The 72089-nt window shown below is 46.6% G+C and overlaps 2 protein-coding genes across 2 annotated transcripts in view; both read left to right on the top strand.

Annotated features, from left to right (window-relative positions):
* Ptprm (protein tyrosine phosphatase receptor type M) overlaps window positions 1–2932 on the top strand; it is a 449915-nt gene extending 446983 nt beyond the window's left edge. The window contains exon 31 of the mRNA XM_051190901.1: window positions 2171–2932. Within this exon, the coding sequence (XP_051046858.1) occupies window positions 2171–2224 (54 nt within the window). The 3' untranslated portion in view covers window positions 2225–2932. The remainder of the gene's footprint in view (window positions 1–2170) is intronic.
* A 39720-nt stretch (window positions 2933–42652) lies between these two features.
* Window positions 42653–70765, top strand: LOC127226614 (protein THEMIS3). Its single transcript, XM_051190680.1, has 6 exons — window positions 42653–42743; window positions 43901–44035; window positions 66074–66544; window positions 68375–69385; window positions 69857–69971; window positions 70702–70765. The coding sequence occupies exons 1-6, from the start codon at window positions 42653–42655 to the stop codon at window positions 70763–70765; spliced, it is 1887 nt and encodes a 628-aa protein (XP_051046637.1).
* The last annotated feature ends 1324 nt before the right edge of the window (window positions 70766–72089 follow it).

Here is a 72089-nt window from a genome sequence, read left to right as displayed (position 1 = left end):
GTGTTACCTGTGCAATATGTATTGAATCACAAAGCTGAATAAGAGGGTAAACCCTAAGAGGCAGGTACAGTGGCACAGGCCTTGACCCCAGCTTTCGGAGGCAGAAGGATTGCAAGTTCAGCATGAGGCACACACCATGTTCCAGGTCAACGAGGAGGAGGAGGAAGGAAAAGGCAGACTCTTTTAAAACACCTAGAAGAGATGGCATGAGTGTGTCCTTACTGATCAGCTAGAACCACGAATGCAGAGGGACCTGGTCCCCTAATTAACAGACACACCACCTGAAAGATGGGAAAATGAAATTCTAAGGGTTAACAAGCAAGCAACGGCTAGGTAAGTTATACGTGGGGGAGGGGTCGTCTTTAAAGACATCTGCACTGAGGAGCTGACAGTCCCTGAGAGGGCGTCATCGTGACGCTACAGGCACCCAGCTTCTCTTGTCAGACCCACTGAAGCTGTTCGAGAAGATCGCAAGCATTCTCGTGTCTCCCCCTTTGCCTTTACCCAAAACGCCTGTTTCTATCCCGTTTTAAATGGTCATGGTGGGGGATGTCCTTCTGTGCGCTGTGAACAGATGTGCCTCTTATCGGCTGGTGAATGAAGCCGCGTCACAGCCCGAGGACAGGCAGGTGGTATGGGTGGAGCTAGAAGTCTGAGAAGAGGAGGCAGAGAGTCGTCACCAGGGAGATGGCCATGTAGCCACCAAAGAAGTAACATGTCGCCAGGACACTATGAGTAAGTCACGGCCATTTAACAGAAATGGTTTAATAGAGAGGGAGCTAGCCCAACAGTGCATAATTAAGAGAAGCCTCTGTGTGTTCATTTGGGACTAATCGGCTGCGGGACTGGGCAGGACAGAGACTCTGTCTACATGGTCATGTATTTTTATCATCTACAGCGGAGCAGTTCAGAGTCAGAGGGCGCTGGTGATATCAATGGCAGAAATAAAAACTGCAGACAAAACCAAGACTTTTGAGTTCTCCCCCCACCCCACACACACACACACCCTCACCCCCAGCCTCTCCTCAGGCCCTGCCATTACAGTTCTAAGGAAGGGAAGGTTGCAAAGGTCCATCATAGCAAAGAGGGCATTGTGGAGCCACTCAAATCCTGGTGGCAGAAGCATGTGACAGAGGCTGCTCCATTTCAGTGGATCGGGAAGCCCAGACCAAGACACGGGAGTGGCCAGTGAGTTACACCTTCAGCCTAGACCCCACCTCCCGAAGTAGTGCTACCAGCTGGAGACTAAGAATCCAAAACATGGAAGGAAATTTCAGATTTGCACCATAATGTGCCGCCCTTCCCAAGATCTGTCCTCATCTCCAGGGAACCCAGAGCCCGTGTGGGGAGACCATTCTTTCTTACACGCTAACATTCAGTTGCCTGTCTCGCACTTCCTCCATATCACAAGCTTCTCAGAGTCAGGGGCCACAGTAAAGTGCATGCTACCTAAGACCACCGTAATCGGTTCTCGTGACATTTATGAAATCCCGCTGACTGAAAAAAAAGAGGTCAAGGAAAAGCAGGGCCAGAGAAAAAGCCTAATTGACAAGCCTGTTGGGGACAGGCCATGCAGGCATTTCTTCCAGGCCTCCTGGTGTCTCCATCCACTAATGATCTTCCTGCACAAGGCTCAGATTGTTGTCAATACCCAGGTAAAGCATATGGGGACAGCATACCTTCATCTGGTATCTATGAGGTCTTAGTTCCAGGACTCTGTGCAGACATCCCAGTCCCTTACATAAAGTGACATAGAGTTGGCTTATACCCAGCTCATCCTCCATGTGCTCCAAGTCACCTCTGGATGGCTTACGGTAAGGGAGTAGAAATCCCATGCTGATGGTCAGTGCGCCCTGTTGTTCAGTACAGATGCAACTCTATCTGGTAGCGAACTGCGTGCAGAGAACCCGAGCATCTTCAGCTACACGGGACTTCCCAGAGGGCCCGTGCGCACAGATACTGGAGTCCTGTCCAGGAGGCTCTGTCGGGAACCATCAACAGTGGATTCGCTGTGGCTCAGAACTGCTACCTTCTGATCCATCCCTAGTTCCAAGCTCTGCTTTGTGGGTTTTATGACTTGCGATTAAGAACCCTCGTCTGCTGTAATTGCTCTAACAGAAGCAATGTTTAGATGTAGGCTGACACTCACTATCATCACTTTCTCTTCTAGGATCAGTACAAGTTCTGCTATGAGGTAGCCCTAGAGTACTTGAATTCTGGCTGACTGCGTCGACAGCTCTGCAGAGGGATTGCCTTCCTACCACAAAGTCAGGACGTTCGTTCTGTGGTGTCCATGAGGATGAGATGAAGAATTGTCAGTATGCTTATTTTGCTTTGCATAATTGGCTCTTTTTAAGAGCCCAAGAAAGTGTTTCTAAAACTGCTTGCACTGCCCAGTTCCCTGTAATGCTGCTGCGTGACCAAAACACAGCAGACAGTCACCAGAGACTGTCCTCCTTGCCACCGGCCCTCTTAGAGCAGCGCAGACATCTGGTCAATCGAAGAGCACAATTATATTCTTATGAAGGAATTTGTACTTTTGGGGTGGTTTTTTGTTTTTGTTTTTGTTTTTTTGTGGCCGTGACCCTTTGTCATTGTTACAACTGAGTGTGTATGTTTTGTTCTGTGGAGAATGCTACCTGGCATTATGATAATATATTCTTTTAGTTAATATTTGTATTTTAACACGTTGCATAACATAAGATTATATAGCTTTCAAGGACTAACAGATAAAGATGTAATGAACAAAGACACAGTGTATGACTTGTTTCTAGCAGATTTGTATGGTTCAAAGGGAAAAGCTGGGGAGGCCTCTGTTCAGAAATATAACGTGGTCAAAGTCACAGATCCAAAGCTTTTCCATTTGTTTATATTGTAAATATTTTTTGACTTCATCAAATTATTTATTCATTAAAAGAATTTTTGTGATGCACAGTGAGTGACAATCCTTTTTACTAAGCCCAAGAAGTGACTGGCCGATGCTACCTTTTGTGAACTCTCAACTCAGTAAATTCTGACTCTTAACTAGTCTTGCTATGTTCTGGAAGCCATGCCCCTCTGACTAGTCAGTCCAGTCAGGGAGAGCTTGCACCTAGAACCTTGCCTTGGTCCATGTTTGACTTCTGATAGGCTGGTTAATTTATATATATATATATTATATATATATATATATATTATATATACACACACACACACACACACACACACACACACATACACGCACGCGCACACACACACTGAGGCCATGAAATGAGGAAAGGGCCACTCCCACAGTAATGGCCATCATCCAGCAAAGGCCACCTGTTAAAGCTCCTACCTCCCAACGTGTCTGACAATTTACTGTCCACCTGAGTCTTGGAAGGGGTAGTCACATAATGGCATCCTGTTTGCCTGGTGCAGGCAGAGTTGAGACATAATGCTATATGCATTTTGTGAGATTATGGTGAGGAGAACTAAGTCAGCAGCGAAACAAGCTCAGACCATACATAGGGACTTGGAGACGGCACAACACACTAGTGAATGAACAGTAGCCTATTGAAGAGTCAGAGAAGAAACTTTAATAACCTCTAGAATCAAATAAAAATGAGAACAGCCTACCAGAACTTCTGGGATTGAGCCAAGGCAGTTCTAAGAGCAAGCATTATAGATATAACTGCTCATGCTTTAAAAACCAGAGAGATCTAAAATAGCGATGCCCCTCAGAGCTCTAAAAAGGCAAGAAGAAGCCAAACCCAAAATGCAGCAGATGGCAAAATTACAGGAGAAATTAATGAGGTAGAATTTTAAAGTCAAAAACGACACAGTATTAATCAGACAGAGTTGATTCTTTGAAAATACTTTCAAGACTTACCAAGCCCTAGCCAAGATAACCAAAAGAGCAAGAAGATACAAATTAATAAAACTGGAAGTATAAAAGAAGTTTTACAAAAGATTCCAACAAAATTCCGATCATCAGAGGATACTTTGAAAGTCTGAACTGCAACAAGTTGGAAAAGCTACAAAGAAACGGACAATTCCAAAATGTATATAACCTATTGAAGCTAGAGCCAGAAAAGATAACCTGAGCAGACCCTAACAAGCAATGACATTGAAGAAGTAACTGAAAATATCCCCACAAAGAAAAGTTCAGGGGTGAGTGTCTATATTGCCGAATTCTATCAGACTTTCAAGAAAGATCTCACACCAGCACTTCTCGAATCATCCCACAGAGGGACACTACCAAACATTCTGTGACGACAAAACAACCCTGATGCCAAGATGCCCACTAACTGAATTCCAGATTACATAAAAAGATCACAAGCAAGTTAGGTTTCACACCAGGAATGTAAGGTTGGTTCAACACCCACCAATAAACACATGCGACACCATATTAATACGCTTAAAGGCAAAAATCACATGATCAATAAATGCACAAAAGGCATTTGACAGTGTCCAACACAGCTTCATAATAAGAGTCTTGAAGGAAATATGAATAGATGACAATAATAAAGGCTATAAAAGCATAAGGGTAGCCAATGTTACACCAACTGGAGAGATATTGAGACCATTTCCTCTAAAATATGGAATGAGGCCCACTCCTTCCACTCTTACTTGCTATGTTGTGTGGATCTTAGGTAGAGCAATAAGGCAGAGGAAAGAAATAAAATGTGTAAAATGTTACAAAGAAAAAGTTAAACTCTTCCAAAGATAAACTCTTCCTATTTTCAAACGACATAATTCTATACCGAAAAATCAGATGGGCTCCACCAAAAAAAAAAAAAAAAAACTTTTGGATCTGATAAACACTTTTAGTAAAGTATCTTGAAACTATATATATATATATATATATATATATATATATATATATATATAATGAAACTGACAAATGAAAAATATTCCATGCACAATATGCTCAGGAAATATGAGAATGAACCTAAGCAAGAAGGTGAAGGACAATGACCTTCCATGCCTGCCGCTGGGTCAGCATTGTGAAAATGGCCACACACTAGCAAAAGCAGCCTACAGATTCGATGGGATCCCCATCAAAGTTCCAATGACACTCTTCATGGATAGAAAGGAAAAATCCCAGAATTAATATGGGAACACAAAAGACCACAGACGTCCAAAAATGATTCTAAACAGAGGGAACACAGCGAACACAGCTAGAGGCCTCATAGCACCTGACTTCAAACATACAGAGCCACAGTGATGGGACACAAAACAGGCATGGAGATCAAGCCCACTGGAAAGTAATAGGAGACCCAGAGATAACAACTTGTTTCTGACAAAGATTAAAGACCATGCACTGGGAAAAAGCCTTTTCCACAAACGGTGGTGGAAAAACTAGATTCACGCCTGCAGAAGAATGAATAGAAACCTCTCTGTCTCACCATGAACAAAAGTAAGTTTAAATTAGACCCGAGACCTGAATTAAAAAGTGCAAACATTTGGGGAATCAGTGCCTGCTTATAATTGTAGACAGGAATTCCAGCAGTACAGGATACAGTACTGTAAGTTATAGGCCCCAAGAACTGACAAATGGGATTACATGAAATTAAAAGGGTCTGCACATCCAAAGTAACTATCGATAGAATGAACAGCTAATGTACAAAATAGGAAAAAAATTATTTCAAAGTCATACTTCAGACAGGGGTTAATCTCCAGAATATATAAAGAACTGAAATTTTTAAATATAAAAACATCACTGACCAGTAAACGTATCAATGAACCAAACAACGGTTCACAGAAGAATACAAGTAGCCAATAAATATCTTCAAAGAAATGCAAATCAAAACTGAGATTCATTTTTGTCCCAGTCAGAATCAAGGTAACAAATGACATTAAACACTGAAGAGGGTGCCGAGAAAGAGGGACTCACCATCGGTGGGGTGACCTCACCATCGCATCGGTGGGGTGAACTCACTATTGGTGGGAGTGTAGACTAGTATAGCCACAGAACAAATCAGTGTGGAGGCGTCTCAAAAACACAAAGGTAGAACTAGCATGTGACCCAGCTGGACTAACTCCTGAGCCTATACCCAAAGGCCTCTATCTCCAACTGGAGAGATACTTGCACTGATGCATATCACTGTGCCTTCTCCTTATTTCTGATTGCACTGAGCCCCTGAGTTTCAGTGAAGATGCAGAGGTGGAAATAAAGGGCAGTGGTGGTACTTCTCATCCTCGGATGGGGAAGCAGTCACTTAGCAACCATAAGCGTGAGAGCCCTGCAGCACCCTCTTCAGCTTCCTTTCGAATCTGCTCTTGCTAGATCAAATCCCATGTCTGGATTATGTTACAATATCCTAATTCTGGATTCCAAAGTGTGTGCAAATTATCTACTGCTAAGTGGCAAGTGGTACCAAGGTTTAAATGTGTTTTCTCAGTGTCTATTTCATGAAGATTCTATGACTCAGGAGTGTTTCCATAGCTCGAATCTAGGTAGAAGGTCACACGTGAGCCAGTCTTTGGAATGTTTGATGTGAGCTATCCAATTTTCCAACATGTTCAACACTGCTATAACTGACTGCTATACACTGGCTAATTTATGAAGAATTGAGATTCATTTGGCTCACGGTTCTTAGAAGGTAGGGAGTCCACTGTCAAGAAGACAGGGATAAAAAGCCTTCTTATTTGTATGGATTCCACAAAGTCCCAAGGTGGCACCCCTGCTTATGACCAGAGGGACCACGGCCATTGGGAAAGGGGACTGGGCTGGCATCCCAACTCACCCACTCATTCACCCAGCAAGTATTTGTTGGCAGCGCTTTCTCCAGTGCGGTCCTCTCCACCCAGTGATGCAGGAACAAGCCAGCATTCCTCTGATGTCCTGACCTTGGAGGTCACAGTGTGTTACAGCCATAATATCTTATTGGTTACAAAAGGCACGCCTATCCATTGCGGGAGGAGACCATACAAGGAAATGAATGCTAAGATGTAAGAAACATTAGATTCATCTTGGAGGTTGATACCACCTGCTGGTCAGCTCCAAATGTCCATGTCAAGTGGCGCCTTAAGTTCTGTGGGTTATTTAACTGGGTAAAATGAGTCTTATTCCCTGGGGCATTTAGCTTGCTAGTTGAGTCTACTTTATACAATGCCTTAGCCATGCTGCTATGCATTTTTGCCCTACCAGCTCCTACTGCCGACAGTCCCCCACAGTCAATTTTAGTCTGCCCTGTGGAAGGCTTATGTAGTTGTAAATAATGCCCTATAGCTGACTGAGGGGTCCCCAGTGCCAACTTCCAAGGAAATGTCCTCTGAAATTCTCAAACAGAGGAACTTATTCTTCTGCATCCAAATACTTCCTCGATCTTACTCTTGTTAAGATGAGAGCCATGCCCTGTTGGCTGTCACCTTGAACTACTTCATCTCTGTGTTCTTAAATCACCAAATTCTGACCCACCTCCTTCTTCTGTTACCTTATCCCTTGAAATTATCAACAGTCCCACTAAACACTGCCCCTGCACCTTTTCTACAGCACAACTCAACCATCGTTTTCCCAACACCCAAGAAATGTGGGACACTGTGAAAAGACCAAACCTAAGAATAACAGGTATAGAAGAAGGCGAAGAAGCCCAGCTCAAAGGTGCAGAAAAATATTTCCAATCAAAAGGACCCAAGAAACAAGCTGGTGGAGCTATCCTATTATCTAACAAGTTACACTTATCAAAAGAGATGAAGAAGATCATTTCATATTCATCACGGGAAAAAATCCATCAGGACAAAGTCTCAATTCTGAACATCTATGCTCCAAATACAAAGGCACCCACATTCGTAAAAGAAACATTACTAAAACTCAAATTTCACATGAAACCTCATACAGTTTTAGTAGGAAACGAACATCCAGCTCTCAACACTAGATAGGAGCACCAGAGAAACTTAACAAAGAAACAAAGGAACTAACAGAAGTTATGACCCTACTGGGTTTAACAGGCACCTATAGAAAATTCCATCCAAACACAAAAGAATATACCTTCTTCTCAGCTCCACATGGAACCTTCTCTGAAATCAACATAGCAAACCTCAACAGATACAAAAAATTGGAATAGCCCCCTGTATCTTACCAGATCACCATGTTTTAAATTTACAACAACACAACAACAACACAAATCACAGAAACCTTACAAACTCATGGAAACTGAACAATGAACAATTGCACCATTCCTGGGTCAAGGCAGAAATAAAGAAATTAAAGATTTCCTAGAATTCAACGAGAATGAGGACACAACATACCCAAACTTAATGGGACACTTTGAAAGCAGTACTAAGAGGTAAGTTCATTGCACTAAGTGCCCACATGAAGAAAATGGGGGATAGTCACATTAGAGAATTAACAGCACTACTGAAAGCTCTAGAACAAAAATAAACAAACATAGCCTGGAGGAGTAGATGCTAGGAAATAACCAAATTGAGGGCAGAAATCAATAACATATAAACAAAGAAAACAATACAAAGAATAAGTGTAACAAAGAGTTGGTTCTTTGAGAAAAAAACAATATAGACAAACCTTTATCCAAAAAAAAACCAGAGAGAGAACATGCAAATTAGCAAAATTGGAAATGAAAACGGGGACGTAACAATGGACACTTGAGGAAATCCAGAGACTCTTCAGGTCATACTTTGAAAACCTGTACTCCACAAAATTCAAAAATTCAAAGGAAATGAACAAATTTCAGGATACATATGACTTGCCAAAATTAAATCAAGAAAGATAAGCAATTTAAATAGACCTATAACACCCAATAAAATAGAAGCAGTCATCCCAACAAAAGTCTCCCAACCAAAATGAGCCCAGGACCAGATGGCCTCAGAGTGCAGAATTCTACCAGAAATTCAAGGGAGAGCTAACACCAATATACCTCAAATTGTTTCACACAATAGAAGCAGAAGGTTGATTGCCAAATTCTTATTACAAGGCTACAATCACCTTGGTACCCAAGCCACACAGAGACACAACTAAGAAAGAGAACTACAGACCAATATCCCTCATGAACATTGATGCAAAAATACTCAATAAAATACTGGCAAATCAAATCTAAGAACACATCAGAGAAATCATCCACAATGACCAAGTAAGGCTTCATCCCAGGGATGCAGAGATGGATCAACATAAAAAAATCTACCAATGTAATCGCCATATAAACACACTGAGAAAGAAAAACCACACAAACATCTCACTAGATGCTGAAAAAGCCTTTGACAAAATTCAACACCCTTTCATGACAAAGGTCTTGGAGAGATCAGGGATAACAAGAACATACCTAAATATAATAAAAGCAATACAGTATACCAGCAGCCAACATCAAACTAAATGGAGAGAAGCTTAAGGTGATTCCTCTAAATTGAGAGACAAGATAAGGCTGTCCACTATCTCCATATCTCTTCAATATTGTACTTGAAGTACTAGCTAGAGCTATAAGACAACAAAAGGAGATCAAGGGGACCCAAATTGGAAAGGAAGAATTCAAACTTTTACTATTTGCAGACGATATGATAGTTTATGTAAGTGGCCTGAAAAATGCTACCAAGGAACTCCTACAGCTGATAAACACCTTCAGCAAAGTGGCAGGATACAAAATTAACTCAAATAAATCAGTAGCTTTACTGTATACAGACAATAAAGGGGCTGAGAAAGAAATCAGAGATATCACCCTTTACAATAGCCACAAACATAAAATATCTTGAGGTAACACTAATCAAATAAGTGAAAGATCTGTAATAGCAAGAACTTTGTGTCTTTAAAGCAATAAATTAAAGAAGATACCAGAAAATGCAAAGCTTGGATAGGCAGGCTAAACATAGTAAAAATGGCCATCTTGCCAAAAGCAATCTACAGATTCAATGCAATCCCCATCAAAATCCCAGCACCTTGGAAGGATAATAATAAACTTTATATATAAAAGCAAAAGACCCAAAGTAGCCAAAACAACCCTGTACAATAAAGGAATTTCAGGAAGCATCACCATCCTTGACTTTAAGCTCTACTATAAAGCTGTAGTCCTGAAAATAGCCTGGTATTAGCACAAAAATAGATAAGTAGACCAATGGAATCAAATTGAAAATCCTGATATTAACCCACACACCTATGAGCTCCTGATTTTTGACAAAACAGCTAAAAGTATACAATGGGGAAAGGAAAGCATCTTCAACAAATGGTGCTGGCACAATTGGATGATGGTGTGTAGAAGACTGCAGATAGACCCATGTTTATTGCTATGCACAAAACTCAAGTCCAAATGGATCAAAGACCTCAACATCAATCCAGCCACACTGAACCTCTTAGAGAAAGTAGGAGGTACCCTTGAACAAATTGGTATAGGAGACCATTTCCTGAACATAACTCCAGTAGCACAGACACTGAGATCAACAATTAGTAAATGGGACCTCCTCAAACTTAGAAGCTTCTGTAAGGCAAAGGACACAGCTGACAAGACCAAACAGCAGCCCACAGACTGGGAAAATATTTTCATCAATCCTACATCTGACAAAGGGCTGATCTCCAAAATATACAGAGAACTCAAGAAACTAGTCAACAAAACACCAAATAACACTATTAAAAAATGGGGTACAGAACTGAATAGAGAATTCTCAATAGAGGAAATCAAAAAGGCTGAAAGACACTTAAGAAAGTGCTCAACATCCTTAGCTATCAGGGAAGTGCAAATCAAAACAACTTTGAAATACCATCTTATTCCTACCAGAATGGCTAAAATTAGAAACACCAATGACAACTTATGCTGGAGAGGATGTGGAGAAAGGGGAACACTCCTCCACTGCTGGTAGTAGTGCAATCTTATACAGCTGTTTTGGAGATCAGTATGGCGACTCCTCAGAAAAATGGGAATCAGTTTACCACAGGACCCGGCAATCCTCCTCTTAAGCATATACCCAAATAATCCACATCCATGCAACCAAGACATGTGCCCAACTATGTTCATAGCAGCATTATTTGTAATAGTGATAACAGAAGCAACCTAGATAGATGCCCCTCAACTAAAGAATGGTTAATGAAGATGTGGCACATCTACACAATGGAATACTACTCTGCGGGGAAAAAAATGGAATCTTGAAATTCACAGGCAAGTGGATGGAACGTGAAGAAACCATCCTGAATGAGATAACCCAGTCACAAAAAGAGGAACACGGTATGTACTTATTCATATATGGCTTTTAGACCTAGAGCAAAGGATCACCCGCCTATAATTCACACCGCCAGAGGAACTAGGATACAAGGTGTATTCTAAGAGATTCATATAAGGTCCCTCACAGAAGGAGGAAGGGACAAGTTCTCCAGAGCACATGGGAAGTGGGGTGGGGGGGGGCAGTGAGGGGGGTTAACTAGGAGAAAGGGGAGGAGAGGAAAGCACGTGGGACTAGGAAGATTGAAATAGAAGAGACAACAGAGAGAAAGAGACATATATAGAGAGAGAGAATAAAAAAGATGGAGCCATTATAGAATTGAAGAGAAAACTGAACCTAAAGAAATGTCTAGAGATCTACAAGACTGCTGCCAACTAACAATTTGAGCAACAGTGGAAAGGCTACCATAAATGCCCTTCCCTGATAATGAGACTAACGACTAACTTATCAACCATCGTGTAGCCCTCATCTAGTAGTCAATGGGAACAGAAGCAGACACTCACAACTAAACACTGAGCTGAACTGGAATCCAGATACAGAGAGGGAGGATAAGACCAGGCTACAGAAACACATAGAGACAGCTGACCTGAACAAGGAGGAGCTAACGGGCCCCCAGACGATAGCTGGGAATCCAGCATGGGACTCTCAGCCCCCCGCCCCCGAATATGGGTCTCAGCCAAAAGGACTGAGCAGTCTAAGGGACCTCAGACAGTGGAGCCAGGATGTATCCCTGGTGCACAAAAGGACCTTGCAAACACATCCCCCATGGAGGGATAACTGCCTTAACCTAGAGACAGGAGAGAAGTCCTAGTCCCTACTTCAAATGACTTGACAGATTTAGATGACCCCTCCTGGATGTAATCACCCCACATGTGGAGTGGGGGGAAGTTGGCAGGGGAGGGTGGTCAGGGTGCATGTGAGGTGGGAGAGAGGGAAAGAGGAAGGGAGAACGGGAGGGAGGGAGGGAAGAGGGAGGGAGAGGGAACTGGGATCGACATGTAAAATAAAAAAAATAAATAGAAAAAAATAAAACTAGAACTGAATAGAGAGATAACTAGAACTCTGTTACCAACAGAAATTCTTTCCAAAGCAATAGTGATAATGAAGAAACGTCCGAAATTTCCATCTGAAGAATGGAGGAAATTGACTCAGAACAGAATGTGACCAATACAAGGGGATGGAACCCTCAGCAGAGTGTGGATACATGTAAAGAACTTAAAAAAAAAAAAAAAAATTACTCACTTGCTAAATTTAAAAAATTAACATGTAGCATATGTTTTGTAACATGTAAGAAATAGACATGAGGGAAGAGTAGGCAGTGAGATTTTTCTGAACATACAGTGGTGTGATGTCACTAGACACTGCTGACTAGTTAAATTCTGGAGCGATCCATAAGATAACGTAACGAAGAATTATAGCTCCTGCGCCAACAAAGAAGATTAAATGGGTCGGGAAAGAGTCAGTTTCCAAAAGAAGGAAGACAAGAAAATACAATGAAAACAGATGGGACAAAGAGCAAGCTGGTAGAGTCAGGCAGCCACAACAATAATCACACTAACGTGCAAACAGCATCTCCGTTAAAAGGCAGAACCTTCCCAGGTTAGAGGGAGTGGGGAAGACCCGTCTATATGCTGCCTACGGGCACCTACCACCCACCCATTGCCTTCTGTTATCCTTCCCAGCTGCGGAGGACTACAGGAGAAAAAATTACACGGATGTTAGTGCCACTGTAAGTTTGTGGCGTCCTTCCCTCTCTGTCCCCCGATAGCACATGAGCGGCAGACACAGCGACTCGGCTTCCTGCTTCACTGGGAACAGCAGCTGTCTGCCCCCTACCTACCGAATTCAGAGAAATGGTACTGGCTTCCCTCCTCCCTCTAACAAAGTCCTAAGCAAGCATCTCTGAAGTCCCAGGGCTCAGGTTCCCATCAGAAAAGGAAGCGGCCAGGGTTTCTATGGCTGTGAAGAGCAACGCTTAACTGGGGCTGGCTTACAGTTCAGAGGTTTAGTCGGCTGTCATCACGGTGGGAAGCAAGGAGCCAAGAGTTCTACGTAAGGACCGTCAGGAATCCTAAGAGAGAGTGACTCTGGGCCTGGATTGAGCACCTGAGACCTCAAAGCCCACTCCCAGTGACACACTTCCTCCAACAAAGCCACACCTACTCCAGTAAGGCCACACCTACTCCCGTAAGGCCACACCTACTCCCGTAAGGCCACTCCTACTGCCGTAAGGCCACTCCTACTCCTGTAAGGCCACTCCTACTGCCGTAAGGCCACTCCTACTCCTGTAAGGCCACACCTACTCCCGTAAGGCCACACCTACTCCCGTAAGGCCACACCTACTCCAATAAGGTCACACCTACTCCCGTAAGGCCACGCCTACTCCCGTAAGGCCACTCCTACTCCCGTAAGGCCACTCCTACTCCCGTAAGGCCACGCCTACTCCCGTAAGGCCACGCCTACTCCCGTAAGGCCACACCTACTCCAATAAGGCCACACCTACTCCAGTAAGGCCACACCTACTCCAATAAGGCCACACCTACTCCAATAAGGTCACACCTACTCCCATAAGGCCACGCCTACTCCCGTAAGGCCACACCTACTCCCGTAAGGCCACGCCTACTCCCGTAAGGCCACGCCTACTCCCGTAAGGCCACTCCTTCTATGTGCCTATGGGAGTCACCCTTATTCAAACCCCAGAGGGTGCCTTTGCCTTTTCTCTCACTACCTTTGACGTGGACACCCTGACCTCTTAGTTGCCTACTAGGAAACTGTTTCTGCCCATCTCTTAGACCCATCATCTCGTCCCACCACCCAGTCCTCCCTCATACAGCTCCCTGTTCAACGTCTGGGTCGTGCAGCAGACTAGAGAATCCACAGGGCCACGGGAAGCCACGTCACATGTAGCATGAGTGCAATGAGGGACTGAGGTAGAAGGGAACAAACCACTTGTCAGGCCCTTTTGTAGGCACAGGCAAGTCCTGAGATGAGAGGGAGGGAGAGAGAGGGAGGGAGGGAGGGAGGGAGGGAGGGAGGGAGGGAGGAGAAATTGGTTCTGGGTTAACACATCCAAGATATTCACACACACACACACACACACACGGGGGGGGCGAGAATAAAATAAAATAATGGAAATAGGGAGGGGGGCGTCACATAACAGTTTGGTTCTGACAGCTTAAGAAACATTGTTTAAGCAAAAAGAAGGGTATCTGTCTGAGGGAGCAGAAGTTAAACCGCAGGCAATTAGCAAACTAAGTGCCATTTGCACTGTGTTCACGCCAGTTAATGGAGCTTGAATGGCTTCCGAGAGACAAGTGTCTCAGCTCTGAGTGACAGGCGCTCTTTAAGAGAGCCTGAAGTGGGGAGCAGCCCCGCACGGCCACTTGTTCCCTGTTCAGAAGTACAGCCCTTGCATCCCTCATTTCCCACGCTCGTGTTTGGGGGAGCTGCGGTGGGTGGCTGTAAGGGAGGTCCACGAAATCTCTGCCACGCCCCTGCATGAGGCTGCTGTGGTTTTCGTGGACCTGTACCCACAGCTGAAGGCATCCGCCCAGCAGGTGGCGCTGGGGGGGGGGAAGATGGTGGAAGCTTGGCCAGGAGGGGACTTGCTGGAGAAGTGAGTCTTGGAGGTGGGCCTTGGGCTTTCTAGACCGCCCCCACGTCCTGTCCCACTCCGCTTCTGGAGTGTAGATGAAATATGACGTGCCAGCCAACCTTCTACCCCTACCCAGGTCCCTTCCCCCCCTCCCCCCGTTGCCATCCCACTCGCCATGTCCCCCGCAATGGGTTGTATCTCTCTGAAACTGCAAGCCCAAAGTTTCTCCCTTGAGTTGAGAGTATTCACCATGCAAGAAGGTAACCAAGGCAACACCAGGGCCAGATTCCTCCCTTCGCCAGTGCCAGCCCTGTGGAGGAGCTCCTCTAACAAACGAGATGAAGTTGAGTGAGTTTACTCACCTTAAAGGCAACCATGATAAGGGCCTGTGGCAGGCAGCCTGCTTGTCCTGATCTCCTAAGAACTACACACCGCAGGGAAGCCAGATGTCTTCATGACACTGTTTTGGAGAACCCAACTGATAAAGAACCAAGTTCACCAACCAACCACCATGTGGCTAAATGTCTCCTAAAGGTCCGTGTCTTCAAAGCTCAGTCCCCAAACCATGTCACTTGGGGGAGGAAGAAGCCCAGTGGGAAATCTGATCGCTAAGGGCATGCCTTCACAGGGCTGTTAGGACATAATCCCTCCTCTTCCCGGATATCTGCCTGGTATACTCTCCAGCAACTACCATGTGTTACTTTGCTATAGATCCACAGGCAACAGGGATAGCCCATGCACAGAAACCTCTGTAAGCATAAGCTATTTATTCTTCAGAATTTGCTGTGGTTGGACTGGGGACATAACTCAGTGGATAAAAGCACTTGTCACAAAAGCCTGGTGACCCGAGGTTAGTCCCCAGAACCCAGGGTAGAAGGGGAAAACCAACTCCTGAACGCTGTCCTTTATCATCCATACCCACATTGCAACACACACACACACACACACTATATATATATATATATATATATATATATATATATATATATTATACACACTATAATAAATTATAAAGACTTATTCAGATTTCCATCATTGTCTAAGATCGCCAATTTAAAAAGAAAAAGGGTCTATTTTGGTTCATGGTTTCAGAGGTTTGAGCTAATCTCAACGGGTCCAATTGCCTTTGGGCCTGTGGCCAGTGCTGTCCATCATGGTGGGAGCAGATATTGGAGGAAAGCAAGCTACCTCATAGTAGCCAGGAAATAAAAGAGAAGGAAACCCCAGAGTCCCAATATCCCCTGCAAGGTCATGCCCTCAACTACCTACCTCTCTTCCTCCCATTAGGCTCCACCACCTCCTAATACAACCAGCACATGGCCTTTGCAGAGTCAAGTTGTAGTGGTTGGTCATCTCAAGTATCTCCTATAGGAATGCGAGGCTGTCTGCACAAGGCCTTCCTCAGACTTCACTAGATAAATGCTGGGAGGAAAATTTTACACCTTGCACCCTGCATGCACCTTGACTAGGATACATAAAGGTCCATATCCACCCCATATTCTGCTCTCGGGTTATCCACCATTGTGGACAGTGTGAGAAGATAAGCGTGTTCGTCTTGTGACTACATTCTGTGGTGCGATGGCGTGGGTGCATCTCTTTAGATCCCCATTCTTATGCATACACATTCCCATGGCTACATCCTTTACTCTGTTTCCGGGATTTCAATAACACTATGAGTTTAGTGGTTGATGTTCTTACCCCAGATGTAAGCTCCATTTCTGATACTCATTAGAAGCTTCTAGAAAGAGGGACTTCCAGCCCATTAGAACCCAACTTCTTCTGCCTAGAAGGATTCATGCCCAAAATATTGTGTTTAAGAGATCACTGAGCTGGTACATAACTAAGCACTTATTTTTCAGCATTGTGAATTTATCTGACTCTGCCTTAGAGAAATGGTTCTTTTCCGTTTTCAGTGTTGATGGATTTTTTAGTGCCTGAGGGAGATCTGCCTGTGAAGGAAAGCTTGCTACTAATTACAATTTTGGCAGAGTCCCAATTATTAATCTTAGGAATTTATTAGATAATTAGAAATCTTTTAAATATAAAATCAATGTTACCCTAAATACTTATAATTACTAACAACTAGTAAGTAAAAAATTACGATTTTGCAAAATGAGTTTTCCCAATCAGTATAAACCCAATTGCAAACTTAGCCCAGCATCCTCAGACATTTAACTAAAATCTAAATAGTAACATATTAACTCCCTCCAGTATTCTGATACCTTAAAATGCTAAGGCTCCCACAAAGGAAGCTGCAAACTTGCTAATGCCCTCATACCATAACTGGGTGTGATGATGTGGGTGCTATCTTTTTTATTTATTTTGTTGTTGTTGTTGTGTAGTTTGAGGTTTGGATTTTTTTTCCCATTTATTGAAAATAGATTTGTTTTCTCACAAATATCCTGATTACAATTTTCCTCCCTCTGCTCCTCCCAATCCGCCCCCATGCAGATCCACCAACAAACAGGCTTCTCGGGGATAATAACAAGATTAAACTAAAACATCAGAATAGGACAAGAGAAACACAAGGAAGAAAGCCCAAGAAACAGATGCAGATGCAGAGGCCTGCTCATCCCACCACTCAGGGATTCCGTACAACTGGGAGTCACACTATACATGCAGAGGGCTTATGCGGTAAAGAGAGAGATTTAAAAAACTAATTAAAGTTAAAAATGTCTATCAAGGTACAAGAAACATAAAATATCAAATAGACATTAAAAGAAAAGAAATTCTCCACAACACATAGCAATCTAAACACTAAGTATACTGAACAAAGAAAAGCTATTAAAAAGCTACGAGGGTAAAAGACAAACTAACATATAAAGGCAGGCCTGTTAAAATCACACCGGATTTTCAATGGGGAAACAAAACCCATATGGCATCACCCTACATGTAGGGGGGGAGGGGAGGGTGGTCAGGGTGCATGTGAGGGGAGAGAGAGAGGGAAAGAGGGAGGGAAAGAGAAGGAGGGGAACTGGGATCAATATGTAAAATAAAAATTATATATATATATATATATATATATATATATATATATAAACAGAAGGGCCTGGTCAGATGTTTTACTAGCTCTGAAAGTCCACAGTTGCCAACCTTGACTATTATATTAGACCCAGCAAAACTATCAATCACAATTGAAAGAAAAAGAAAAACATTCCATGATTAAAATAATATAGCTCTATAAAGGACACTAGGAGGAAAAATTCAGCTTGAAGAGGACTATACCCAAGAGAACACAACGAATAAATAACTCCAAAGCCATAAATAAAAAGGGGAAACCTACACCACAACAACAAAATAAGAGGAATCACTAAACACTGCTCATTAATAAATCAATATTAATAAGACAAGTCCCTGCAATATAAAGACACAGACTAACAGATTGGTTGAGACAATATGATCCATCTTTCTACTACATCCAAGAAACACATCTCGGCATCGAAGAAAGACATCGTCTAAGGGTAAAATTGAATGGAAAACAATATTCCAAGCAATGTCTTAAAGCAAATGTATCTAATAGAAATCCACAAAACAAGTCTTCACCCAGTAGCTGATGGAAGCAGAAGCAGACACCCACAGCTAAACACTGAGCCGAACTCCTGGAGTCCAGTTGTAGAGGGAGGAGTGATGAGCAAAGGGGTCAAGACCATGCTGGAGAAACCCATAGAAACAGCTGACCTGAGCAAGTGGGAACTCATGGACCCCAGTCTGACAGCTGGGGAACCTGCTTGAGACTGAACCAGGCCCCCTGGTGTGGGTGTCAGTTGGGGGAGCCAGCCTGAGCAGTCTATGCCTCCCCCTTGCAGCAGAACCATTATTTATCCTGGTGGTGCATGAATGGGCTACTCATGAGATACTCTCTCAGCCTAGATACATGGAGAAGGGCCTAGGCCCTGCCCCAAATGATAGGTCAGCCTTTGATGATCCCCCCCCCTTGGGAGGCCTCACCCTCCCTGAGGAGTGGATGGGGGTGGGATGGGGGTTGGTGGGGGGAATGGAAGGATGAGAGGGAGAGGGAACTGGGATTGATATGTAAAATAAGATTGTTTTTAATTAAAAAAATCCACGGAACATTCCATTCTAAAACTTGATAATACACTTCCTCCTCAGCATCTCATGGAACTTTCTCCAGAACTGACCACATATTAAGACACAATGTCAATCTCAACAGATGTAAGAAAATGGAAATATCACGCTGCATCCTATCTGATCACCATGGATTAAGTTGTTATCAACAACAGAAAGTGAACAAGCTCATAGAAACTAATAGCTCGCTACTGAATAAAAATTGTGTCGAGACAGAAATCAAAAAGTAAATTAAACACCTTTCAGAACTGAATGAAATGAAAACTCAACATACTATGGGAAATGGTGAAAGCCATTCTAAGAGGAAAGTTTATAGCATTAAATGCCTACATAAAGAAAAAAACTAAAGAACCCTCGTATCAGTAGCATAATGACACACCTTGAGAGCTCTAGGAAAAACAAGAAGAAATACCTGGAAAGAGTATCTGGGGAAAAGTAATCAAACTCAGGATTAAAATCAATGAAATAGAAACAATACAAATGAAATTAAGATTTGGTTCTTTGAGAAAAATCAACAATATTGTCAAACTCTTAGCCAAATTAACCAAAAGGTAGAGAAGATCCAATAAAAATTAAAGACAAAATGGGAGACATTACAATGAATACATGGAAATTCTGAGAATCACAAGGACATATTTTTAAAAAACTACATCCCACCAAACTCTAAATCCTAACAGAAATGGATGAAACCCTTGATTTATATATACAACCTACCAAAGTCAAATCAAGATGAAGTAAACAATCCAGACAGACCAATAACCTCTGGTACAGTAGGAGCAATATTAAGCCAACAAAAACAAACAAACTCAGGGCAAGATAGTTTCTACCAGATTTTCAAAGAAGAATAAATGCCAATACTCTGCAAAACAGAAGCTGAAGGAACAGTTCTGAATTCTTTTTACAAAGCTGCCATTACCTTGATACCAAAACCACACAAAGACCCAGCAACAACCACAACAACAATAGGCCAATATCCCTCCTGAATGTAGGTCAGTTTCTCCAAGTCAGGGTCTCCCTTTGGCCAGCATTACCGGTTAGGTAAGGATAGTGGAATGGCAGGCCCTGGAGATCCATCCATCTCTGCCTTCCCAGCTCAGGCTTGCACAGCCTGTTCTGGCTTGCTGTCTGATGCTGAGAACAAACACTGACCAAAAGCACCCTGCGTTAGTCACTGTCCTACAGCTGTGAAGAGACGCCGTGGCCACGTCAGCTCTTATAAAAGAAAGCACTGAACTGAGGGCCTGCTAACAGTTTCAGAGGGTCCCACCACGATCACCATGGCAGGGGGCGGGCAGGCACGGTGCTGGAGCAGCAGCCTAGAGCTTTGCCTACTGAACCCTGAGCAGCAAGCAGAGAGACACTGAGCCTGGCCTGGCCTGCTGAAACCTCAAAGCCCACCCCTGTGACACCCTCCCCTCGACGATGACACACTGTTAACAAGGCCACACTTCCTAATCCTTCTCAAACAGTTCCACTCCAGGGTGAGTAAGCATCCAACTACAGGAGCCTATGAGGACCATCCTCATTCAAAACACCGCATCAGCGGAGGAAAGGGTTATGCTGGTTTACAGGTTCCAGTCCCTCTCTGAGAGAAGCCAGCACAAAGGCTCGTGCTAAGAACCTGGAGGCAGGGGCTGAGGCAGGGGGCATGGAGAAGTTCTGCTCACTGCTTGCTCAGCCACTTTCCTTATACAGCCCAGGCTGCAGAGGGTGGCATCGCCCACAGGTGCTGGGCCCTCCGGCATCAGTTACCAGTCAAGAGAACTGGTCCGCAGACATGGCCACGGGCCAATCCCATAGAGGTGAGTTTGGCTTTCAACTTCCTAGCTGTCAGGCTGACCATGAAGGTTAGCCATCGCACTATACCTAGCATGATATGTGATCGAGGATCAAAGTCAGGTCCTTAGCTTACTAGGCAGGTGCTCTTCCCGGCCTCTTCACGCTAGACTTGGTGAAACTAGGCTTGGGGGTGGTTCTTGTGCCTGGAAAGCCTAAATGGTACAATTTCGGCATGCTGCTGAGGAAGACCCTGGCTGCTTGACAAGGCAGAGAAACGGAAAGCGCCTCGGCAGGGTACGGGAAGGACCAGGCACATGGAAGCTTGGTGTTCCACCCCACTCCCTGCCTTTGTCTCTGAGTTTCATTCTCTGACAAGACTAGGTGTGTTCGGAATGCCTGGAGATGACACAGTCTAACTCTGCAGTGGCCTCCCTACCTCAGCCAGAACCCACTTTGCAGCTCACACACTCCAGTGTGAGTCTCTTACAGGAGCCACGCCCCTTACATCAGTCTTACAGGAGCCACGCCCCTTACCAGTCTCTTACAGAAGCCACGCCCCTTACATCAGTCTCTTACAGGAGCCACGCCCCTTACCAGTCTCTTACAGGAGCCACGCCCCTTAAGGATCTCCACCGGGGTTGCACCCTAGTCAGTAGGTGAGCATGTGGCTCTATTGGGGGCCTTTATAGCTTGTCCAGTAAGAGAATGAGCCTTTCTAAAAAGGGGCAGGTGAGGAGTTCTGTACCCTCGGGATTGCATCTGACCAGATAGCTCCAAACCCTTCCTTGGCCGCAGGAAGTTTTCTTAGAGCGAGAAAACCATCTCACTCTGGGTGCATGTGCTCATCTAAGGCAGAAGGTTCTGCTATCTGTTCTTCTGGTAACTCAATGAAAGGTCTGAGTCCATCCGTCTAAGTCTCCCACACTCCCTCAAGCTAACTCTACATCTCTATTTCATAATATACTAATTTGTCGGTCATTAGCCTCACGTTAAAGTGTGTATATTAGTTAAATATAATTCACCTCTTTCTGATCCTATTAGCTGATAAAAAGCATTAGCAAATTGTCACACGTTTAAATGACCGTGTAATAGGTATTGGTTTTAATTGCCGGTGCCTAAGTGGCCATTATAACGACGTGTTTTGCTTCATAAGTCAGGTAGCCCCCTCATTCTCTGAGGACGGAAGCTTGAGGCTTGGCTGCAGCAGAGATTAGACGCATGCTCATAGCCTGCTGTGAACATGTACCTGGACACACGTATTGTGACACTGATGTCAGGAGTCTCTGTGGTTGTCATTGCTGTTGTTATGAAACAGCCACGACATAAAAGTAACCCGATTGCCATTTTAAGTGTACAATCCAGTGGCATGGGGCTAGCCACACTTGTTGTGTGACTATGCCCCCCAAGTCCATCTCCTCGCACCTTCCCATTTCCCCTACTAAAATGTTTTACCTATTAAACAATTCATCCTCCTCCCCCCAGCTGTAAAAATTGGTTATCACGGTTTAATAAGGATCAGGATAAACAAATAGGCTGAATAGACGTTTATCCAGGGAGAAATAACTTACAACATAAACAGATGAACACCAGCAAGTTCCACAGGATGCTCTCCTCTCCGCATCCCACCAGCGAGAGAACATTCCGGGCTCCTCCTCAGACCTCCTTCCACAGGTCACTTCTGCCCCTGGCTCCACCCCCAATTGGCGTGGTCAGTGCCACAGAAGCAGACAAAGTGAATATCTCACTACAATTCCCCTTTTAGTCTAAAGAAAATGTTGATAAAAACTATATACAAAACAGTGAATAACAAGTGTGCTCTAAGAAAAGGAAAATCGAGAACAAAACGACCTACATATCTAGTCCTAGGGTGAAGGCATAACAGAGTTTACAATAGAGTTGTCCTAAGCTGGAAAACATAAGTCTAGTACCTAATATGTAAGATAAGACCACGTGGAAATACATAGATTAATAGAAATGGGTTAATATTTAAGACAGAGCTAGCCGATGAGAAACTAGTCTCTGTGTGTTATTTGGGGCTGGTGCGGCGGTGGGACCAGACCAGCAGGGAAAAAATTACTCCTAACAATTGGTGCCCTATGTCTTCTTTTTTTTCTATAAATGTCATTCCTCTGGGTACCTCCTGCAGAGGAAAGGTATAATTGTGTCCTTTCTAACTGCCTTTACTTGGTGCATATCTTTAAGTCTAATGCCCATGGCAGCAAGCCTCAGTGTCCCCTTCCTCATTAGAGCTGAATAATAATCCCTCATATGTATATGTGACATGTTGTTTATCCATCCATGTACCCATCCATCCATCCACCCACCATCCATCCGTCCACCCACCATCCATCCGTCCACCCACCATCTGTCCGTCCACCCACCCACCGTCCGTCCATCCACCCACCGTCCATCCATCCACCCACCGTCCATCCATCCACCATCCGTCCATCCATGCATCCGTCCATCCATGCATCCGTCCATCCATGCATCCATCCATCCATGTATCCGTCCATCCATGCATCCGTCCATCCATGCATCCATCCATCCATGTATCCGTCCATCCATGCATCCGTCCATCCATCCATCCATGTGCAGACACCGAATGGCTTCCACATTTTAGTGATAGCAAATTAACAGTGCTGCAGGCCTCGAAGTTTTAGTTTTGTTTTAGGTTGTAATTCTTATGCTTTTCCCCTTCTTATCCTCAGATAGTTTGCTCTCCTCAGCTGAAACACGGCACACAGCTTGTCTCAGGAATGCCCTGGGGCCAGGGCAAAAGGCTCCATGGAAGACCCACAGAAGGAGAGAGCATGCAGACCACGCCAGTCTGGAGTGCAGCCCACAGCTACAGCGGCTGCTTTGTTTCTCAGCTCTCTCTGCCTTTCCCAGCTCTCAGCTCTTATCTCCTCGTCCTGGTACCTTGTCTGGCACACCGTTTCTCCTGCTGCTACCTCTGCCATTTACTTCTGTTTAGTGACAACTTAGTCAACTATTACAGTTGACCTTGTAGCCACATCAGGTATGTTTACAAGGCCAAACATATTTTAGAAAGACAGGCCATCTTCAAACATTTCGGACATCTATGGAATGTGGCACTTAAGATGTTTTAATAACATAAATTCTTTTTTTCTTTATGACATTGGCACATGTCTGCTCCTGGAAGCACCAATCTATATCAGAGAAGATGATGGGCGCCAAAGAAAGTTCACATGGAGTTTTACTTTCTTTATGGCAGAGCTAAGTCACTGGGTAAGAGCGTGCCCTTGCCTCAGCCGCGGACAAAGGACCCCAAAGTCTTTTCGCTCACATGTCATGTCTCTTCTGTCTATTACTTTTCTCGGGGAGCTTACTTTGAGAGCTAGGTTTCTGTTCCCTTGGCTGGGGTTTTGGTTTTGAGAATCTGCATAGTCCCGTCTGCCTTTTACACCCGCGATAGTCAGGCGGGATCAGTGGCCTCTCAGCCTTGGTCAGGGGCTTCTTACTGCAGCAAGCAGTATTAATACGGAGATGACGACTGTTCAGAGCTGACACAGTGATACTGGAGGGCTCAGCTCTAAATGAGACATCAGCACTGTCCCCTCAGGATGCAGGGGACACCGCAGGGGAGGCGGGGGACGTCTGCCACAAGACACTTTATTCTGGACGTGACCTGGCTGCAGTCATCAGGGATTCACTGCTGTGCCCGGCAGCTCGAGATCTGCACAGCGCGCAGGAGTGGGCCTGTTTTTTCTTTTCCTGTTTGATGGTTTTTATGCATATATTTGCCTGCAATATATGCATGCAGCATATAGTATGTACCACATGTGTATCTGGTGTCCAAGGAAGCAAGAGGATCCATTGGAACTGGAGATACAGGAGGCTGCGAGCTGCCATTTCTAACCACTGAGCCATCTCTCCAGCCTCCCTGAGCACATTGTCTTGAATGGGAAAAGGGCCTGCAAAGCCCCACCCTCCCTAAGGAACTACTGTCAGTTAATCGTTTCTGGGAGAAGGTGCCCATGCTTCATCCAATAACCCCAGCCCATGTTCAACCCCATGGGATGGACACACCAGCATGCTCATGTGCATGCAGGCACACACACGCACATGCACACACACACGCGCACACACACAGTCAGAAAGGGACTTGTTGCAAAGGAAGGTTTCAATGAGTATGTGGGGAAATGAGCAATATAATGTCTGAAATCGCTAAAATTAAAAATTAAAGACTTTTTAAAATCATGCATGAAAATAAATAAATAAATAAGGAGTAAAGGGCGGTCACCCCGCCATGTAGCTGACCTTTTGCATGCATTCCACAGGTAACCTTTGCATGTCTTCCACGACACGCCTGAGCATGCAGGACACGCCTGAGCATGTAGCGTGAGGCTCTCACCCGATGTAGCTTTAACTTTTCAGCCCCTGACTCCATGAACCAAGATAAACCTCTTCCTTCTATGTATCGTCTCCAGTATTTGATACAGTGATTAAAAAACAGGCTACACAGGAACTGAATAATTGAAAAGATGTTTGCATTCAGAAGACACAGGACATGCATGTTTAGGTTCAGAATATACATACTTATCCAGTCTGTCTCTTCCCATAGTTACAGAAGCCAAACAGGAGCCTTTGCAGGAATTATCATAAGCTGTCCTCATGCCAGGTAAGGACATGTGACCTAGGGGACCCAGCCCCACGGTCTGTGCTGCTCTTTAGTCTTCTCAGCAGTAACTCCACCCTGCCTCAGGAAAGACTGGAACTTATCACAGTGTAGATCTTACTTCTCCAAATTAGCACGCAATCAGTACAACATAGTGTCTTTCTTCATAATGTCAACATAGTGTCTTTCCTTCTAGTTAAAGGCAATGGGTCACTGAAGATGGACCTCTGGGACATGAGTGGCAAAGGCTGAGGCAGATGGTATATCCTTCTAAGGGTCCTGGGGCACATCTATTCAAGAGTCCCACACCATGAGCCAGTGCTCTCAGGGTAGCTCTCCCAGCATGCTAAGAGGCAGCTTCCCAGGACTTCTGAGTTTCGCTTCCTACATGTGGACAGCTACCCCTCAGAGGGAAATTTTCAGAGATGGAAAGGTATTCAGACTTCCTGACAGGCAGACAGATAGGGAGAGGAGCCATGACTAAGTAATGAAGACGATAAATTTCCAAGAAGGATGACTTCTTCCTCACCCTCCTGACCTGAGACAGATGCCCAGCAACTTAGAGCAAAGGCCTATGGGTATTTTCTCCTGTCTGTGAGGCCCCTGAGAAATGGGGTGCTCAACAAGTTCAAGGCTGAGTCAGAGCATGTTCACACGGCACTTACATGCCCACCAGCCATCCTGTCTTCAAACACACTAACCCTAAATTTGGGGAGGAAGTACCTCAAAGGTTTTAAAACTCCTGTCCCTGAAGGAAAAGTGGAGTTCAGCTGAGGGTCCCCACCTCTGCTTTGTGGAGGGTTTATCTGCTGTCTTCACGTGTGTGTGTGTGTGTGTGTGTGTGTGCGTGTGCATGTATGCATGCATAGTTTCCTTACCCCTGATAAAGCCTTTTCTCAATTGCAGACTGCCTGCTCTTGTTTGCTGTGTTTGAGATTTCTCTACTGCTACCCATCATGCCCGAGATTTTTCCAGAATTTTAATACTTTAGCTAGCAGAAGTGATGATTGATAGATGGATGGATGTATGGATGACAGATAGATAGATGATAGATAATAGATGGATAGATAGATAGATAGATAGATAGATAGATGACAGATAGATGATAGATAGATAGATGACAGATAGATGATAGATAGATAGATAGATGGATAGATGACAGATAGATGATAGATAATGGATAGATAGATGATAGATAGATGATAGATAATAGATAGATGGATGGACGGACGGACGGACGGACGGACGGACGGACGGACGGACGGACGGACGGACGGACGGACAGACAGACAGATAATTTCAGACCCCTAAAAGGCAATGTCTCTGTCGAGTTCACTGCCTTGCCCCTACCAGCAGGTCTAGCTCAGCTTGCGTGGTGAAGGGTCATGTGTGTTGAGTCTCAATTCAGCCCCGGGGCAGTAACTCCTTCCCACGTCTGTGACTCCTTAGAGTGGTCTTTAAAGCTCTCTGTATTCACCCCTTGTGCCAATTCCCTAGAGTAATCATTCTCTGTGTGCACACATTCAGATGTGTGTGCCTGTTCATGTGTGAACACACACGTGCACCTGTACCTGGAGGTCAGAGGTCAATGTCAAGTGTCTTCCTCCTCCACTCTCCACCTCGTTTTGTTGAGACAGGGACTCTCACTGGACCTAGAGCTCATGGGTTCTGCAAGACTAGCTGCCCAGAATGCCCTGGGGACCCCCCATCTCTGCCTCCCCAGCACTGGCATTGAGGTGTGCACCACCACACCTGGCAGTCACACGCATGGTTGCTGAGGAGCAAGCACTGGTCCATCATCCCCACCCCTATAAGTCTTTATATTAAACAAAATGCGCTGTAGGCTCTTTCTCCTGATACCCGATTATACCGAAAGCCACACAGCCAGGCTCCCCTTGTGCCCGCCCAGACCTCAGCTTTCTGCACTCCTCAGATAGTGCATTGATAAGATACCTCACAAAACAGTTCATGAGAGGAAGAGTTTACTGAGTCACAGTTTCAGTGGCTTCCCTGCCCAGGCCTTGAGTGTACAACTTCCGGAGCCAGATGAAGGCAAACATCGTGACAGCAAGACCGCACCGGAAGCAGACAGGCAAGGGCGAGGCAGGACCAGGTGTACTTTCAGGGCACCCCAGGGATACACTTGGCCCACAAAGCTCCAGGGTCTAGAGTTTTCAGAGCCTCTCAGATGGCACCACCATCTGGGCATAAGCAGACAGCACACTGCAAGGACGTAACGTCACAATCTAGCTGTGACCCGGGCTCCAGTGTCTGCAGCAAATCTTCCACTCTCCAGACAGGAGGGGGGTGTTGTCTGTGAGCACCGAGCCAAACACATCCCAGAACTGAGTTCACATCAAAGGGTACCGATGCCATGCCCGTTCTCTACCCCCTCACTGCCCGTCCCCTGCCTGGACAGACCTCACTTTGATGACCCTTTCAAATGACCTTACTCCCCAGTCGCCTGTCCCAGTACCCCACACATGAATCTTCAGGGGACATAGCACCGCCTTCTCTCTGGATTGCTGATGGCATAAGCAGGTTCTAAGGAGCCCTGCCTGGGTGCTGGCTCTAATGGACTGGTGTGGCAGTCACCATTTAAAGAACTAATGCCTGAGGGCAGGAAAACTTGAGTTGTAAATGTGATGCTCTAAAGGATTTACTATTGAACTTGCTTAGGAAATACTGAGTTAAACAAAGTAGCATTCTAATATGACCGGAAGGAAGGTGGTGTACTCACCGGATCTGGTAGAGAATGAGAGAAATTCTGTACCATAATTGAAGTTTAGGGATGCTGAGGAAGGTTTCCACTGATGTTCATTCACCGAGACTGACCTCTCCGATTAGGTTCCATTTCCAGAACAAAACAAAGAAGACAAGCCTGACTTAACCAGCTACTAGGTCCATCCCCACACATATCAAACAACGTATCTCTAAGAGGCAGCTCCAGGGGACAGCACAGAGCCACAGCCACCTGAGCTCTTATCAGAAAACTCACGATTCTGCCATGTGAGCGAGAAGACCCTAAGTAACAGCTATTAGAAAAGAACACCGGAGTACTTAAGAAATGACACTCGTAACTCTCTCATCTGCCAAGTGACCAGACTTGAAGTCTCTTGTCTACTGAAAATATCCAAAGTGTAACCTGGGGCCAGGACCTAAAAAAAGAGACTTAATGATGACAGCTCATGTAAAATGCATAAGCCTAAAGTGTACGAAAGTTTGTCAACTCTTCTGTTTGAGGCCAGCTCTCCCTTGGGCATCATCCCCAGCCAGATGAAGAACCTCCCCCTCAGTTCCAATGTGTACAGTGATTTCTCACGAGGAAGCCATGGTATTTCCATGACACCTTCACCCAGACACCCATAGCTACTGACCATATGGCGCCTGTGTCCAGTGATTTACAGGCCACCACAAATGTAAGGCCAAATAGACGCCTTTTATTTAAGCCAGAGAGGAAAATGGACTTCTGACACAAAGAATTCTTGCTTCAAAGTATGATAGAAAGTCTATAAAGGAAAAAAAAGTGGGGAATTTTACAAGCATTGTCCCCTTCCTTCCAAGAAAGGAGAGGCCCTCTGTCCTCTCTGGCAGAATGTGATCGAGAAATCATGGGCAGCCTGACTTCTGACCCATTTCAATGTGTGTCTTTGTGTAGTTCAACTAGAAAGCTCAAACTGGAACCATGTTCGGGAATGAGCTCCCTGTAGCTATGTTGAGGGCTGCAAGTCAGCACTGAATCTGGGAAAAGCCCTCAACCTCTGACATGTTTTTTGAGCTTGGTCGTTGGCTGTATGAATATATCTTACACCTGAGAACTGGGAAACTCAGAAATCTATTCAAAACAAAGACCTTATCAAGGCCCCGGGGTTATCTACCCAAAGGCCACGCCCTAAAGGGACTGGTAGCCCATTAAGTTGTGCTGAGACAGAGGCTGATGAGGAAATCTCCAGGACAAAGGTCAAGATCTTGTTTTCCTTCTTCCCTTCCCAACTTTATAGCCAAGCCTGTAAAACAGAATTTCCTGGAGTGAACCCTATTTCCTATGTGAACTCCACTTCCCTGCAATTCAGAGAAGCTGAAGACACACTGAACAACTGCCTTGACTTGTGTTGACCTATGACCTTTGTACAATTATAAAATTTATGTGCCTCCCCCATATCACAGAGGATGCATCATCCATGACTCAACTATAAGTAAGATTAATATTTTAAAAATTAATCTAGGCCTTTATATGAATATTACAGCTTGCTTGTCAATTACAATGATGGGTCTTTTGGCTCCCTGAATTTTATGTCTTAATAGTTAATAATCCCCTGACTCTTGGACATTTACATAGGTTATTATTACCTCTGTAATACTTTAATATAGATTACACTAATTGATTGCCTAATTGGCCACATTTGTATTACTGAAATAAACTTAATTGTGTGTGCAACCATTTGTGAGTGAGAACTCCTGGAAGGAAGCTGTGTATGCAGAGACTGAAGGATTTAGAATTTCAGCACTGGAGGGTGGGGGGTTGGAATGTTGCTATCCAGAGGCTTGTTGCCTTACCTGGGGAAACTTATAGTCTCAGAATGGCCATTCCTTGTCCATCTCTGTGTCAGAACTAATATCCTATGACTAGCAGAACCCTTCTGGAATCTATAACTTAGAAGACCACTAGTTTCCATCCATCCCAAAGCTCATCGAGCATCTTAGGCTTATAGAAAAGCTTTCCCCCATCTCACTGAACTGTCAATGTATTTTTTTGTCTTGATTGATAATTTTCTTTGTTCTGTAAAACTATAAAACTTCATGAAACTGTTTCCACGTTGGAACACGGGATTTGAGGTCACCTACGCCTGTGTTCCCAGTTCATGGTCACTAAAAACTATCTCTTATTCCCTTCCATATGCAATGATGGTTTCTGCACTGATATATTTCATCTGGGAAACTTACAACGATAGTCATCACTGCCATGCCTTGTGTTTTCTCTTTTTGATGGTTCATGTCTGAGTATGGAGGAGGGTTGCTACTTCTTAATGTTCTACAGTTCAGGGAGTTTGAGTGTTTGGTGAAATTATCCCAAGAAACCCACCCTATAGGTATCTTTCAGAACTTTCTCTTTGCCAAAAAGTCATTTCAAGTTTTATTTACTGTGCCCAAGAGAAACAAAAATGCCTCTCATCTGCAAGCCCCTTGCCCAAGGACAAATAGTTTTGGAAATGCTGGAGGCTGATATTTATGGGCGATAGATACCAAGCCACATGTGTTCACTCCGTAAACAAGTGTGTTTGACCCATCTGCACCAGATGTGCATGATCATCTGTGGGCAGGAGGTTCACAGGCTAGAAATACGTCAGGATGTAGCTTGCCCCTGATTGGACCTGATGGGAATGCGATCAATTATGGGTTTTCCTTCTTAAGCCTATGCAAAACTTGATTCCAGGACCATTCCCTGGGAACCTGGGTATGGACCCGGCCAGAGCCCATCTGCCTGGCCAGTATTTAATCACGGCTTGCTTCAAATTTGGCTTTAAACTGTGAAAACTGGCTTTAAATTATGGTAGTGGTCTTTTCCTTAGACAGTGGGACTAAAAGTATGTCTCCTGTTTTTAATAGCATCAATATGGTCAGCTAAGTATGCTCATAGCTAAATTTCCTTGGTGCCCAGTCAGTCACCTCCCTCTCCCCATTTCTAAGTTTATAAATCCAATTTCTGTAACTTTCTTTTCTCTTAGTAGTCTATTTTGTTATCTTTAAAGTAGAACTGTTAATATTAATTGTCAACACTCTGTTTATTAAGGCTCCCGCAACAAAGTATCAATCGAAAGCTACGGAAGCAGAAATCTTTTGAGAGCTTGTTTGGAGGCTGAAGCAGGGGAGTGCAGCTACTCATATATATCCTTGACAGAAGACTGGTCCTCCTCTATTGGGGGAAGGGCTATTGGGGGAAGGTCATCCTCTTCAGCCAACTGAACCCACAGCTTTAGGAGGGACACACATGGAGTGGTGAGGGAGGAAGGGGACACCTTCCTATCCAGCCAGATCAGCCTAATCAACCCTGCCGATCAATGGGTGACAGATGCCGCAGCCAGATTGCCCTCATATCGGCAGAAATCCTTTCTGTGGAAGTGTTGTGGCCCAGAAATCTATGCTTGGCCTCAACTCTGCTTCCAATCCATGAGTGAAAGATTTTAGTTTGCAGAGCAAGGATGTAGGAAAGGGGCAGAAGAATAATTCTTGCAAACGAAATATAGAAAATCATAAAGGATGAACATTGACATGGGAGGAAAAGACAGAAATTTATGAGAACAAGAAAGGTTACTGTGGTGATGGGGCTAGTGGTTATATGCTAGACTGATCTTGTTAAATAGGGCTAGTTACTAAATCAATTTTTTTTGTGGAATAACTGAAGGCTCTAAATGGACAGCCAAGAGAAAGCCAGAGTATGAAAAAGGTTTCTCACAGGTCTTGGCCCACAACAAGGAAATAGACCCCCAACCCTGGAACAAATGATTCCCGATGAACAACCCTGTATGGGTCACTCCTGGCCAACGGACAGTCAGGGGACTTTCCAAGTCATTCTATGATTTATCCTTTGAATACGAACAGGTCACACCTGGGTGATCTCTCAAACATGAGATCATACTTTGTAATCAATCACCGTGTGCCCCATGCATGTATGCTGATTGCGGTCTTTCTCTATAAAAAGAGAGCCTGAACCCTTTGGGGGGGGTGTAGCTTTCCCTGAGATTGCTGTCGCCCGAGGGCACTCGTTCAATAAACACCTCTTGCTTGTTGCATCTCCTGGTTTTGGTGTTTGTGTCTCGGGGCTCTCCAGCCGGCCCGTCAGGACCCCGGAATGAGGGTCCAACCTGAGGATCGCTGCAATGTCAACTGTAGTACAGTTCTTTCCCTAACACTTCCTTTCATGCTCCTTTCTTATTGTGCTCTCAGCCTCTGAATACCACTAGTTCTCAGTGCTCCTAACTTTTACTTTGTGGTTTGCTCCTGCTTTTCCTTTGTTTGCTGGTTTGAAAGTCTCGGGGCTCGAACCCACACCTGAGGCAAGTGCTGCATTGCTAAGCTGCATCTTCCGCTCTCTGTACCTTCTGTTTGCAGACGGGATCTGGCTAAGTTTCCCAGGCCATCCTTGAACTTACTATCTCCCCTCCCCCCCCAGACTCCAGAGTCATTACAGGCTAGCTTTGTTGACCTTTAGTAGTGTCTTTTCACCCCATCACTGAAGCAACACATTGTAACAACTCAACCAAAGAGAGCGACACATTGTAACAACTCAACCAAAGGGAGAAAAAAAAAAATGAGTCCATGAGGAAGTGTCCAAAAGTGCTTGCCCATTTGCCTTGTTTATCACTGTGTAACCCAGCCTACCCTGGAATCCACCATCCTCCTGCCTTAACCTCCCAGGCAACCTAATTACAGGTGCTTACCATTACTGCCATACTGCCAAGTGTTTCTCATACTCGTTAGCCACTCTTTCTACCAGTCCAGCCAATGGCCTCAAATATACAAAGAAATGTACACCCAGCTCAAGTGAAGCCTGTGTCGTGTCTACACCTTCCTTCAAGGTCAGGGGCACTGGTGAATTCTGACAGTCCAAGACGTGGGCAGGAGCGTCTCCAATCTGAGGCTAGCCTTCACCACACAGAATTTGTCTCTAACAATCAAAGGGAGAAAGAGAGGGACGGCATTGCATCTACCTCTCAACGGCCAGACCCAGGACTGGAAACCTAATGGCGGAATTAGAGTCAGAGCCAAGGCCAGGAGGGCCCGACGCACCATGTTGGTAGCATTCAGGGATTCCAAGGCATCACCCTACCCATGGGGGACCACGTGGCTAGCTTTATCGCTGAACCTTTGTCCTTAGGGAGTGGCACTAGCTTGTGGGCCTGTTTTGTTTTGTTTTTTTGTGGAATATTTGAGCTGGTAAACAAGTCTGGATGGCAGCCAACAAACGCAAAGCATGATGGGGGCCCTGCAGAGTGCCTGCCAGTCCCCCTTTGTCCCGAGGGGAGCGGGTACCTGATTCCCTTTCCCATTCCCTCCAGCAGCTCTGAAGGGAAGGGAGGGGGGGTCTTCAGCATGGAAGCACCCTCCTCCCTCACCTCTGCAGTTTCTCTACAGCTCTGGAAATTTCTTTCTTTTGTGCCAAAACAAGGAAGACAGAGAGGGCTTTCATCTGCCAAGAATTTAACTTATCACATATGAAAGGGTGCCCTCTTCCTCGGATTTTAAAATGTCTTTAAAATGGGTATCAAAGACTCCAAGGCCAATTAATCCAAATTGCTTTAACACTTCGAGGAGAATAAAAGGCACCTTCTAAAATCTGCAAATGAGAGTAACCTGCAAAATTACAGATTAAATGCTGGGTGGGGAAAGGGGCGCCATCTCAGGTTCTCAATCGAAACAGCATCTTAGGGAAGAGTTAGTACATCTATATTTTTAAAACGTGTTTTGAAGTAGACGAGGAAAAGACAGATAGGTACTGAGACCCAACAGAATGGAATTGGGGGGAATGGGGAGAATACTTCAGCTAAAACTAGTTAACATGAAATTTCATTCAACAAACTTTACCAAGGAAGAATCAAGTCCATAAAGAGGCTTTTTTTTTTTTAAATCTGTGCTGAAATTCATACATGCAAATCTAAATTTCGAAGTCATTTCCTCCCATTAGAGGAAAAATACACAGTTCTCAGGGTTTAGAGGCCAAATCTTGTTACAAGTTGTCTTTGTTAGATCAGCATTGATGGAGGCAGTGTGGAAGTAAAAAATAAATAAACAAACAAACTTACCACAACAAAAGCAGATTTTCCTTTAACCAGAACGATGAAGGATGCTGGTGTTGCCTCGGGAGTGGAGCTGTGCGCACGTGGATCGAGGGCTGGGGTTTCACAGCCTGGAAAGGAACTTTGGGGATGGGGATTTCATGCACAGGTCAGTTCCCCTGCAGCCTCGGAGGGAAGGACAGCAATGGAGGCTGGGGCACAGATCTCCTATCAGAAGCTCGGGGCGGGAGACCCTGACAGCTCGCAGGTGTTTCCAGTCCACCTTCCCACCTGAAGTTTCTCAACCCACCTGGAGCTGTTAGGTCATTAACCCTTCAGGCTTGCTTTCCATTTAAATGTAGCCTCCCACGCTCAGATAGTAAAAACAGAATTTGAGACCTACAATGGCTTGATTTTGCAGCTCCAGCAAGGATAGGAAAGCCATGGAAATGAGTCCTTTAAAACTGCTTTCCGCCTCTCTCTCAAGAACTGACCTGAAGACACGAGGGTCTCCAGTGAGTCCTGAACCAAAGCTTCCCACGAGACCCTTCCCAGCTGAGTCTCGTCCCGGGCCTCACAGCTGTGACCCTACTAGAAAACCAGGCTTTCTCCTGCAGGAGTGGTCTTAGACACCCCCCCCCCCAGTTATCAATATAATAAAAGCAATACGTGCCTGTGTAGAAACTAGGGTACGAGAGTAAATAATCAACTGCGGGAGAAAATGGCCCACAATACTGTAACCAAGGTTGTCATTTGGGACGTTTGCTTTAATGCTTTTTTAACTTCCTTTCTGATAGTTGTCTCTGTGCTCTCCACCCTGATTCCACTCTGATACCTCTCAGTGCTGGAATCCCATCTATCTGACTTTCTCCTGTGCATCCTTTGCAGGCCCTAAACACACTGCCACAGTCTCTGTGAGTTCATACGTGTGTCAGCCCTGCAGTGTCTCCTATCCCCACTGGCCTTACCGACTTTCTACCTCGTGTTCTGCATGGCCCCTGAGCCCCGAGGGGAGGTGTTCCATGGAGACATCACGTTTAGGACTGAATGCTCCAAGTCTCTCACTCTCTGCACACTGTCCAGCCGTGGCTCTCGGTACTTGTTCCCATGGACTGCAAGAGGAAAGTTTCTCTGATGATGGCTGGGCAAGGCACTATGAGAATAGCAAAATGTTATTAGGAATCATTACATTGCTGCATTTGTCTATCAGACCCAACTTTTAAGAGGGTCAACAGCTGAGCTTAGAGTGTTTAGCCTAGAACAACAGAAAGCAAGCAAGTTGGTGTAGACCTACTGCTTAATCGTGTTCTGAAGTTCTATGGCTATTTCTGTCTCTCGCCTTCATCCATGGGTTTCCCACTGTCTTCGTTTGGATGGTTCATTGTGGTCAGAATGGCTTGGACAAGATTGGGAGGGCACAGTGTACTTTTAGTAAGAAATCAAATTTCCCATCGCAGATTCTCCTTTGTCTGGCTGGCCTGGGCTGGATCATGTGACCATCCCCAGCTACAGAAAGTACCTGAGACAGTAAGTACTGGCATTTTCTGCTTCCACCGAGTAAAGATGCATAGAGAAATGGGAAGCAAAACAAAACAAAAACAGCCAACTGCCAAGGTGTTGGGTAACCACTGTTTCTACCAGAACAGTAAACCAGGATATTCAAAGTGGAATTTAAAAATAAGAATGAAGTGCAAAAATCCTCTCTGAGGGCGAAGTTGGCTTAAGGCCCTGAAGAGCAGCTTTTCCTCTGGGTTTCAGGGAGACTGTGAAAGTGAGTGGGGACTTTGGCCTTTCCTTCAGGTGTCCAAGAAATCCAGGCACTTCGCATCAATCCTCCTGGACTTGGAGTGGCATCAGACCTGAATGGTAATACAAACCCACTTGATGTCTTCGTGGCTCCACTGGCCTTTCTCCGATTGAGACTTCTTACATTGACAGGTAGAAATTTAGCACACTGTTTGGCCAGAGGGATTCCATGTGTGGACAGAGTTGCAGCCATTGCACAGTGTCTCGTACATCATTAGGCTTTGTCTCCCGTTTACCTTCTCAACCCCCATTTACCATGGGTCTCCAAATCAAAACTTTCTTAGCTTGACATAGATAAGCTTGAATTTCCGTGCTTAGGATGGGGGCAGATATCTCCTGATGTCCCAAATGTGGCTGGCTGGCTGCTTTTGATAAATGGCCACCCAACACCTCTGTGCAGAACACAGACCATCTTCTCTGGTGTTGGATTCGGTGACTTTGTGATCTACGCACCTCTTTACCTTGTTGTGTTGCTCTGCTCTGGGATGCATGAATGCGACTCTCTGGTAAAGAAGAATTTACACAAGTAGCCCAAATAAGTATCAACCACAAACCCTACAATATGTAAAACATAGGGAAGACAATAAGACACTGTTCTCTGGACTCAATTGAAAGCTAACTCTCTGCAAGGCAAAGCCCTTTCACTAAAAAGCCACTAGAAAAGAAAGGCATTGCTCCAAATGTTTTCTTTGCACTGAAGTTTGTCTCTTCAGGAAATCCACACCCACAAAAGTCCTGTCCAAGTGTGACTCAGCCAACTAAGGGAGTTCAAAGTTCGCTTTTTATTAGTTTGTTTAAATGTATTTTGATTGAAAGCTGCTTCCTATAAAGAAATAGTTTTGCATACCGTGACCCAGACAACTAACCTATGGCCAGGACTTTCTGCCATTAAGTTTTATGGTCTTGTTTTACTTCTAGACCCTGCATGAATGGGCTGGTTTTCTCAACTTGGGCTTCTATTTCAAGCTCAAGGCTGCTCAAGGGGACTGTTATGTTTGATGTTAAGGAAGTTTCTGGAGAGACCTTAGATATGATGTCATTTGTGGAGAATGGGAAGGAATTGAGACAAGGCAAACACTCAAACTGGATTGAGGTCAAGTGTTCTGTTAAAAACTCCTCCCTGGACTAGGTTGAAACTTTCAAAGAAATGTCAGTATCTACAAGGAAAATGCCTTAAAAAAAAAAAAGTCATTCCTATAGAGAAATGTCCAGAGACCTACAAGAATGACCCCCAACTAACAATCTGAGCAACAGTGGAAAGGCTACCTTAAATGCCCTCCCCGATAATGAGATTGATAACTAACTTGTCTGTCCTCACAGAGCCCTCATCCAGAAGCTGATAGAAACAGAAGCAGACACCCACAGCTAAACACTGAACTGAACTCCTGGAATCCAGTTGCAGACAGGGAGGAATGATAAGAAAAGGGGTCAAGACCAGGATGGAGAAACCCACAGAGACAGCTGACCTGAACAAGGGGGAGCTCATGGACTCCCAGACTAATAGCTGGAAATCCAGCATGGGACCAACCCAGAACCCCTGAATCTGTGTCTCAGAAGGCCTGGGCAGTCTAAGGGACCTCTGACAGTGGAACCAGGATGTATCCCTGGTGCAGGAAAGGACTTTGGGAGCACATTCCCCATGGAGGGATAACTGCCTTAACCTAGAGGCAGGAGGGAGGGCCTAGGCCCTACTCAAAATGACTTGACAGATTTAGATGACCCCTCCTGGTAGACCTCACCCTCCCTGTGGAGTGGAGAGGGGAATGGGAGTGGGGTCAGGGGGCATGGAAGGGAGGGAGGGAGGGGGAGGGACCATGGATTGATATGTAAAATAGAAATAATAATAATAATAATAATAATAATAATAATAATAATAATAATAATAAAAAGTCATCCGTTGCTTAGATGAATTTTTGCTGCTTTACTGAGATGAGTCTTTGGGAATGGTGTAAACTCGCTGGAGGAGGTGTGTCACTGTGGAGGCCAGCTTTGAGCCACACAGTGTGGCACTCAGTTCTCTTCCTTTTGCCTGTGGATCAAGATGTAGAATTCTCAGCCCCTTCTCCAGCACCATGTCTGCTGCATGCCACCCACCATGACAAAAATGGACTAAGCCTCGGAACTGTAAGCTAGCCCCAATTAAATGTTCCCTTTATAAGATTTGCTGTGATTATGGTGTCTCTTCGGAGCAATAGAAATTCTAACTAAAATAGGAGGCAACTAATTAGAAGAGGCCATGGTGATGTGGCTTCCTGAAAATGTTAGTGGTATTACAAGATGGGGAGAATCCTGATCTGTGGGCAGAGTTTTCCTGTCCTGGCAGCCACTTCCAAATTACCACACAGAGGCTTATATTAATTTGATATGCTCGGCCAATAGCTCAGGCTTGTTACTAGCTAACTCTTATTACCCCATATTTTTTAATCTATGCTTTGCCACATGGCTCATTATTTCTTATCTCATTTTCTACACATCCTGCTGTCTGGCATGTCTCTGACTCCGCCCTTCTTCATGCTTCATGCTTGATCATCCCTCATAACTTAATCCTGTGTTGCTCCAGGCCAATCAGCATCTTTATTAACCAATGAGAGTAAATATATTCATGGTGTGCAGAAGGATTAATCCACAACACTGATCTAGCACATCGACCCTGCCTCCCTGTGAGATGCACTCTGCCATGACTGGATGCAGTGCAAAACCCTCATCGGATGGTGTGCTCTGGGACTTCCCAGCCTCAAAACAGACTTCTGTTCTTTACAAATTATCCAGTCTTGGTTACTTTGTTATAGCTACAGGAAATAGACTATGGTGCAGCCCCTGCTCTTGGAACTGTGCAGCTGAAAAGATATTACTTTTGGTGATCGCTATGAGCAGCACAGCTATTCGTTTACAGACATATTCATAGAGCAAGGAACTAGAATCCTGGAATGGTGGGTGGGTGAGGCTCAGCTGGTACAATGTTGGTCTAGTGTCCTTAATCCTTGAGTTCAGTCCCCGGCACTGCATCGAATGCGTGTCTTGTGGCTGGCCCCTAATCTCAGCACTCGGGAGGTAGAGGCAGGGGGATCAGAAATTCAATCATCCTCAGCATAGCTGTGTTTGAGGCCAACCTTCATGAGTGAACCCTCATCTCAAACATATACGATACAATCCAACTATAATCCTAACAATTCCTTTTATCTATAGCCTACCAGTAGCAGACACATGGGTCCTCACTGTGGTCTCAGAAGCATAAGACTGAGGGTTGGCAGCCGGGGGTGGGGGGGTTGGGAGGGGGGGTGGGAGGGTAGGGGGTCACTATGCTGGCTGTCATTTCTGTTTTTGAATGACCTTTAACACCAGGGAGAAGCCTGGCTAGTGAGGGCCTCTCCTCAGTGACCACCACTCAGACGCCATGACCATGACTTCTCCGTATTTCTAATAGTTAATCTGAGAAAAGCAGAGTCTCCTCATTTCCCCCCAAGCCAGCTTCCCACCCCTTTGCCTTTTCCTTTTGCCAGGCTCAGAGCACACACCCACAGAAGCCTTAGTGTCATGGCTGTGCTTTCAGGAGAGATGTGGACCGGAAAAGGCCAGCCCAAGCCACAAACAACATCTGGGAGCATGTAGGAGACATTGGCATCCGGAGCCTATGCCAGCCAGGAAACCTAGCTCTAGAGAGAAACAAGCCACTAGATAATAAACGCATACAGCAGGAGGTTTAAGTGAGTGCAACGGTGTCTTCTTAAATCTTGTGCAAGGTCCATAAAGAAACTGCAGAGGAGCTGAGCCCAGGGCCGCTGGTGGAACTGAGCAGTTATTGAAGGGTGGCAACATCTGACCGACAGGGAAGCAGAGCTAAACTAAGCGCCCTTTCCTCACTGAAGCTTGTCCACCTGGCTATGGTACTGTTGGATTTAGAAACTCGCATGTGCACACACACACACACACTCACCACAGGATTACAAGAGGGCCATCCGACACCTACTGTAAACCCACAGGTAAGAAGTAGGCTATCCGGAGCAGTGCAGGTAGGCTTGACAACAGTTGCCTATGGGCAGAGTTAAATCCAGATGCTGCCCTGAATCACACGAGAGCTGCTCTGGGAACAGTTCAGACCACCCCAAGGAATGTTCGAGAGAGCCGCAAAAGGTTAATGGCCATGAATATCCCATGGCATGGGGAGAGCTCCGGAAGCAGGTATAGGGAAAGCTAAACGGCCTCCGGATGCCTGAATCTCTCTAGTTCTCTGTGGCGTCATGGCTACACCGTGAATGGAGGCTCATCCCCACTGAGGAGGCAGGGAGGTAGCAACCATGCCAGGGTAGTTTCTTCCACACTAGCAAATATTCCAAACTCGACAGTTCTCAGAGCTGGAGAGGAAGGCGGGTACCCTGACCTACCAGCCAGAGTTTCAACCTTTCAAACTTTGCGCAAAGCAGCTTGGCAATAGATAACAAAAGCCTGAGAAGTATTAAAAACCATTTAGCTCAGTAATTACTATAATTAACACTTGTAGGACTTGCTCCAAAAGCGGTGAGATGAATATAAAGATTTTTGCACATATAGAAAGAAGATTTTTTTTTAAGTGCCTATTGTCTAACATTAGCAACACACACACACACACAAAAGTTTATTAGTGGCTACTACTTAGGAATTTATAGGAATTAAAATTGTGCCGATAGAGTCCTTTTAAAGCCTAAAATAATACCAGCTGGCCCTGGCTGTGAGTGGGGAGGCGAGAAAGGAGGGCAAAGGTCAAAAGAAAAAAGGCATACAGCGGGAAGGGCAGGGTTACAAGAACCGGTGGCCGCGAGGAGGAAAGCCCATGAGCTGGAGAGGGCTGGAGCAGAGCAGAGAAGAGCCAGGATGCCAGGGTCACACGCACAGCCGGGACTTGTGATACCGAAGGAGCCTGGGGGCCAGCAGGTGCTCTGGTGTGCTGACAGGCACCACAGAGGGCCACTTACCCTTCTGCCCGTGATAAAGGGCTTCACAGGTCCCTGAGGACTGCTGGATTGTGTCTAACTGCCAGACTTTGGGGAAATGGCGTTTCCTTTGGACCTGATAGAAATCAAGCAAAAAGAACCACGGTATCTGAAAGACACATATAAGCAGAGACAGAAGAAACATTCCAAACTCTGAATCAATGGTGGCCCTCTGGGAGGGGAGGTATGGGAGACTGTACATTTCTTCCTTACAGTTTTATTCTCTCAATGGATATTACTCTTCCAATCAGATAAGGAAGAGGGAAAAGCCCTGTGTGAAGTGGGCTGCGGTGGGTGGAGCATGTGGCCCATGGGGCCCACTAGGACTCAGACCTGGGGAGAGCAGGATGGTGACGCTCACTTCTGAGTAGTTGGGGTGTCCACAGCCACTCCCAAGGCTTGGAATGTGTTTGCCGTCTGAAATACTAACTGCTCAAGCTTGTCCAGTGGTTTCTGTCAAACTTTATTAACTCCATCAACGGTGGAAGATGCTTAAGTGAGGTCTCTGGTTCAAGATACCTGGAGTGGAGCCTGAGTCTGCACCCTCAACACGCTGGTAGATGACAGAGATGCTGTCCAACCAAGGGCCACAGCTTACCTGACCCCATACCTGGACAGTCACGTTTGATAGGTTAGGAGTGGCTTGTTGACCTGTATTCGGTCTCTCAGGTGAAGTTGAGGGTGCTGACCTACAGACCTCACGTTCTAAGAGACTGGAACTTTTGCTGGACCTCACAGCCAGAGTTAACAATACACCGTGCGGCCACTTAAGCCGGTTGCCCAACTGCGCACTCCAGGCATTTGCTTAACCTGCCTTTAAGAAAACAATGCAACAATCAGCCTTACTCACCTTGGATTTCCCATGCAATCGACTTTTACAGCCTAAGCAAATGCACCGCTGTAATCTTAAATTATGTGCTCCTCCGTGCCCCTGATAATGCCAATGTATCATTTACTGAAAGCAGCAAATACAGAACTTGAAAGCAACTCCCTCAAATCCACCATAAAATTTGAAAGCGGCCGCTCATGGATATTAGTTGATAAACAATGGTGTCTGTTGTCTGGGTCAGTTGGGATCAGTTGGAGTCAATGACTTATTCCCTTGCAAAACTCTGTTAAAGATGTCTAAAAGTGTCCCGTTCTCCATCCCACACGTGATGCTATTGAGCTGTTCAGTAAACACAGCAGAAGCCAGGTGTTGGAGACAGACACACACTGACGGAAGACTCAGGCACATGGGCAGAGCCACAGGAAACCTCCTCTCCAGACAGACACAGATTCAGGCTCACAGCAGACAGAGGATCGAAGACACAGGAGCAGGAAGTAGAGATTTCAAATCTGTTTCCCGGTTGGTTGAATGACTCCAAGGGGAAGTGCTTTTCTTTCTTTCCCTAATGCGACACCTGTGCATTCTGGGTGATTCAGAATTTATCACGAATGCATATAACCCAAGCAATGCTGGTATCCCTAACATCCTGTTCCTCAGAAGGTGGTTGAAGGACCAGCAAGTGTCATCTGGAGGCTTGCCAGACATGCAGATGACCAGACCCCACCTACAGAATCAGTGCTGTGATGACACACTTGGGTGACGTTGTGCATGATGCCGCATGGAATACTTTGATCTAGAAGATACTCCCAATGAGCCTAGCCAGCCTTCCCAGAAAATTATTCATCCAAATCAATCAGGAACCTGCCCCTCCCAATACTTGGACATTGAACCAATGAAGAGTTAGTTAATTACTTCCTCCTTCCCCCTATGACCTCACAGTCCAGGCCGTGATCAGGTGGCTGGTCACCTGCTCACAAGAGACAGCTTTGCTGTCTGCTCACTGCTACGAGCAGTGTTAGCCATGTCCTGTAGGAGAGAAACAACCCCGTCGTCGTCATGGAGCAAACTTGGGATTCTTACATCAATTCATTAAATCAGAACTCCTTGCCCAGACAAGTGGAGGTGACTGATGGAAACTATTTTTCAGGTAGGGGAGACAGAGAGAGAGAGAGAGAGAGAGAGAGAGAGAGAGAGAGAGAGAGAGAGAGAGAGAGAGAGAGAGAATTCTGGGATCAGGAGAAGCTTAAGCTGGAACATTCCAAAGATGTAGGCTTCCTTTCCATCCTGGTTGCAAGACGTCAGGAACGGGAGTGGATGTGGGGTCATGTTCTATCCAGATAATAATGTCTGGAGATGCTAGGGCAAGGAGAATCAAGCATTATTCTACCAGAATCTCCTACCTTGAAAAAAAAATTGTACTTACCTCTTGCTAAAATACCATAAAGGGGAAAAGAAACTCTTTGCCAAGAAGGTAGAGTATTAGAAAAGAGCAAGAAAACATTCTGTTTATGGAAGACATATATTTACTTGTTAAAGTATTTCCCTTAGCCCTGGGCAGAATGAAATACACAGCCTAGCAATGCTCCTTGCTATGGGTTGTCATATTTCTGCCGTTTGAAGGGTTGTTTTATTTATTTATTTTTTTAACTTGACAGGAGGCTGGGAAAGGAGGGAGCAATTCACCAATATTGCCTAGGAAGGGGGGAAATGCTATTTTTGAGCAGTGAATATTTTTCACTCTCCTGAGAAATTACCGCAATTTGACACGTGAAATCTAAGGCATAGATAAGCATGAGCTTGAAAAATTGTCTTTTGTTGGCTTGGTGATAACCAAAAAATATCATGTCAATGCTGCCGGCATTTTCCTGTGGTTAGCAAGCACTCTGCCATCAGAGAAGCCATCTAGCACTTTCTCTGCATTGTTAGGGCAGGGAAAATAGGGCTTGCTGCTGGAAATGGCAGGGATGGCCATTTCCCACTAGGCAAGGCAAATCATGATGACTACTTCCGTGTGGGGGGGGAATACTTCTGGTATTTTTAACTTTAAAGTGAATCGCATATGCTGATGTAGTGAAGAGTCTGCCTCCATTAAAGGATGCTGGCTTACCCAGCCATCTTTCATCTGTATTCGCTGAGAGGCCTCCATTTGTCCTCTCCGTCATATTTAACAAATTTAACTTAAATGTTTACACATTTTACTTAGAGCTTTCATTTACCTGAAGAAATGCAAATCTCTGGATGTAACTTCAGCCTCTAAGAGTAGTTTGTTTTTGTCCTTTTCCCGTGGCAAATACTGTCTTTCAGGGTCACTAGACAACCTGTCGTTCTCCAAAGGGGATGTCATAACGGTGGTTGACCTCAAGCCGACTCACGTTAGAGCAGAAGTGAAGGATGGTGAGCAGGTTCTGGGCGTGGTCAACATCCCTCTTGGATACAAAGGTACGGTGCACAAAACGCTTTCTTTCTCCATCTTGAGAATCCTAGATGAACCGCAGGTTCTGGGCGTGGTCAGTATCCCTCTTGGATACAGAGGTGTTCAGTGCCTCCATCAGCTCTGGCAACCAGAAACTCCGAAGACAGCCTTTGGGGGGAGCTGTAACTAGCAGGTGAAAGGCCCTGCTGGCCACAGATCTGCCCAGAACCCATGCCCCTGCTTGCCCTCTCCACCACTACTGTGTACTGCGGCCTGACCTTCCAAGGGAGGCAGGACAGAAATTATCGTAACACACCAGACTCTGTATGGACAGCCAGAAGACATGCCTCCTGGCTCAGGCCTGTGGACTATGTCCTTGCCACTCTGCTGCTGCTGCTGCTGCCGAACAAAAGGGAGGTGGAACCCTCTGAGGTCTAAAGGGCTTATCAGCAGGGTGGCTCTCTCTGCAGGCTCAGTGTGAGGTTGGCAGAAACAAGGAGAAGTTGAGAGGCTGCACTAGAGGACTAGGAAGTCCCAGGATGGCCAGAAAGCAGAGAGAGCAGGCACCTCAGCAAAGGAGACTTGCTGGCAGGTGGGGGACGTGGCTGACCTTTCAAGGTCTCTGTCTAGCAATGTGTGACTGCTTAGCCAGCTCATCAAGCCACTGATGGGCACACAGTGCTTTAAAACTGCCTAGGGCTGTGTTCCAAGTACCACTCAGGAGGCTCCCTAAGTGGAAACAGCTCCAAAAAGTGGAGTGTGAGGATGAAGCTGTAATTCGGCCGCTTTGACCAGGGCCTGTTTCAGATTCCAGCCCAGAAGATGGAAGGGTTGGAGAGAGCAGAGGGTGGCCTTGGAGAAAGCCAGGCAGAGCTGGACACCTGGGGAGTTCCTTCCTTCCTCTTCCTGATTAGCATTCTACCATGCCTCTCTGTTGAGGGTGGCCCAGAGGGTCAGATTAATCAAAGCGGATAGCATTCCTCTTTAAATTGCAATTACAAGCATTATTTGTGTTTTGATATTCATCAATCACCATTCACTACCTTACTATTTTCACAGCATTTTGGTGAATGGAATAAACAAATTTTTCAAGGCCTCACAGGGTCAGTAGCCCCATGCTACAAGGCAGAAATATGTTCTCCCTTTGTGCGGAAGGGAGGGGGGAGTATGGCTGTATGGTGGGTGGTAACATTGAACAGGCAGTTTCTGAATAAAGCAACACCTGATTTATGACTTGGAGCTAAAAGCTGGTGTCTTTAGTAAACCAACCAGCAACAGGGGTCACTCACACTCGCAGTGCATTCTGGGGTCTTATTAAGGGACCCTTGCTGGTACAACGTGGCCACTCTGCTTACCGGCTATATCGGAGCTGTGGTATAGGGACCTCTGTGTTCCATCCAGCTACACGGCGTCTGTGTGTGCATTTGAGAGGCAGCCATAGTGTTCTCTTCCTGGTTTCAATGTGTAGCATCTGTCTTTAGCAGAGCGGGGAATGGGTGCAGTCAACAACTACACTCAGGTCTATTGTCATGGGACACACACCCATAGCACAAATGGGAGACGAAGAGGCAGGAAGATCAGGGGTTTGAGGCTAAAGGGATGGCTCAGTGGTTAAGAGCTCTTGCTGCTCCTCCAGGTCCCCGTGTTCAGTTCCCAGAGGGGTTACAATCACCTGTAACTCCAGCCCCAGCTCCAGGGACTCTGAGTCCTTCTTCTGCCTCTTCAGGAAACTTCATACACATACAAGAAGGAGGAGGAGAAAGAAGGAGGGAGGGAGGAGGGTGGGAGGGAAGGGGGGGGAGGAAGTTAGTTCACATTTTAAGCAAAAAAAATTAAGTTGGAGGAAGGAGAATTCAAAAATAAGACTTCCTAAACCCCACAGTGTAAGGGAGAAATCGGGGCCAATATCCCTCCCCTTCATGGAGAGGAAGATCTGTAGATGCTCAAGTGCCTTCTAGAAAACGGCATGTCTACATATGATCTACATGTGTCCTCACGTCTAAATAATTGCTAGATTGCTTACAATAATGTACAGGGATGCACATGCTATATAAGTAGCCTGGGCAGATTCAGTGCTGAGTTCTGCTTTGTTTTGTGGTTATGAAGAGCAGGTTGGGCCCTGGCCTCCCTGGCCTCCTGCCTCTCCCTCCTGAATCAGATTTTCCCCAAATGTTTTGGCCACAGCTGGTTCCGTCTGAAGGTACAGAGCCTGCCCGTAAGGACGGTCGGCCATGTCATCATCATCTTTCATGCTTACTGTTCCAAGAGCTGGGCAAGACAGTTATCAGGAACCTACGCGGTGTAAGGGGAGACGCGATAAGGTTGGATTTTAAACACTGGGCTGAGCATCAGAAAGGTCTGCCTTGTCATTGCTTGTCCGTGTCCTCAAGGGTGGAAACGTGACAGGGGAGCACACCGGCCCGCTCTGCGGGCAGCATCCACACACACTGGCCTTTCCAGGCCCCTAATCCTTCCTTCTGCTGCCTGAGTTTTCTCCAGCAGTGTGTTTCCCAGGCCCAGATCTCAGGCCATGCAGCTTCTTGAAGCCCAGTCCCAGACTCCCTGTCCAATTCCATAAGCCGGAAATACACTCACGTGGGGATATAGTCACTGTCTCCAGAGGGAGAAACCAAACTCAACCAGAGTCTACCCTTACCTGCAAGGTTCTACGCTGCACTCAAACCACGGTTCAGGCTGACTGAGACCCCCTCTGAAGCTGCCTTCATCTTTTGTCTCTGTTGAAATGATGTTTAAGTGCCCACTCTTCACCCTTTGCAAGCCAGGTGTCAGGGACGGATCTCAGTCCTAACTGTGACTGGCAGTCAGCAGATCCTCCGTGTGTTGAGCTGAACCCGGGCGTTCACAGGGATCAGTTACTGAGTCCGTGAACACGAAGCCCAACCGTCATCGACCCATCCAACGACGGCCTCACTTTCTTCCAATCAGAAAAACGGATGAACCACTGAACACTGAATGAATAGTGAGATCGATAACAGCCTCGAGAAGTAATTCACTGCTTATCCGTCCACACGGGCCCTCCTGTTCTGGTCCCTTCCACGACTAAGTCTCAGATCCAGTTTGTTAACTTTACAGATGAAAAGATTTTTTTTTTTTTCCTTCAACTCTCAGATCCTATTTGACTGTCTAAGCCCCTGCCAGGATTCATAGCCGAGCAAAATACACTTTCTGCTTACGCCCTGAACATGCCATGCTTTCCTGTTAAGCCCAGAGAAGGGCTTCCTGGAGGCTGCCAAGGTGCTGAGGCCGACACCTGCATGTTTCCCATTCAGGACAAAGCAAGGTTGCAGGCATTGGACAAACACAATTGCCATGCGAGCCAGCCCTACTTTAAAATGCCACAGTTCACGGAACAACATTGTCTAAAGCCTCGGGAATCTAGCGCAGCTCCCATCACAACCACAAGCAATTCTGCCCTGATTGCTCTAACCTAGATGGCCATGCGTTTTGCTGTACAGGGAGAAACTAATGAGATGGAGAGCTTTCTGGGATGGGAACCTGCTGGCCTGCCGCCTAATGCTCCGTGCCTGGGACCTCTGGGAGCCCACCTCCTGGATTGCCGACGTGCCTGGTTGCAGCAGAACATGTTTTACGCGTCTGTTGGCGGCGATGGGATATAAGTGGGCTGGAAAATGGAACGGCAGGTGAAGGAAGAACCCTGCAGGGACTCAGCTAAACGGTTCCTCCTCCCAGCGCAGCAGACCTCAGCATCAGCACTGGAAGAGCATTTACCTGCCTGGGGTGCACATCCGGAACCCTGTCATGGAACCAAGATGGGAAGGGCGCGGGTGGGGACTCAGAGGCAGCAGCTCAGGCCTGCCACTCATGCAAGGGGCAGGGAGCCACGCCTTAGAAATACGAATCCTGTAGGAGCTGAACTGTGCCATCGCTGAAGTTACCAAGGTGAAGAGATGGGTAGAGGACCAGTGGCCTGCTCTTCACTGAACGTGGCCATTTAAGTTCAAGGGGAAGAGATTAAAATAAATCAGAAGTCACTGATGGTAACATTTAGTCAGCACAGTGAGCTTAGAGCACCGTGGAAAGTCTCCGGTGAAGACTGGAAGCTCCGCGCTTGCACACCCTGTCTGCTTCCTACTTACTACAAGTGACTGCAGCACAGCTGTGTTTGCCTCTGAGCCTCACCTGGCATGTCTTCCCATCCAGAGGAGCCCTCTGCTGGAACACGGTGGGCCGGCAACACCCAATACAGCGAAAAGGGTTTAAGCATCAAGTCCGCTCTGTGCCCAAGACAGAATCCGCAACGCTCCTTGGCCCTGTGCTCCAGTTACTGAATCCCGGGGGACACAATCTGAAGGGTCCCCCATCTCACTCATGTCTCCGCCTGCTGGACTATAAGACAATAGAAAGCTGGGGGCTGGCGATCACTACCGATGTCGTAGCCGGTTCCATCTGGAGTGCCGGGACTCAGCCTCAGGGTTCACCGGCTTTGCCAACTTCACTGCCGGGCTTCTGAGCGCCCACGTCTGCACCTCTGGCCTCTGCCCTGGACACCGTAACTGTAATAGAGGCTTGCCCTTGACAACGTGAACAAGAGGAGAAACAAGTCAGCCACTCCGGTCTCTGATGAGAAACTGAGGCACGTGGAGGCTTGTGGCTGAGTCCACCAACCGTTCTTCCAGACTTCCCTAACAGGAAGGGTCACCATGAGTGCTGTGGAGGACGGATGCAGACAAGAGTTACACAGCCAGCTCAGCAACAGGGTCCCCCCAGCATGTGACAGGGGTCTGCAGAGTTCCGCTTCCTCTGCGAGCAGGTGCTTTGATTGGCGCTTGTTACAGCCAGCCACGTGGGATAGTTCTCAGCAAGAGCACAGGGGTCCACGGCGGCCTGTACAAGGCCCTCACAGACAAGTACACGCACCCCTGCCCAGGCTCTCCTGTGGTCCTATGGGTTCAGCACTCTTCCACTTACTGCTGGGGGAGGCTTTCCATGACACCTCTTAGCTGGAAAAGTGAGACCATTACTCAAACCATCTTGGAAGTACGGTTATTGGGACTGTACACTGTTTTCGAGTGTGTACTTGGTACACGGTGCTAAGAGGGGCCTCAGTCAGCTGCCTCTCTGGGTCCCATCAAGGACCTGTGATCAGCAGAGACAGCCGGTGATGGTGGCATTGGTCAGACACAGTAGGGAAGGTGTCATGCTTAATCTTGACTATCAGCTATATGGAATTTACAGTGACCTTGGAGAAACAGCTCTGGGCCAGGCTGAGAGGGGTCATCTAGACCAGGTGAGCTGAGGTAGGAAGACCAGGCAGACCCTGAATGTGTGCTAGCTGACCACGACAGGGAGCTTGTTTTTAAGACTCTTAGGAGAGTACGTCGTGTTTGTTGAAGTTGTACATTTTGGTCTATTCTAATGTATCAGGAAGATGCTGTCTTAGCCAGGGTTCCTATTGCTGCAACAAAGCACCATGACCAGAAAGCCAGCTGGGGAGGGAAGGGTTCGTTTGACTTATACTTCCAGATCATAGTCCATCATTGGAGTAAGTCAGAAGAGGAACTCAAGCAGGGCAGGATCCTGGAGGCAGGAGCTGATGCAGATGCCATGGAGGGTGCTGCCTATTGGTTACCTCTCCTGGTTTGCTCAGCCTGCTTTCTTAAAGAACGCAGGACCAGCAGCCCAGGAGTGGCCCCACCCACCATGAGCTGGGCCCTCCTGCATCCATCACTAATTGAGAGAATGCCTTACAGCCGGATCTCATGGAGGCCTTTCCTCCGCTGAAGCTCCTTCCTCACTGATGACTCTAGCCTGTGTCACACTGATGCAGAAAACCAGCCAGTACAAACTTCTATTAATTTGTTTCTACTGAAATTTATCCTCTTTGTCATCATGATTCACAATAGGTAAGATGTGGACTCGATCTAAGTGTCCATAGATGGATGACACAGAGAAGCCATGGGATGTTATACATAAAGATAAAAGTCTGACATTTCCAATAACGTGGCTGGAACTGATGTACATATCGCTAGGTGAAATAAAGGAGTGAGGTTTGGGAAGACACATACTGCACAGCTTCACGGATAAAAAAAAAGCCTAAAAAAGTTCAAGTGTAGTGACGGATGAGAACTGTGCTCCCTGCGGCTGGAGGGAATGGGGAGGGTTTGGGAAAGGCGAGGTCCTGATCAAAGGAGATGTTTTTGTGACCTGTTGCGCTGCACGCTTGATCACAGGGGATAATAATGTCTCGGGTGTTTCAGAAATCGCTGAAACAGATTTCAAAAATGCTTATACCACAGAAACCGATGGGTTGGTGAAGTGGCTGATACGTTAGCTAGCGTGATTGAACCTCCCTAATTCTAAGGGTCGCACGGTTCTCCATAGCAAACTGGGGAACTGGCCCTCATTTTAGAAGAGCATATTTGTACTACGGATCTGTTCAGACCTGGCCACGTAGGTCCGCATCAGCAATGGAATGAATGGACCAGAGGAACAGCACAGGCAGGAATCTTTCTAGAAGGGCAGCAAGAAGGAGCTGAAAATCTCTAGGACAGTTATTTTGCCAATGAAGCCACGGACTGAATTGTTCCCTGAAGTACGCTACAGAAGCGCCATCAGGTTGCGCTAGTCATTTTTTCCCCGCCACTGAGTCCCGCCTGCATCTGCACTCAGCCTTTCCCCCAGGCGCCCTGCTCCTCAGTAGTAATGACAGCCTGCCGACAGTTCTCTGCACTCAGGAATACATTTTCCTGTAGAGTCATCAGAAGGCTAGATTCATTAAAGTAATTAGAGACTGGAAGCTGTGCTATTACACCTTCAAATCTGCAAGTTAGTCAGCAAAGATGGCCTCTTCAGCCTCGCTGCCATCGTCCTGAGAAAGCAGGTTGAGTGTGGAGGGCAATAGCCAGCCTCAAAGGCCCGGGGAAAACATTCATATCTGGATTCATCCAGAAGACAGTGAGTTTGATTGCTTGTTGTTGTTGTCTGGTTGGTTGGTTGGTTGGTTGGTTGGTTGGTTGGTTGGTTGGTTGGTTGGATGGATGGTTGGTTGGTTGGTTGGTTGGTTGGTTGGTTGGTTGGATGGATGGATGGTTGGTTGGTTGGTTGGTTGGTTGGTTGGTTGGATGGTTGGTTGGTTGGTTGGTTGGTTGGTTGGTTGGTTGGATGGTTGGTTGGTTGGATGGTTGGTTGGATGGTTGGTTGGTTGGTTGGTTGGTTGGTTGGTTGGTTGGATGGTTGGTTGGTTGGTTGGTTGGTTGGATGGTTGGATGGTTGGATGGTTGGTTGGTTGGATGGTTGGATGGTTGGTTGGTTGGTTGATTGATTGGTTGGTTGGGGTGGTTGGTTGGTTGGTTGGTTGGTTGGTTGGTTGGTTGATTGATTGGTTGGTTGGGGTGGTTGGTTGGTTGGTTGGTTGGTTGGTTGGTTGGTTGGTTGGTTGTATGGTTGGTTGGTTGGTTGGTTGGATGGATGGTTGGATGGTTGGTTGGTTGGTTGGTTGGTTGGATGGATGGTTGGTTGGTTGGTTGGTTGGTTGGTTGGTTGGTTGGATGGTTGGTTGGTTGGTTGGATGGTTGGTTGGTTGGTTGGTTGGTTGGTTGGTTGGATGGTTGGTTGGTTGGTTGGTTGGTTGGTTGGATGGTTGGATGGTTGGATGGTTGGTTGGTTGGATGGTTGGATGGTTGGTTGGTTGGTTGGTTGGTTGGTTGGTTGGTTGGTTGGTTGGATGGTTGGTTGGTTGGATGGTTGGTTGGTTGGATGGTTGGATGGTTGGTTTTGTTTTCCTAGCTAACTTCCTATATGGTAGAATTTGGGAGTATTGAAGGATTGAATAACAAATTAGACAGTGAGTCAGTTCACTATTGGGAGTTGCTGTCTCGTGATTTGAGATCCCATCAAGTGGCAATCAGTCTCCAATGTCACAAGCGGTACCCACCAGGTAGGGTAAGGGTACGGCAAAGTGAGTGAGGGTATGGCAGGGCGAAGGCTCCAGAGGGAAAGAAAACTACAGAGTCAGGCGCACAGAGCAGACAGGGTGACAGCAGCCTGGTGTGGGGGGGGGGGGACAAGCAGCCTGGTGTGTGTGTGTGGGGGGGGTGACAGCAGCCTGGTGTGTGTGGGGGGTGACAGCAGCCTGGTGTGTGTGTGGGGGAGGGGACAAGCAGCCTGGTGTGTGTGGGGGGAGGGGACAAGCAGCCTGGTGTGTGGGGGGGGAGGGGACAAGCAGCCTGGTGTGTGGGGGGGGGACAAGCAGCCTGGTGTGTGTGGGGGGGGGGACAAGCAGCCTGGTGTGTGGGGGGAGGGGACAAGCAGCCTGGTGTGTGGGGGGAGGGGGACAAGCAGCCTGGTGTGTGTGTGGGGGGGACAAGCAGCCTGGTGTGTGTGGGGGGAGGGGGACAAGCAGCCTGGTGTGTGGGGGGGGAGGGGACAAGCAGCCTGGTGTGTGGGGAGGGGACAAGCAGCCTGGTGTGTGGGGGAGGGGACAAGCAGCCTGGTGTGTGTGTGGGGGGGGACAAGCAGCCTGGTGTGTGTGTGGGGGGGACAAGCAGCCTGGTGTGTGTGTGGGGGGGGACAAGCAGCCTGGTGTGTGGGGAGGGGACAAGCAGCCTGGTGTGTGGGGGAGGGGACAGCAGCCTGGTGGGGGGGGGGAACCATGGCCTGGTGTGGGCGCAGCATCCCAGCTCCTTGGCAGTGAGGAAGGGAGGGAGAGAGAAAGGAAGGAAGGAAGGAGGGAAGGAGGGAGGGAGGGAGGGAGGAAGGAGGAAGGAAGGAGGGAGGGAGGGAGGGGGGGAGGGAGGGAGGGAGGAAGGAAGGAAGGAAGGAAGGAAGGAAGGAAGGAAGGAAGGAAGGAGCTAACTAGCACACCCGGAGATCTTGAATTAAGGGCTTGAATTGGACATAAGGCACTGTTAATAGCAAAAAAATAAAAGTCCCTATCTTGAAAATTATGGTGAGTGTCTGGTGGAGAATTTATGGAACAAAAATTGCTCCAGGGTTTTAAGTAGAGCTTATTGTCTCCATTTATATATTCTTTATGGAGGGAAAAAAAATGATGCTGCCCAGAGTGACTGTGTAAAACCCATGTTTGGAGATGGGCTTCCCTATGGTGTTGGCTTACTATGAACACGTTAAAGCCACCTAGTAACACACTAAAAACACATCCTTCAATTATATGTCTGCTCCCAAGCACGGAACCAGCCTGGGGCCACACCCGGCCCAGGTGAGAGTGTGTGCCAAGAATGTCACAGTCCCCTGCAGGGATGGGATCGAAGCCTTTGCTGGGGTGACAGTGCCATCTTGTGATTCTGCACAGAATTAGGGAAGCAAGCTTGCCTGAGCACCTTCAGAATCCTCCTTGACAATCAAAGAAATCCATGTTTCCCCACGGCGCCCTGTGAGTGTGTCTAGGGCTCCTCTACAGGTAGAGAGGAGAGGGTAGGTTTAAGAACTGACAAGGAGCTTCCACTCGGAGAAATCTCTCTGGCTTAAGGAAGGACGTGTTCATCTGCCTGGAGTCCTGCAGAGCCAATTTACCAGCTAGGCCAGGAGGAAAAGCCATCTAGCCTTTTCTGTGTGACAAGAAAACAGTAGCAAAAGGTGTAAGACCTTTCAGAGTCGCCAGCCATAGCCAGGCCTGACGCCTGTCTACCTTTGGGAATAGAAATCTTGGAAAGACATGTCAGAGCACTCTGCTTTAATGTTTCTGTCAAAGAGGGAGGTCAATGTCAGCGTTCCCGAATGCAATATTTATAGGCCTCCCTCTTGCCTGGCATTATCTTGTTTTCAGGAAGACATGGGCAGCCCTGACTTAAGAACACACTCTGTGGCCTTTAGATTTGATATGCTCCTGGCTTGAGTGACAGCTGAGTTTGTTAATTATGACTGCTGTGTACCTGGGAGAAAATCTAATAAAAAGCCTTATTGATCCACTTAAAAAGGAGTAGCATGGTAGCTTCTAGAAACACCGAATGAGCAGAGAAAACGAAGAATGATTGGAGACACACAATGACCCTGCACTTAAACAGGATGGGCACTGATTAACTTGATAAAATTCAGTATCTGACATAAGCACATAGAAACAAAATTAGCCACACATGTTAGAGAGGACTAAGGGCTCCAGGCTGTCTTTGAAGTGGTTGTGTGTTAGTATCTTTACTTCAGTGGCACAGGTCTATGATGCTCTAATCTCTCTTACAAGCATTTATTATAATTCTTGTTCACAAGCAACATGTATTCATGTATTCATTACATAAAGTTGGGATAGCATACATGCCAAAAAAAATGTTAACCACTCCTATCACTGCAGTAGTTCACAAAATGATTCTAGGTGTTTGTTTGGTGTGTGTGTGTGTGTGTGTGTGTGTGTGTGTGTGTGTGTGTGTGTGTTTCTAGGGTTTTTGTTTTGTGTCTTCAGTATATTAGCTCCCTTTCCCTCTCCCTCCTGGATTTTGTTTTCCTCAATTGCATGTAAAACACTCTGAGCCAAAGGGATAGTAATGGAAAATCCCAGAAACCAGCAGTGTGCACAAGTTTGAAGTTGCATGTGGCTCCAGACAGTATGCTCACCACTTGTCCTGTCCCTGCCCAGGGTACAAGTCACCCTCGACCCTGCTTGTCCATGCCACCTGGCTGACAGCAGATTAGCAGCTCCATGGACTAGTTCATAAAATGCCACAGCCCCACAGTGATGAGTTTTAACTGGCCTTCTTTTTTTTTTTAATTTAATAGTCCAATGCACAAGAATAGCTTTAATGAGCCAATGAGAAGCTGCAAAGTGCATCTTTTATATAGAAGGTGAAAATAAAAACGTGAGAAAAGACACCGTATTCATGAAACATTTCTCATAGTGTACTGTCAGAACCGCTTGATGTTATTAGTCATTTCTGTTTTTTTGGGTCTAGAATGTCCCATAAAGGCTTGGTGAAAGTTTAGTCCGAGCCCTTAGCGCTATTAAGAGGTAGAACTTAGTGGAAGACTGTTAGATTATGGAGGTTTCTGATGGAGGGTGTTGAAACTCTGAACCCTCTTTTTCCTCTGACTTTGCTTCCTGAGAGCTGTGAGGTCAACACAGTTCTCCACTGTGAGTTCCCACCATGCTGTCTTCCCCTGGGGCAAAAACAGCAGTGACATAGGCCATGCCCTAAAACCCCAACACTGTGAGCTGAAATCAACATGGCTTGGTTTGGTTTGGGGGCTGTAGGTTTTTTTTGTTGTTGGTTGGTTGGTTGGGGTGGTGGTTGGTTGGTTGGTTGATTGGTTGGTTGGGGTGGTGGTTGGTTGGGTGGTTGGTTGGTTGGTTGATTGATTGGTTGGTTGGGGTGGTGGTTGGTTGGTTGGTTGGTTGGTTGATTGGTTGGTTGGGGTGGTGGTTGGTTGGTTGGTTGGTTGGTTGGGGTGGTGGTTGGTTGGTTGGTTGGTTGGTTGGTTGGTTGGTTGGGGTGGTGGTTGGTTGGCTGGTTGGTGAGTTGGTTAACTTTCCTATCTTGATATAGTAATGCAAAGCTGATTGTCAGTTCATGGTTTCAGGTCTCTACTGCCAAGCCTCAACTATATGCCCCATGGGCAAAGGGGGCTGCTATAGTGGGTCAAATATAGGTCTCAATAGCAGACAGCACTTTATTTCCCACTGTTATTATAACATAGTATCTCACCAAATTCTTCGTAAATAACATTTTAATGCCATATATTTTGAACACAGGCAAAAATATGCACAGGTATATTTGGATATTTACATTGCTATTAAAAGTTATGCCCAAAAGAGAAGGGTAAATTAGAACTGTCTTCTTCCTTGCCATAATCAGTAACATTTCAATACCAGCCTTTGTACAAAACTCTGCCTCAGTGTCAAATTGTTGCTTTGGGGTGTGATCCCAGCAATAAAACAACAGCATTAAAGGCACAGACAGGCCTCTGCCTTCAGCTTGCTCTCCGCCAGGAGGTAGCCGTCAACTCTGCCCTGCACGCTGTTGAAGCAGCACCTGGGTTCTCAGCCTGGGTAAGCATCCAGCTGCGCTCGGTGGCTGGGCTGCTTGTTAAACGTGGCATTCCAAGCTTGAATGTCTAAACTTCCTCTGGCATTTACCCATCCACCCCTAATACTATGAGAATCATTGTTGCACTGCATTGTTTAGGGAACAATAGGAAAGAAAATCTGTCTGTGTCCAATACAGATGCGATGTTTTCCCAGAGATTTTCAGTCCTCAGCCAAGTCCTCAGTCATGATGTGGTGTGGAGGGGACCCAGCACTGGCCTTCATACCTGCCTCATTTTTAGGTGGTTTCTGTTTCAGAAGGCAGAAACAGTTCTATCCTAGTGTACATAAACACACAGCATCTACATAGTTACAATTATTCCCAGCTGAGGCACAGAGTAGGCTAGCTAAATTACTCCTCTTTTGTAACTTTTTTTTTAAATTTTTTTTAAAGGGAAAGTCTTTCTATGTATCCCAGGCTAGCCTAGAACTCATTGTACAGTCCAGGTTGGCCTTGAACTTACATCAGAGGTGGTGGCCTCTGGATTGCATTATGGGTGCACACCATCATGCCTGACTAGCATAACTCATTTGCATCAGTTGCTAACTTATCCTCAAATTTTCTGCCATTCCTAGCCCCTGGCCTCTTCAAATGCCTCCGGCTGCTCCATGTGTCTTTCCTCCTAAGTCCTTTCCTTGTAACTCAGCCCTCTCCCAACCTTGGCCTCTTCCCTGGTACCCTCCTCGCATACATATACACACAGACACACACACATGCATACACACACACTCTCTCTCTCTCACACACACACACACACACGCACACACACACACACACACACACACACGCCATTTCACCCACTTGACTTGCCTGCCAGCACCCTGGTCTAAGTGGTCTCTATAGAATCTCTGGATAATACTTAGAGTCAAGGGAACTCAGGCAACCACTGAGGAGAGCAGGAGAAGGTGGCTTCAGCCTGCCTGAGCCTTGGGGGTGTGGCCAACAATCCAATTGCATGCCTCTGGAAAAAAAGAAGGCCGACAACCATTTGCCTTCTCTGGGTACTTTCTTTGTTTGTTAATTGGCTTTTCCCAGACAGGGTTTCTCTGTATAGAGCTGCCTGGCTGTCCTGGAACTCGCTCTGTAGATCAGGTGTCCTGGAACTCAGAGAGACCCTCCTATTCTACCTCCTGAGTGCCCGGATTAAAGGTGTATGCACCGTGCCCAGTCTGGGCACTTTCAAGGGAAGGCGGAGAATGGACCGAAAACCTGTGAAGCGTGAACTGACTCCAGCTTGTCCCCTAGTGGTGAAGTGTGTCTGACAGGGACAAAGACTGCAAGCCTTGATTGATAAAGGCAACCATGAAATTCCTCCCCACGCACAATCGCACGTAGAGAGTGACTCAAACCCAAAAGAGAGTCTTCTAAAAAGCATTTCCTCTACTACACATTGTAAATGGGTGATATTTACAAGCGGAGGCTAGATTTGGCCAGTGCTAGCAGTGTGTGTGTGTGTGTGTGTGTGTGTGTGTGTGTGTGTGAGTGTGTGTGTGAGTATGTGTAAGAGTGTATGTGCCTCTGTGTGTGAGTGTGTGGTGTGTGTGAGTGTGTGGTGTGTGTGTGTGAGTATGTGTAAGAGTGTATGTGCCTCTGTGTGTGTGTGAGTTGTGGTGTGTGTGAGTATGTGTAATAGTGTGTGTGTGTGTGCCTGTGTGTGTGTTTGTGTGTGTGTGACTGTGTAAGGTGTGTGTGTGATGAGTGTGTACTATGGTGTGTGTGTGACTGTGTGTGTGGTGTGTGTGTGTGGTGTGTGTGAATATGTGTAAGTGTATGTGCCTCTGTGTGTGTGTGTGTGTGTGTGTGACTGTGTATGGTATTGTGTGATGAGTGTGTAGTGTGGTGGGTGTGGTGTGTGTGTGATGAGTGTGTGGTGTGTTTGTGACTCTGTGTGTGTGTGTGTGTGTGTGTGTGTGTGCATTGAAACATCACACCTGTGGAGCAGGAGAGTTGTCCCAGGCAATAAGAACACATACTGCCCTTACAAAGGACCTGAGCTGGGCCCCCTACATACATCTGGGTGGCTCACAACCACCTGTGACTCCAGTGGCAGCAGATCAGGAACCCACTCTGGCCGTAGCAGACATGTACTCATGTGCAAAAACCCACACACATACACATAATGAAAACCCTTCAAAAAGTTTTTTGAAAAAAAAATGTTGACATGTCACACTGAACCCCACTAATAAATGTACCATTAGTACCTGTCAACAATTTAAAACTCAGTTGGACGTGGTGGCTCATGCCTTTAAGTCTAGCTTCCAGGAGGCAGAGGCATGAGGATTTCTGTGATTTTGAAGCCATCTAGGTCTGTATAGTAAAATAAATAAGAGGAACTTAGAAACCATTGGAAACTAATGATACGCAGTTGATAGGTGATTCTGCCGTGTAACATGTTCTTGAGACACACTGAAACAGTCAGTGATGGAAAGCATAACTGTGTGTGGAGAGAGTTAGAGGAGCCCTCTGTCTCCCGTGATTCTTCAGGAGCCGTCAGACGCACGCTCCCCGGTTTGTCCACTTGTGTTTACAGTCAGAGCAGTGAGCCCAAGCAGAAGTGAGGGCCCCTGGCCAAATGAAGTCACTCATACAAGAAGCAATTTGCTGTCACCTTTTAGTATAAGATTGGGTGGGTTCCCCAATTTCTTCATTTTTCTCATCAAGATAAGTAAGTTTTCTGCCCCACTGGGTCTCAGGCTAATTTCCAGCTCCTCTGCATGTTAAAAATGTATTTAGAAACTACAATTGGATTAAAAAGGAGACGTGGTGCTTACCCAAACAATTTCATCTTAAACAATTTAATTTTCAAATTTGTGGTGTAAAAGTGAACAAGATAGTTTTAATCTTCAAATTACATGTTTCTAAAAACCATCACCCAGGAAGTCTGAGGCCGGGGGAAGCCTCGACTGTGAGTCCTAACTGATGGTGTATGATGGTGCAGCCCCAGGACACTCTGCCTTAGTGTCTCCCCTCTGGCGTCTCCCCAAGGATCTATATATCTCTGGCAGCCGCTTTTGCGGTCTAATTGCTCGTGATCAATAAAGTAAGTCTACACCACGTTCCTCGATAGGGCCATACCTATACTTGCTAAACAGCCTCCAATTCCTGAGCCAAGTGTGTATTTTCCAGTTACAAACGAGGGAGCCATGGACAGTGTGTCTGCCTGGCTTCATCTCCAATGACTTCCTCAGGATGCATTTCTAAGCATAGAACAGATGTGTCAGGAAAGTGTAACACACGTTTGAATTTCCCACCCCTGCCCTCACACGTGGGACATTTCCTCCTGGAGAGAGGTGCCGGACACCACAGTGACACACATCTACCTTCCCTGGGGGTCATGGTCGGTGCTGAGCGTTCCGACAATGGACAAATGCATAGTGATATGTGTCCGATGTTGCATACCACCACCCTACAAACCTATGGTTTCTCATGTTTCCCAGTGAGTGAAATTCTCCAAAGATGGAGCAGTCTGTACTTGGCCAGTGCATGAAAATGTCTGCGTCTCTGAATTGTGAGATTGTAAACACTAAGAATTTTAAGAAAGAAATCCTTGCATACTCAGTGGCTGAATGGTGACATCACACTTTGATTTTTCGTAGTACATTCTCGTGATGCATAGAGTTGTGTGTCTGTTCACGTCTTCCGTCTCCTCACCCGTTTTATTTACAACCCTGGTGTTTTGAGGCAATAACTCAAACTGACTTGCCTCAGCCCCTCTCAGTTTACAGAGCTAGTCAACACACTGGGCTACCTTTCCTGTTTTTAAATTGAGTATTCCTACTTCTCAATTTATAAGGATTGTTTGTATCATCCATTTTGGTGTAAGTTACAAATATTTTTCCCAGCATTTGGCTGCTTTTAACAAGGAGATGTTTCAATTCGTACAGATTCAACTCCACGGGAAAATTAACTGGCTCTGAATATTCGAAGCTAGGTTGGTTTTTTAAGTGGTGACTTTTAAAAGTAACCGACATAAACAACATAAAAATCTGCATTCCTTCACGATGAAGGAAACACACACATGCAATGATAACACATCATTCTAAATCCACCCAAGTATAAAAGCCTTACCAGTGTGCCTTACTGGTCATAATACATGCATATAAATACATGAATATAAAACCTCACTGCTGGGGATGGGTAAGCTCAGAGCCTTCTGGGGAGAGCAGGGCGCCATTGCCTATTCTTCAAAACACATATGCCCTTTGACTCAGCAACTCTTCTGCCGTGGCCTATGTTTACACGTGTGGAAGTGTACCAAGACGTACATGTGAGAGGCAGGCGGCAGAGTTATGTGTAATAGGAAGGTAAATACCATCACACATCTCGTGATTTCACTCGACGGAGGCTAACGTCAAGGCTCGTTTCTGATAAGCACCTCACACCATAAACTGACTAAATCTTCCTGCTGTTAAAATACAGAAAAGTTCAGAGACTGTAATTCCACCCAACTGTATAAAGTAGGGAAGTTATCCACTTACGATTCCAGAGATGAGGAGCCCAGCTGTGGTGTGACACGCTGAGAGATGTCACCAGAGACGCGGGTCTTTCCTTGATGAGCTCTGCCATTTCTGGATCAGTTAAACTCTCTCTCGGTTGCTTGGGCCTGTCCAGAGGAGAGAAGTGGATAAAAGGCGGTGTTTAACATCACCCCCAAACCTGAACTCTAAGCCCCAACCTTCAGTCTGATAGATCAACTCCAGCTGTACATCCTAGATCAGCAACCACCTCCAGTTCTGATGGGCTTAGGCTAGCTGGTACCTGATGGGGGATATGTGTATATACATATATACATATATACATATATACGTGTGTGTGTGTGTGTGTGTGTGTGTGTGTGTGTGTGTGTGTTTCTCTTAAACAATGATTGGCCAGTAGCCAGGCAGGAAGTATAGGCAGGGCTACTAGATGAGGAGAATTCTGGAGAGAGGATACAGAGAGGAGCTACCGGGAAGCTAGAACGACCTGGCGTTCTCTGGTAAGATAAGGCCATGCAGAAATTCACAGATTGATAGTTATGGTTTAATAATTAGGAGAGAGCTAGCCAGTAAGAAGCCTGCGCCATCGACCAAACAGTTTATAATTAATACACCATCCATGTGTTTACTTGGGACTAAAAGGCTGCGGGACCCAGTGGAACAGAAAGTCCTGTCCACAGGTACCCAATTCTGGAGCCAGGAGGAGAGGGAATGAACGGAAACAGGGCTGTGATATGGTTAAGGAGGGAAGAAATGATGTTAGAAGGGCAAACTGACCAGTGAGAACCAGATGTAGTGCACTCAGACTACCCATGCTGTGGAAACCTCTGCATGGTTACAAACAAGGCATCTGTGTGTGGTGACATGGAGAAAATCACTAGCTGCAATGATTTTTTAAAATTCATGGTAGGCAGCATATGTTATTATGTGGCAGAAGCTGACAAATGGATTGCACTTTGCATACATGGGACGTTGCTGGATGATGCTGAGAAGTGAGGATGAAGTAGAATACAAATGGGAGAGCGGGGACAGAGGCGTAGGAAGGCAGGTCAGTGATCCGAGATACCCAGGTCTGAATTCCTAGCAACTGTAAATGTGGTTTTGTAAATGAGATTAAGAAAAGATCTTGAGCCTGGTGTTGGTGGTGGCACACGCCTTTAATCCCAGGCTCCGGAGGCAGAGGCAGGTGGATCTCTGTGAGTTCAAGGCCAGCCTAGTCTACAGAGAAAGTTCCAGGACAAGCTCCAAAGCTACACAAAGAAACCGTGTCTGGAAAACAATAAAACAAAAAACCCTTGATTTGGGGGAAATGATCGTAAATAATTTGTGGGAGTCATATGAGCTCATCCTAGAGCCAATCCCCGGAAGATACCAAGAGGGGATCACATTATCTACAAAGCCCTGTACGTGGGACTTGAACAAACAAGGGACTAAAAAAGTGTCCTCACCCGGAGGACATGAACAGCCTTGTAGGAGAGACTGGACCTCACTCAAGGCCAGCATCCCTGGAACAGGGGCGCAAGCTACTACAGAAGGCTGGATGGGTGGGATATTAACATGACATCTCCATACTTGGACCTTACATCCACATCTGTATCATATAAGGTCCGTGTGCTTATCATGCCTTGACAGCAAGGAGTTCAGAGGCCAGGCTTTGCACGGACACAGAAAGGCAGCTGTGTGCGCCGCTCTGAGGCTGGGATCTCGTGCAGGGTCTGTCCAGGCCCCCATGACAGGAATCCAGGACACCATCAAGTTGGGGCTTCTGTTTACTGAGGCAACTTGAATGTTGTGTACTGGCACTACAGGTCTGAGTAAACATGAGTGAGCATGGTCTGGGGGATCCTTAGGGATACAACCACAAGCATAAGTCAATGACTGAGTCAGTCCCCAGCCACCTCCACCAGCGGAGACAGGAGCAATCATTTGACATATTCACTGATATAATCAAAGTCACCTTGAACAATAACAGCCGGCAGCCTCCCACTTGCCGAGGTGAGTGACTCCTGGTAACAAGGCGAGCAATGTCCTACAGCTTCCAGGACCCTGGCGGAGCCGTTTCAAGCCGTGGAAGGCAACGGCCTGCCGATTAGTTATTTCCATTACATTTTCCACTTTCCCTCAGTCAGCATTTGCTGAAGGATGTTCAGCAGGATGCAGACAGCCAGCAGCTGCGTAGGGGAGGGAAGGGGGCATTTTAAATGCAAGCAAGGCACTGGGGGAGGGCGGGCTGGGCAGCTTTGTGGCCTCCTCGGACTGGTGAGCTCCCCTGTGCCTGGTTTCTTCTGAGATGTATTTCCAGAAACCTCGCTAGAGTAGGGTCGCAGTTGCTTGTTTTGTTTTTCAGCTTTGCAGGAGCATATTTTGCATATAATACGGTGCACTCATTTCCAGTGTAGAACTCAACTGCCTGATCACTGGCATAAATCAGGGTTCTGGTTTTTTGTTTTTCAAGACAGCCTGTGTAACAGTCCTGGCTGTGCTGGAACTCGCTCTGTAGACCAGGCTGGTCTGGAACTCACAGAGATCCATCTGCCTCTGCCTCCTGAGTGCTGGGATTATAGAAGTGTGCACCACCACCGCCCAGCAGCATAAATCGCCCAATATAGATGCTGGGAAAAGAACCCAGGTCCCGCGCAAGAACAGCACAGCACATGCTCTAACCACTGGGCCCTCCCCAGCCCCGATCTAGCTGGCGTGCAATGGTCATCTCTAACTAGCTGACCACATTTTTGTGTGTTTATTGGTCATTTGTCGTCTCTGTACACTATCCAAATCTTTTAACTCTTTTCTAATCAGATAGCCGCCCTGATGTTGAGTCACGGGTGTTCTTTCTATATGATTTGGCAACGTTTTCAACCCGTTCTATGGATTGTGTTTTCACTTTTTTGTTTGTTTGTTTGTTTGTTTGTTTTTGGAGACAGGGTCTCTCTACATAGCCCTAGCTGTTCTGGAACTCACTATGTAGACCAGGCTGGCCTCGAACTCACAGAGATTTGCCTGACTCTGCCTCCAGAGTGTGGGGATTAAAAGCACGTGTGTCCCTACACCCAACTTGTCTCTTCACTTTCTTGATAGAGTTCTTTGATGTAGAAAATATTTTAGTATTTGAAGTCCAATGTATTAGTTCTTTGGGGGTTTTTTGTTTTGTTTTGTTGTTGTTTTGGTTATTTTTGTTTTGTTTTTTGTTTTTGTTTGTCACTATTGCCTTAGCAGGGAAAAGCACTGCTTTTTTTTTTTTTTTTTGCTTTAATTAAAAAAAAAAAAAAAAACCCATTGAAGTCCAGCGTGGTGGTCCACACTTTACTCCCAGCACTAAGGAGGCAGAAGCAAGCAGATCTCTCTGAGTTTGAGGCCAGCCTGCTCTATGTAGTGAGTCCCAGGACAGCCAGGGCGATGTAGGGAGACTGTCTCACAAACAAAAAATAAATAAATAATATAAAGAAAAGTAGTCAACTTATGAAAATAAAGAAAACAAAACTGCCTGATGCCACAATGAAAAACTGTAATCGCCTCTCTATAATTAGTTTCTCCAAATGCTCAGCTGTTTCCACCACACTTCCTGTATGGGTTAAATGTCAGTCGTTGCCACTGCTGAGTGTTTGTGAGACAAAGCTAACACATCTGAGATTCAAGCACTTGCTGGTTCCAGAGCTCAGTGTCCTGAGTGAGCTGAGAGGCGTGTTTATTAGAAAAGCCTTTTCGGTTCCAAGTGACAGAAAAGCAATTCAAAGCAGCCTAGACAGCAAAGGGAAATAACTGGCTCGCACGGCCAAAATGCTGAGAAGAAGAAAGGACTTAACCAGAGCCAGATGCTGTGTCTCGATTGAGTCTTTTCCTCCATGTTTTCTCTCTCCGCTGGGACCTGAATGTTCATCCCACACCCCCGCTTTAGGTGCTGAATCCCAGCCCTCACCATGGTGGGAGGTGGTGTCTTTAAGCTGTGTTTAGCCAGAGTCCTGATGATAGTAATCTGTCTCCTTACAAAAGAGAGCCTCCCTTTCATGTGATGTCATCAGGGAAGAGACCACCCATGAACCAGGAAGCAGTCTCTCATTAGACAGCACCTTGATGTCAGACTCCTCAGTCCTTGGCATTAGAAACAGAGTCCTGTGTAGTGTGTTTATAAACAGCCCAGTTTATAACAGTGTGGACGGCGATAATGCTCCCTGTCTCTCAGTCTCTACGCATCCTGGCTTTGGTTTAGACTTCCCTTTACCTATTGGCTCCATTCCTGAGCACTGTGTGTCACTTCCTTTGTGTGTGGGGGGGTGGGTGGTCATGAGATGTTGTTACTTGTCTCACTATATTGTCCAAGTGCTGGCGAATGCTGTTAAGGTCTTTTTGGACCACATGCCTATCTCTGATTCAGTCCAGGGAAATGGACCACTCTTGACTGATGGGTCATTAACGTGGGTCCACGTAGACACACAGAACACACCCGAAGGTGAGCACGTGACTGAATGTGTGCCTGGTTCCCTTTGGTGAACTGTTAAGTTTGGAAGGATGTTTCTCATTTGATGGGGAATTTTTTAGATATAAATGAAAACAATTTTACTCTTATACGGATTTTTTTGGACCCGTGGAATTTAACAGGGTCTTGACATTGGGGATGGTAACTTTATAGATGGGAAGGCTTGTGCGCGCACACAGTGAGACAAGAACAGCACGCAAAAGCAATAAGAGTGCTCACAGCTAACCTTTCAGAGAGCAACAAGATGCAAAAATGGTAATGGACGTGGCTTTAAGAAGGGAACCTCAGGCTGGTGCGATGTCACACGCCTTTAAACCATCACTTGGGGTGGCAGAGGCAGGCAGATTTCTGTAGGTTTGAGGCCAGCTTGGGCTGTACAATGAGACTCAGAGAGAGAGAGAGAGAGAGAGAGAGAGAGAGAGAGAGAGAGAAAGGGGGACCTGATCCAGGGTGCAATGCCTGTGGGATCCACCATGAGGCAGATGGCCACACAATCAGAGAGTGCTGGCTTTTCTCTGAATCTCCGCAAAGGCAGCCACCAGTGCAGTCTTCAGACAGGACAAGGACAGAGAGGCGCTGGGTTCCAAAACTCTGACCTCAAAAATTCTAATCGTCTCACTGTACGAAGATAAACTGTACGAAGTCCAGAAAGGTCTGCCTGTTGCGGAGAAGTGTGTGTGTTTGGGAGTAACTGCCAGGTCTCTGTATTTGGGATGGTGGAGTGATGAGAAATGGGATGCAAGCAACAAAGAGCTAGGGACAGGTGTGGTCTGAGTAATGACAGGAAGAAACCAGGGGGCCTTGAGCACTGGAATGGCAGCCGGAGATTTTGTGGTGGTCTTTGGGAGGGCGAGAGACCGGAGGCTCAGCGGCTTTCTGGAGGGGAGAGGTGCTGGGTTCTGGTCACCACAGAGGTGCAGGATGGGGAAGGTCTGATTCTGAGGTTCCCCGCGTCCTTGGAACCCGGCAGGTGAGAGGGCTGTATTAAACAATGATAAAAGCCACGGCTGTACTTCCTAACAGTATGGGGTCGGAGGAACAGTTAGTGCCACTATTCCTGTGCGTGAAGACCCGGAACATACTTTTCTGTTGCTTTCTCTGCAGGGAACTTCCAACTGATCGCAGATCCCGTTCCCTTCGAAACTGTGGCTGACTTGGTCCGTTCTGTCCACATTCCCCAGAGTCCCATGACCCACAGAAGCCCTCCCCGCTTCCAGAACTTAGTCCCCATCTCCATGGATGATTGGCCCACAGAGCTTAGGAGAGGAGAAACGCTGTCTCTAGTTGGCTTTGAAGAGAGTCAGGGGAGGCGGCTGCTGCGGTGTGAGGCGCTGAAGGAGCCTCCCCTCAGGCTGCTCCTGCCCATGGACTGCAGGGGCCACTTCCAGGAGTGCCAGGACAACCAGCTCTACTCCATTGACACCATCGTGAGATGGAAGCTGCTCGCAGGGAGGAAACGCAGGGTTCGCATGGAGGCAGGACATGGCCTGAGGCTTCTCAACCCCCTGGTTCCAGAACGCTTTAGTGGCCATCTAGTGCTGCATCCCTATTTCTCAGTGGTGGCGCATCTGCCAGGTGAGTGAGGCAAAAATAGTCTGTTTTCTGTCGCTAGAACAAGAAAACCAGAAGCCGGGACAATTGTAAGGAAATGAGGTTTCGTAACTCGTTCATAGCTTTGGAGACTGAAAGTCCAAATGGCATGGCGCCAACTCCAGCGGGGACTTGGTGGCAGGTGGCATCGTGGCAGCATCTTTGCAGAGAGAAAGATCACATGGAAAGACAAAAAAGCACAGCAAGGCAGTACTCGGGCTCTGTAACCCTCCCTTGAGTACTAGCCTGGCGCCACTAGAACTGTCTTGACTACACCAAGTCTAATATCACCTCTCCAGGCACCAGGTTTCCAGAATATAATCAAACACCCATGCCACAGGCAATAATGCTGCCCCCTACAGGTGTGGAAGGGGGTTTGGCTCTAGGCTGTGCAGGCAACTTGCCAAGGCCCAAAGATTTGTAGACTGGTGGGTTGAGGAACCCCAGAAGTAGTCCTCAGGAAGTGGTCATGCCTTACCTCACTGGCTTCATGTCTCGATTTATGAAGAGCTATTGGCTGCTGGAGGCACACTCCCCCCGTGGAGTGATTTATCCTATTAGTTACACATTCACTCGGTCTCATCGCCCATTGTTATATTCTTATCATCATATCTACTTAAACACATTCATGCAGTAGACTTAAGATGCTTCCATGTGATTCCCTTAATAAATATCCATACCGTGGTGACAGCCAGATGGGCCGTGAGCAGATAATAAAAAAAAGTCTCCCCTTTGAGCGAATTTATTATGGATGCATTTTCTTCTGTGTTATCATAAAAAGCTAGTCCCTCACCACCCATTAATTTTATGATTTTGTTTATAGTCCATGGGAAGGCTAGACTCCAATGCACTTTTCCATCTTCTCATAGGCCACATCACTTTATTGTTCCTTTACAGAAGAGAGATGCGGTGTTACATTAAGCATGGATTTACAATGGCCTTAAAAGCTCGCTTGCTGGAAGATTCCTTTAAGTAGGCGATGTTTGTAAAAGACGAATTTAGGTCCGTGGCAGGACTCAAGAATTCATGGTCTCCATTGCCCAGTTTCCAATAGAAGCTTTGCCTTGATCTGTCGTGTCGTGCCTTTGTTTAGTGGCTGTGTGGAGATGAGTGCAGCTTGTTCCCCAGCCCTCAATGATGTCTCCATAGCTCCTGTCTTCTATTCTCCGCCTCCTTGGTCTTTGAGTAATGATGAGAACAGCTGTGAGTGTGACCGAAGTGGTTGGTCTCTCCGCCCTAAGGGGACCTGGGGGTGAGGAGCGGGTCTCTCTCACCTGTGTGCGGCCGACTCCAGAGTAGCTCTCCGCTTAATCCACTGAAATCCAAGCTTCCTCCTAGTGCATTCTTGCTGGGCCCTTCCTCCCTCTCTCTCACTGTGGGTTCTGAGGCTCACAGTGTACAGCTTCTACTGAGATGAATGAATAGTGTTTATTGCTAATTCCCAAGGTAGGGCTGAGGCTGTGGGTACAATCCCTAGCACTGAAAGGGTAGGATGGGCTTAGAGAGATGGCTCAGGGGTAAGAGCACCACGCGCAGTTCTCAGCACACACACACACACACACACACACACACACACACACACACACACACACACACACACACGGCAGCTCACAACTGTCCGTAACTCCAGGTCCAAGCGATCTGATGCCCTCTTCTGGCTCCTGTGGGCACTGCACCCAACCCATAGACACTGCATGCAACTTTACAGCCAATGGGAGAGGGTTACAAAGCTTAGACACTTGAGTACATTGATGAATCCCTAAGCTGTGCTTCCTTCCAAACTCACTCCTTTCTTTTCCCTTTCGACATTCCCAGGTGCCATCCAAGTCAGCATCCCCTCCGATCTGGACATCCATATTACTGAGATTGCCTGCCTGGATTGTAAGCCCTGCACACTGATGACAATGAGACAGATATACAGCATGGAAACAAACAGATTCCCGGTGAGAATTAAAATAATGAGTGTGGTCCTGTCGGATAACAAGGCGCTGGCAAAGCCTCTGAGGTGTGGGCAGCGCTTGACCATCCTTAGGACCCAAGACGTGAAAAAGTTCGTTGCCACAGAGATTTCCCAAGGAAAGAAAGGGAGGTGTTTTCTCATCCCATACACCTACCAGGGCCTGGTACTTAGAAGGGGTCGCTATTTTTATGCTGTTTCTGATGTCGCTGCAGCCATGGGACACGGACAGCTCTGTTTCCGGTCCTCCAGGGACTATACCTCTGGCCTGGGGCCTTTCAAGTCTTTCGCAGCCAATGAGAGCTTCCTGGCTCTGAAGAAGAGTGTGGTTTCTGCAGAGATCCACGGTGAGCTACACAGGGTGGAGGTTCTCAAGTGCCTGAACATCGCCACCAAAGCCCAGGTCAAACTGCCCTTGTTCGCAGAAGGAGACTTCCGGGAGCTGTTTGATGTCGCCGGGCCTGGGACCCTGCAGGATCTGTGCCAAGTCACAAAACTGCCATGTCACATCAGAGTGGTCAGCCCAGATCTCTCCATGGCTAGTGACCCTCTCTATGGAACCGAGGAACTGAGAATTGAAAATATCGTTGTTGAACAATGCCTCATAGCCAAAGAGGAAGTTTTCCTGGAGGGCATGGATGCTTCTATAGACATATACAGGGACTGGCCAGAGACCACATTTGAGATCCCAGTTGAGAAATCAAGCTGTGAGGTGTTGTTGGTAGAAGAGCGCTCGTGGATGGCTGATGTCGGGAAAAAGAGATGCCTGTCTCTCCAGAGCATCCAGGAGATCACTGGGGAGGAGTCGGTTGACTTCAGTAATTGTTTAATTACTCCTTGCCCACCGCCACCCCTTCCAAAGCCTAGATGTCTATCTTAAAACTCAAAGTGTGACTCTGTTTACAGGACGCAGCATCCACACACTCGAGAACCGACATTTGGGGTTCACTGAAACCCGAGAGTAGTCCCCCAGATACGGGGGCTCAAAGGAAGTCGGGTGTGCTTCCACCGGGTGTTATTTCCATCTCTTCTGTACATCTGCTGTAGGTTGTGTTAGCATTCCGTGACGAAACACCCAAGATAACCAATCTGTGAGGAAAGACAGTCCATCTGGGCTCACAGTTTCAAGGATTTCAGTCCACGGTCACTCGGGCAGTCTGGCCTGTGGCGTGGCAGCATACCGCAGTGGAATACATAATGGATGGGAGCTGCCCACCTCGAAACAGGTGGGAGGCAGGAAGGCTCCCATGTCCCTTTCTACATGTCCCCCCAGTGACTGTGACCTAACTCCATTCCCCAAGGCTCCTCCTCCTCCTCACAGTTCTGCCCTCTCTCAACAGCACCACAAACAGGAGATGACGCTTCTAACGCAGTAGCCTTTGCAGGACACCGAGTCAAACCATCACAGCTGGCCTTTCCCTTGACGCGCATGGAAAACGGGGCTCTGATACTGCGGTATGGCCACGGAACTCTCTCTCACTTAAAGTGAAACTCTGTTTATTCAGCAGGAGCATGTGTTTGTCGTCAAACATGATTCTTCCTACCGCCCCAGGTTTGGAGTCTCTGCTTCCCCTTGCCTCCACTGTTAGGGCCTGGCGTGGAGTACACACCCCAACAAAACTCAGACAGATAACTGAGTGTTAGCACCTATGTTGGTAATGAGTCTGCCCCCTTGCCCCTCCGCAAGGAAGGTACCATCACCCACCCCCAGTTGCTCGAGGCAGACACCCAGAAAACTTGCCCTTCCCCATCCAACTAATGGATTAGTCGCCATACCTTTCCAATTCCTATCAATCGCTCACCTTTCTCCCTTGCCCAGACCCCTGTCTACACCCACATGCCCCACCTTTCACGGTTACTCTTCTCCCAAGCGCCACCTCCTCTCTCAGTTCTCTGTTCTCAGCAGAGGGGTGCCTCAGGGACAAACTGTGAAGAGATAAAGCCCCCACAGCCCTTGGGGTATCTCTGTGTCTCAACACAAAAGCAGCTATCTAGAACTTTCTAGAACACTCTAGGGATGATCGTGCACGGTCCTCCAGCCGGCATCTACACCTCTCACCTCCATCCCCAGCCTGCTTCTCCGACACTCTAAGTAACTCTAGATGAGACTGACTCTGGATTTCTCTGGTATGGCTTGAACCGGAGATCACACTGTGGTCTTGCCCGCTGTCCTCTACTTCCTTAGGTGTGACTTACGCTCATTTGTCAACTCACTGCAGACAACGATTCCCTCCAAGAGAGTTCTCTGAGCTTCGAGAGCAGCTTAGTGCTGGCTCTGCCCCGTCAGAATCATCACAGCTCATCAGATAAGAGTGCATGGTTCTGCCGCCAGATAACCAGACACTACGCCCTCACAGTGGCAGCCCATCCTCTCTGGAGCTTTGTGTCCACCCTGCGAACCCGATGACACTGAGTCCATTTAGTCATGATTGCAGAATCAAAGGGGGACAATGTAAAAGTGTACACCCCAAGGCCTGGCGGTGGGTGGGTGGGTGACCCGTAGACAGGTGATCGGCAGAGTGTCTCCATCGCTTCTCTGCGGATGAGAAACGCCCTCCATAGGCTCAAGCATTCGAACGCACGGTCTGTAGTTGGTGGCACTGTTTGGAGATGTTTTGGAGTCTTTAGGAAGTGCCAGAGGAAATAAATATGTCACTGTGGGGAGACTTTGAGGGTCCATAGCCTTGCCCCTTCCTTCCCACTTGCATTCTCTGTTTCACGCCTGCCGTGGAAGACACCATCTCTCAGCTTCTCAATCCTGCCTGCCACTCACCGGCATGCTTCCCCTACCAGAACGGACTCTCGTCCCTCTGGAGCCATAAGCCCAAAATAAACTCCTTCCTCCACAAATTGCTTTTGGTCATGGCATTTTATCACAACAGAAAAGTAACTGATACACACACCCTCCGTCCTTGCTGAGTGGTACACAGTCCCTGCCTGCAGGAGGGCGGTCTCCTTCGCCGAATGGGCCAGGGAAGGGAGAAAACAATACATCTAGTGAGCAGAGCCTGCTGTGGGCCACAAGGCCCAAGGCACTGAGGACCTCTGGCTAGGGTACACACACACACACACACAGATACACATGTGCACGCGCGCGTGCGCGCGCGCACACACACACACACACACACACACACATTTGCTATGTGCAAACACTACATCATTTTATGTACCAGACTTGAGCAGCCAGTGATTTGGATATTGTGTTCCTAACCCAGTCCCCCATCATACTTAGGGATGATGATCTGTTCAGGCTAGGTTTTGTCAATTTGACACAGACTAGAGTCACCGGGGAAGGAAGAGCTTCCGTGGAACTGATGTATGATATATGGACATGTCATGTCTGTGGGGCATTTTCTTTCTTAACTGATGGTTTATGTGGGCAGGCCCTACACACCCTAAGCAGGTGGCCCTGGGTCATGTAAGACAGCAAGCTGAGTAAGCCCAGGTTTGTAAGTAGTGCCACTCCATGGCCCCTGCCCCACAGTGAAGAACTATGATGGGGATGTGTGGGCCACATAAGCCATTTCCTCCCCATGTTGCTCTTAGTCATGCTGTTTATGACAACAACAGAAA

This window comes from Phodopus roborovskii, unplaced genomic scaffold, assembly GCF_943737965.1.
Source record: "Phodopus roborovskii unplaced genomic scaffold, PHOROB, whole genome shotgun sequence".
In the NCBI taxonomy this organism is placed as follows: Eukaryota; Metazoa; Chordata; class Mammalia; order Rodentia; family Cricetidae; genus Phodopus; species Phodopus roborovskii.
This window is presented reverse-complemented; position numbering and strand designations above follow the sequence as displayed.

Bases quoted from the DNA above. Each gene is read 5' to 3' on its own strand.
- LOC127226614 (XM_051190680.1), top strand. From the start codon at position 42,653: ATGGAGCAAACTTGGGATTCTTACATCAATTCATTAAATCAGAACTCC. The intron at 42,744-43,900 runs GTAGGGGAGACA...ACTGTCTTTCAG, and splicing joins TGATGGAAACTATTTTTCAG to GGTCACTAGACAACCTGTCG. The intron at 66,545-68,374 runs GTGAGTGAGGCA...CGACATTCCCAG, and splicing joins AGTGGTGGCGCATCTGCCAG to GTGCCATCCAAGTCAGCATC.